The following is a 72,089-nucleotide window of genomic DNA, read 5'->3' on the forward strand; positions in this document are numbered from 1 at the left end:
AAATAATATTCATATGTCATGTATTACTTGCAAATGTCAGATCAAGGAGCATGATATTTTTAGCAATAAGAACAAGTGGTGTACCAACAACGATTTTATTATGAGATCGTACAACTCACTTTAGATTTGATATGCCTCTTCAAATAACTGAAATAACCATCACAAATATATCAAAGCAGAGAAATAATACTAAATTTATAAGGAAAGCAAAAGTAATAATATGGGATGAAGTGCTTTAGCCTTTAGACTAAGCGTCAAACGATCGAAACAATCGCCAGAGTTTTAGATATATTGGATACCAATGAACCGTTTGGTGGAAAAGTAATAGCTTGGGAGGTAATTTCTGTCAAGTACGATAAGTAGTTACAAAATTGACGAAAGCAGATACTGTAGAAGTTAGCTTGCCAAAATTATACTTATGGCCTCAAATGAAAAATATTCAAATGACAAGAAATATAAAAGTAAGAACATATCCAACATTCAGTGACTTCTAGCTTCGTGTCGGAAACAAAGAAAAGAATCCAAAGAAAGATGATTTGGTTATTCTAGAACACTTGGGCAATCCCAATAGTAATAGTAGTTGATTTAATAAGAAAAATATTTTCATCATTAGATTAAAATGCAATTTGTATAAATTACATGATAGAAATTAAAGAGCTATCTTAACTAGCAGAAATGAACACGTTGATCAACTAAATAAAAAGTTGATTGCTAAGTTTTATTGTAAAAATAAAATATTTTTCAGTTTTGACTCAACAGAATATGGTACCAACAATTACTACCAAGAAGAATACTTAAATATTTTAATACCAAATGGCTTTCTACCGTACATGTTTGTTGTCAAGTTCATTATTTCGAACCTCGGGTTTTGACCAAGCGGGACCGGGGTCAATTTTTCGACTTTTTGGAGGAAAATTCGGGAAATTTAATTTATGAAATATAATTGATTCCTTTAGCAAAATTGATATTATTGAGTCATTTTTGAATAGATACGAGTGGTTTGGAGGTGAATTCCAAAGAAAAAGCTGTGATTGAGAATTAAGTGGCCTTCGGAGCGAGGTAAGTATTGTGTCTAACTTTGGCTTGAGGGAATAGGTATTGTGTGAGTATTTGCTACGTGTTTTGTTGGCACGTGAGATGTCCGTGCAACACGTGATTTGTCTGTGCGAATCCAGACATTATACTGTAGCACGAGAGTTGTCCATGCAGCACGTGAGTTGTCCGTGCAGATCCAGATATTATATTATAGCACTTGAGTTGTCCGTACAACACGTGATTTGTCCGTGCGGATTATAGTGCTTGGGCTGAAGGAGCCCCTCCGGAGTCTGCACACACCCCCAGTGAGCGCAGGTACCTATTGAGTGCGAGTGCGAGTGCCGAGTGATTGGGAGGACTAAGTGGATTGATATTCTGAGAGTATGAATATGATTGTTCACTATGTTGTCGGCATGCACACTTGACATACAAGCATACAGACGTATTTTTCCTCATATTGTACGGTATCACATCATTCATGACTTCTCAACACATTGACATGTAGGCATAAAGATGTACTTTTCCTCATGCCACTTGATAATGAAACATTTACCTGTTGAAAAGTTTCGGATGGAAAATCACGATTTTACAAACTTACTCATATTTTCGGTGACTTTTGGCAAAGGATTTGAGTTTTACTATTATATTGAAAAGAAACAGTTTATTTTTCTGGTATTTTATATGAGCTGAGCATTTTATTATTGAGTTATTACTTGTGCTGCTTTAAATTGTATTGTTATCAGATGTTATTAGTTATTGGAGTTGGACTCTGACCCTTGTCCCAACTCGTCACTACTTTCAACCTAAGGTTAGGTTTGATACTTATTGAATACATGGGGTCGGTTGTACTCATACTATAGTTCTGCACCTTTCGTGCAAATATTTGACGCTAATGTTGATATGTACGAAGAGAGATGGATCTGAAGATGCACCTGCGTTCCAGCTATTGCTTCCTCTTGTTCATGGTAGCTTTAGAATTTTTAATTTGTTCATGTATATGTCAGACATATGACGTATTTTTATTTCACACCAGTTTTGTAAATTCTAATCTTAGAAGCTCATGATTTATACTACCAGTTCTTGGGGAGTGTATTAGAGTTAGTTAAATATTAATTGAATCGGATTGTTGTTATTTGGATTACCTAGCGGGTGAGATTAGGTGCCATCACGGCTAGTTAGATTTTGGGTCGTGACAAGGTGGTGTCAGAGCTCTAGGTTCATAGGTTCTACAAGTCATGAGCAACTGTCTAGTAGAGTCTCGCGGATTGGTATGATGGCGTCCATACTTATCTTCGAGAGGCTAAAGGGAATTTAGGATAATTTTCCATCTTTCTTTCCTTATCGTGCCGAATTGATTCAACTTGAAACATAACTCTTTGAATTCCTTCCACACATTTGTGTGCGCATGTGAGCGCTCGACATCAGTTGTGTATCGCTGGCTTGTGATTCCATGAACGAGGTTCAAAATATGTATTCTTTGTTTTGGTGATGGGCCAGTCTGGAGGACTTGAGGCCAGGTTTAGACCGCAGCTTAGGCTCGGTAGCCTCCATTGTAGCTTGTATATTTGGACTCATATATCCGGTAGTGTCCCTATGAGTGAAACTTGTGGCTCGATGAGCGATCGAATGGCTATATGCTAAGTATGTTGTGACTGTGGGATGTGTTAGGATGGTTTAAATGTGATGAGAAGTGTTTCCTTGGAATGTAAAGAGGGCCATTGGGTGCTTGATTTTCATTTGATGTGACGTACGGTCTCTAATTGTGAGTATATTGAAGGATCTGTCATGCAGTTTCATTGTGGAGCGAATTAGATTTTCATGTTGTGTTGATGAATTCAAACTCAGAAAGATTTAGTTATTGCACAATAATTGTGGCTGCGGAAGGGTATAGCAAGATGACAATTTGAGGCTAAACAGGTGGGTTATTTCCTGCGGAGTAAACTACATAGGTGTGTTCCTTATAATGTTTAGTGGAGAGTTTTTTATCTACCATTTGGATGTATGTGATGAGATTTGAATTTGAATCCGGTTGAGAAAGTTGACTTGACTGTCAAGAAAATAAATGCGAGCTTAGCAGATGATTGAGGTATTTTATGGTTGGTGTTGCATGAACTTAAGAATAATTTTTGTTGAACTGACTGCGGTATTATGGCAGTAATAGAGTATGAGTATTATGAGTTATGGAATGTTTTGTTCTATGGCTTTGAGCCAAGTGGGGGAGCCTGCTGCTGACAGTTTAATTTCATGGTTATATGATAAATTTTAGTTTTGGTCTGAGGCATACCTGTGGGTTAGTTATGACTTGCAGAGGTTGACTCGAGGATGACTCGAGTAAGGAAATTCCTAGATACAGATTATATTGCACTTTATAAGTATATAAAAATCATGGGATGAGTGAATTGTTATTTGCGAAGTATGTAGTGCGCACGGAGTATGACTTTGATAGGTGGTGTTAAGGTAGTGTTACTTCTTTGGGGTGAGCGACCAAAGCATTAGAAGGAAACATATACAAAAAAATACCGTCTATAATAAAGTGTTCGGTAAGATACCATCACATTAGATACCTTTAAACTACAATACATAATTATCTACTTAACATGACTAAAATTGATCATTTGTGTAAGTTATGATGACGTCCTTTCATTTTAAATTCACTTATTATGCTAATGTAACAATATTTTTCGGCATTAAGATGATTGTTGTATTAATATATATAAAATTTATCTCATTAATTAAATTTTATCGTTACTTCATATAAATAAATATTTAAACCATCGTGTGTCATTATTAACGTGCAACATACGTTTATAGATATTAGTACTTATATTAAAAGCACGAAGGCCCTTAGTGAAATGTCGTTCGTCTTTTTTACCCTTTAAACATAGAGTTCACGTTGGACAATATAGTAATTTAAGTATTTCATTAATAATTAATAATATTCATTTAATTAATTTAGTTTTTTCCCCTGTTATTAACAATCTTGGAATGTTTACGAGATTATTTGGTAAATTTTGCTTGAATTATTTATTATTAAACTTTGCCTTAACTATTTGGTTAAATTTTTATTGACGTTTCTTACATAAGGAAAGTTAATAATATTTTCTCCTAAACTTTCACTCTCATTAAATGACACTCTCTATCAGACTTAGTTAGATTCCCTTTACTCTTTGAAGTAGTAAATGACTTATTATGTTTGCCTTAATTATTTGGTAAAAGATTTCTTCACGTTTCTTACACAAGGAAAGTTATAGGGAATCAGACTTGGTTAAATTCCCTTGTGTACCATAATACTTCTATAAAAAAAGCTACAATGTCACAATTTAATCGTCAAACTTCGTCATATTCCAACATCGCGATTTCACGTTTTATTTCTTTTACTAATATCAACATCTTTTGCTACTTCATATTTTGCAAGCACGTTTGCATGCACCAGTTTTTAGTATTGCATCGAGAATTTATCTTTAATGTTACATCAAGAAATTTTTATTATATAATTTTTTGTTTTATGTTTTGGACTTGGCTAATTTCACATCTCACGTAATTTACAAATTTAATACAGGTTATTGAACAATTGCAATTTATCACAAAAAATCAGTTAGATATCTGATCGAAGTCTTATTACTTAAATATTAGTATTATTTTTTCTTTGTTATATAATTAATAATACTTATTGCTATGCCAACTCAAGTTGATTGTTTTGAAAAAAATAAAAAATTAGACTATCTCCTTTAATTATGTGTAATATTAATACTACATAATTTACAATTGTGTTATTGCAATTGCCATGTGCGAATCACTCAGATTTCAACAATTACATCCGTTAAGGTAAACAATCTTCCTTATACCATAAAAATAATCAATTATTGAATTAGTTACTTTGATAACTTATAGAACTCTTATGCATGCTTTATTTTAGGCACACCTGCAATGGCCAGTGAAAAGGAATTGTCACACAAATGTGTCCCAATTAATAGTCTAAGAGTATCTGATTCATATTTTGTAATACGAGTCTTAGTGTTTGGGGGTGGAATAGTAAAAGAGTTCAACAATAAAAAAAATTAAGGCACCCGAAAAATTGTGACATTAGTTGATGTTATTATTTTATATCAATATTTTATTTCATGTCTTTTTATATTATAGTTTTAACCATTAGATTAACTTTAAGTGAAACTTTTTTGTGATGACCCAAAATGTCATCTTTAAATTTAATAAGTAATTTTGTGTTCTAAGACATCGAAAAGCACCATTTATCATTCCTCGACTTGTATGCTCAGTCCGTACAATTTTTCAAAAAGTTTTTATGAAATGGATTAAAATGTGAATTAGAGCTTTAAAACTCAACTAAGTTGACTTTGGTTAATATTTTGAGCAAACGGACCCGGATCAGTATTTTGACAATTTTGATATGTCCGTATCGTGATTTGGGACTTCGACGTATGCCCGGAATCGAATTTTGAGGTCCCTAGCCCGAGATATGAAATTTTGATGAAAAAATAAAAGGTTGAAAACGTCATGATTTTTAAGAAATTACTGATGTTGGATTTATTGACGTCGGGTCCGTATTTTGATTCCGGATCCTGGTATAGGTCCACTATAATATTTATGACTTGGTTGCCAAATTTGGTAAGAATCAGAGTTGATTTGACGTGATTCGGACGCCCGGTTGTAAGAATATAAGTTTTAAAGTTTTCTTGAAAATTTTCTTTGATTGGGTGTCCGATTCGTAGTTCTAGGTATTATTTTGGCGATTTGATCGCGCGAGCAAGTTCGTATGATGTTTTAGAACTTATGTGCATATTTAGTTTGGAGCCCCGAGGGCTCGGGTATGATTCACATAGGCTACGTGATGATTTTGGACTTAAGAAATCTGGTTTTCTACAGACTTCAGGCTTCTAGTGTATTTTTCTTCGCGTTCGCGAAGGTACTCTCGCGAACGCGAAGAGCAAATTGGGGCTGGCACGTTTCGTGCTTCGCATTCACGACATAGTAACCGCGTTCGCGAAGGCTTGAGGTTCAAAGCTTCGCCTTCGCAATAGAAGCCTCGCATTCGCAAAGGGAAAGAGACTGGCCAGGAAAAATTAGCCTTCGCGTTTGCGAAGGGCATCTCGCGTTCGCGAAGGCCAAGTCAGCAATGTATCGCATTCGCGAGGTAGCCCTCGCGTTCGTGAAGAGTAAAATTTGACAGCACATAATTGTGCTTCGCGAACGCGAGGCACTAACCGCGTTCGCGAAGGATAAAAATCCGAGAAACAGAACTTAAGTTCTAGAAATGGGGTTTCGACCCATTTTCAATTTTTTCCCATTTTTGAGCTCGGGTAACGCGATTTTTGGGCAATTTTCACGGAAAAATATTGCGGTAAGTGTTCCTTATCCTATATTGATTATATTTCATGATTTCATACTCATTTTTATCATGAATCAGTGAAATTTTGGAAGGAAAATTAGATTTTTATAAAACCTTCCAAAAACGAAAAATTAAGATTTGAAGGTCCATTTGACCTCGTAAGGTCCATTAAGATTTGAAGGTCCAAAAACGAAAAATTAAGATTTTGAACTCGTATCAGAATGAGTGTTCGAATTTCGTGAATTTTTTCGGGATTTGAGACGTGGGTCCCATTGCCGAATATTTTAATAAATTTCGAATTTAAATCTAGAAAATTTGTAAATTCATAAGGAATTAATTCCTATGATTATTATTGAATTATTTGTGAATAGATTTGAAACTTTCGGAGGCAAATTTAAAAGGAAAGGTTGTGGTTGAATAATTGATTTGGAATTTGCAAAGCGAGGTAAGTATTGGGGTTAACCTTGACTTGAGGGAATAGACCCCTTGTATTATTTGTTATATGAAATGCATGTGAACGACGTATAAGCGAGGTGACGAGTATCTATACGTCGTCAATTTGATTGTTTGCCTACTTACTTGAAAAATCATAAATTGTTTTAAATCATGAATTAATTATTATAATAATTATTTCTCTCCTATTCTTTGTCAAACATTAATCCTTGAATTCTTGCATTAATTGTTTTATGCTATTTGAATTATGTGTCTTAATTGTTATTTGACATTTAGCATATTAAATATTAAACTGCCTATTTTCTCCCTGATTTCTATAATAATTTGCTATTTGTCATTATTTATTTCATAATTAAATCATAACTACTGTATATTTGTTGTCTTATAGTTTTATATTAATTGTTATAATTATGGGGAAAATTTCTTCTATAAAAATTGATAAATGAATATGTTGGAAGATTGGGTTGCACGTCGCAACAGAATTGATTGATATATAAATATATTGGAGGATCGGGTTGCACGCCGCAACAGACTTATTAAAAAGTCAATATTGGAGGATCGGGTTGTACGCCGCAACAGACTTATTAAAAAGTCAATATTGGAGGATCGGGTTATACGCCGCAACAGACTTATTAAAAAGTCAATATTGGAGGATCGGGTTGCACGCCGCAACAGACTTATTAAAAAGTCCATATTGGAGGATCGGATTGCACGCCGCAACAGACTTATTAAAAAGTCCATATTGGAGGATAAGGGTTGCACGCCGCAATAGACTTATTAAAAAATCCATATTGAAGGATCGGGTTGCACGCCGCAACAGACGTATTAAAAAGTCAATATTGGGGGATCGGATTGCACGCCGCAACAAACTTATTTAAAAGTCTATATTTATACTTGATCGAAATAAATACATGACAGATTTGATTAAAAAAAATATATTGGAAGAGTGGGTTTCACGCTGCAACAGAACTGAATGTGAATATATTGTGAGAGCGGGTTGCACACTGCAACAGAATTGGTTGAAATGATAATTGGTTATGACTGCTGTATTGGCTTCAATTATTATAAATGAGTTACCAGATTTATTTCTATTATTATTGTTATTACTAATATTACGTACAGGTAATGTAAGAGACCCGCCTTAGCCTCGTCACTACTTCATCGAGGTTAGGCTCAGCACTTACCGGTACATGAGGTCGGTTGTACTGATACTATACTCTGCACTTCTTGTGCAAATTTTGGAGTTGGTCATAACGGCGTACCATAGACTTGCTCGGATTTCAGCTACCAGAGGAGACTTGAGGTATAACTGCATGGCGTCCGCAGTTCTGGAGTCCCCGTCTATTTTACTTTAGCTGTGTGTTTATTTCCAGACAGTTTTATTTTATTCAGACCTTATATGTATTTATTCTAGAAGCTCGTGCACTTGTGACACCAATTCTGGGATGGTATTTAGACACCGTTATTTTTATGAATTATTCACTATATTTCAAACTTGCTTCCACATTTGTTCTTGGATTATTAATAATTTAAAAATTCTTTAAAAATTAGTTAATATTATTCTAACATTGGCTTTCCTAGCAAGTGAAATGTTAGGTGCCATCACGGTCCGAAGGTGGGAATTTCGGGTCGTGACAGTTGGTATCAGAGCGCTAGGTTACATAGGTCTCACGAGTCACCGGCAAGCTTAGTAGAGTCTGAAGGATCGGTACGGAGACGTCTGTACTTATCTCTCAGAGGCTATGAAGTTTAGGAACAATGTCACTTCTTTCTTATTATATCGTGCGATTTTATTCTATCATCGATGATTTTATTCTATTGTGTCTCGTTGCTAACTGTTGCTTTTAGTCCCTATTACATACATTATGTTACTATTGCCATCATGCTTAGCTTTATATTGATATTGTTCCCTGCTAGTTCTATATTTATACTTATTCAGGTTATTTAGTCCAGCGGGTGCCTTGATTGTTCCTCGTCACTACTCCACCGAGGTTAGTCCTGATACGTACTGGGTACCGTCGTGGTGTACTCATACTACGCTTCTGCATATTTTTTGTGTGCAGATCCAGGTGCCTCAAAAATTGTTGATTATTAGCTAGTTGGTCGAGCATTACCGTGGAGACTCAAGGTAGACCTGCCGTCGCGTTCGCAGGCCTCGGAGTCACCTTCTGATATTGTACTTGTACTGTTTAATTCTATTTTGAACAGTTGTATTTAGGGATTTCTAGCAAACTCAGTAGAGCTTATGACTTGTATTACCGATTTTTGGGTATTGTATTGCACTTAGGATCATTGGTTTTACTATATAAATTTCAGTTTCATGCTTCGTAGTTGTTCTGGTTAAATTTTATCTTAAATTCAATAAGTGTTAGGCTTACCTAGTCTTAGAGAGTAGGTGCCGTCACGACATCTTACGGAGGGAAATTTGGATCATGACACATATTGTGATATTTGATGCTTTAGTTTATAAACTCGGTTATGCTTGAATTTACTGGCATCTTGTCATATGCACTTATAGTTTAAGAAGAAGTTATTTAGAAGATTTATGAGATTGATACAGATCATATGATGCCTTTGTGTAATTGTGTCTTGATTAGCACTTACAGTTCGTACAACATATTCTTGATCAATCCCCATGATGTGATTTGTTTAACTTTTTCAAACAAGAAAATCAAGTTGACGCTTTTCTAGAAAAATATATCCTGTTTGGTTTAGATTATCGAAATTATTTTTTGTTCTTTAAATAAAGTATTAGGAGTATTTGATAATTCTTAAATCAACTAATCTGAAGGAACAAAGCTTTGTTATTATGAAGACTGATTATTTTGTAGAATAAGCATACAATGAAACTAATTTAAAGAGGAAAAAACTGATTATATCAGTTGAAGTAATCCAAATTAAACTAGACCTTGCTCTACTTGTGAATTTTTCCATTTTTTCATAAGGTTAGGTGTTGGGATATGGGATTTGAAGAAGTTGTATTTGTGTCGTGTACTCTCCTGCTCTATTATGTGTTCACCTGTTGGCTGTTATAGAGAAAGTTTGAGGGATAATTATTGAATTTTCTTTGTGTTAGAAATATCAGTTCAAAAGTTGAATCGATTGTTACTTTTATAAGCTGCAGAAGTATTTAAATCGAGTTCGTTTTCTTCATTTTTGAATACTTTGATGTTAATTGAGTTGCACAATAAAATTAATTCTGGTACTGTCATAGCAGGATGATATACTGTATTAGATTTTTTTTTGCTTCCCATGCACACCTTTATTGTGGCTTTATTTTCATGTTTTGGACCAGAGAGGATTTCATATCTGACCTTACTTTACAAATTAATTAAAAAAGAATAAAGTTGAACGATACGTCAACAACATAGGTTTTTGTTATGACAGAATAAGTGAAGCGACAAAAACAAACATATATCCTCAACATCGTATATAAAGAGTTATTAGATACAATACAACAACATAAAATCTTATTATATCATACAATAAAATATCTATAACTACAAATATTTGACTAACTTAACTATTTTGTTCGTCTTTGCAGGTTTAGAAGATGCACAATTATTCTAAATTTAGCAATTGCATCAATGTAATAACATTTTTTCATTTAAATTGAATGTTGTATATCTATTTGATTGCTATTATACATAATTTAGTCTAATTGTATACAATTTTATATTGCTAGATGTAGCATATACGTACATCGCACTTACCTTAAAATTAGTGTGTGTATATATATATACACAAATCTATGGACTTAGTTAATGACAACAAATTTTTTGGATGCTTTCAGATCTTCTTTTCGAACGTCGTTTTCTGTTCATTTTTGCGTTCGTTTGCTTCTTTCGTTATCATTTTTTGATCGGAGAACTAAAACTTAGCTCAAATTTCTGTTGCTCCTTTTTCTGATCATTTTTTTTTTTGTGTGTGTGTGTGTGTGTGAAAATCTTTTTTCTGTTTGGATGTTTGCCAACTTCAAGTATTTGGGGTGTGAATTTAAATTTGACACTTCTCAACTTCAAAAATGTTGGGCTAAAAATTTTCAAATTCAAGACACACGTGTTTAAAGTTGGGGGTTGCAAAGTCTAACTTCAAATGCAGACCCAAATACTAGAAGTTCAAACAACATATGCAATATGACAATTACAAATATTTGGGTATGAAATTAGACTTGTTAATTAGTTCTCAAACTTGAGACCCGTATGTATAAAACTCGAGGCACACAAGAAACTTTAGATGATCAATTCTAATGAGTCTCATGTTAAACTTTAAAAACAATATGAATTTAAGTTATTTTTAAAATAGGGTTTAATGCTTCATTTGCTTGCACTTAATGAAGGTATGAATCTTAATCATTCAGATCTTAACCATTAAGACTATTTATTTTTTTAATTTTACAATCACTTAATGACCCTGAATAGATCTTAACGATTAAGATCTATAACAAAGTCTTAGGCCTCATTTGTTTGCACTTAATGGTGGTCTGAATTTTAATCATTTAGATCTCAGTCATTAAGTGTGTTTGTTTTTATATCTGAATTTTAATCACTAAGATCTTAACCATTAAGCTTATTTGTTTGCTCAATGTTATAACTATTTAATGGGTCTGAATACATCTTAATGATTAAGATCTATAGTATAGTCTTAATATCATTAAGATGTTATACCTTCAAAAATTTATGTAAAAATGATATCTGACTATTACTCTTACACTTTTACCACTAATCATTATCACCACTGCTATCGTTGTCCCCCCACCATTATAGACTACTATTGTTCACTACCCACCATCCTTAGCCACAACCACCACTACTAATAAACACGAATGTTAGTTGTCACCATCACTAGCCATCATTTACAACCATCATTATCAACCACCATTACCACAACAATCACCGTTATATATCGCCCATCACTGTTATCGGTCATCACAACCATCAACCACCACCGTTAATTACTATTGTTATCCACTATCTACTATACTGTCATCACTATCAACCAACATTACCACCATCCACTACCTAGTCGGCACCTACAACAACCGCTATTAGCCATCGTCACCACCAATCACTATATAATTCTAAAAACTATTTTGTTAATAAAGGTTTAAATTAATTAGTACTATTTGATTTAAATTTATACTTATTAATTTTTAAATAAAAATAAGTTTTACACATTCAAATGTAGAGAAAATAAACAATCTTAATTATTTAGTATTCAGATCTTAATACAACATCTTAACATTCAGATGTATATTCAGATTCAGGCGTTTTAATCTCAATACACATATTGATATTCGGATTCAAATGTATTAATCTTAATAAAAACAAATAAGGTCTTAATATCATAAAGATGTTATACGTTCAAGAATTTTTATAAAACAATTATAGTTAACTATTACTCCTACACTTTCACCACTAATCATCATCACCGATCGTTGTCCCCTACCATTATATAAACTACCACCACCCACTACCCACTATCTAGTACCACCATTCTCGGCACAACCACCATCGATGCCAAGCATGAATGTCAATTGTCACTACCACTAACCATCATTTACAATCGTCGCCACCAACCATCATTACCATAGTAATCACCAATCACCGCTATCAACCACCACTATATATAGCCATCGCCGTAATCAGTCATCATCACCATCAAACACTACCATAGCTATTACTGTCATCCACCATCTACTACCCATAATCATCACTATCAACCAACACACCTGCGTGTACATCGCACTTACCTTAAAACTAGTGTGTGTATATATATATACACAAATCTATAGACTTAGTTAATGACAAAAAAAACTTTTGGATGCTTTCAGATCTTCTTTTCAGACGTCATTTTCTGTTCATTTTTGCGTTCGTTTGCTTCTTTCGTTATCATTTTTTGATCGGAGAACTAAAACTTAGCTCAAATTTCTGTTGCTCCTTTTTCTGATCATTTTTTTTTGTGTGTGTGTGAAAATCTTTTTTCTGTTTGGATGTTTGCCAACTTCAAGTATTTGGGGTGTGAATTTAAATTTGACACTTCTCAACTTCAAAAATATTGGGCTAAAAATTTTCAAATTCAAGACACACGTGTTTAAAGTTGGGGGTTGCAAAGTCTAACTTCAAATGCAGACCCAAATACTAAAAGTTCAAACAACATATGCAATATGACAATTACAAATATTTGGGTATGAAATTAGACTTGTTAATTAGTTCTCAAACTTGAGACCCGTATGTATAAAACTCGAGGCACACGAGAAACTTTAGATGATCAATTCTAATGAGTCTCATGTTAAACTTTAAAAACAATATGAATTTAAGTTATTTTTAAAATAGGGTTTAATGCTTCATTTGCCTGCACTTAATGAAGGTATGAATCTTAATCATTCAGATCTTAACCATTAAGACTGTTTATTTTTTTAATTTTACAACCACTTAATGACCCTGAATAGATCTTAACGATTAAGATCTATAACAAAGTCTTAGGCCTCATTTGTTTGCACTTAATGGTGGTCTGAATTTTAATCATTTAGATCTCAGTCATTAAGTGTGTTTGTTTTTTATATCTGAATTTTAATCACTAAGATCTTAACCATTAAGCTTATTTGTTTGCTCAATGTTACAACTATTTAATGGGTCTGAATACATCTTAATGATTAAGATCTATAGTATAGTCTTAATATCATTAAGATGTTATACCTTCAAAAATTTATGTAAAAATGATATCTGACTATTACTCTTACACTTTTACCACTAATCATTATCACCACTGCTATCGTTGTCCCCCCACCATTATAGACTACTATTGTTCACTACCCACCATCCTTAGCCACAACCACCACTACTAATAAACACGAATGTTAGTTGTCACCATCACTAGCCATCATTTACAACCATCATTATCAACCACCATTACCACAACAATCACCGTTATATATCGCCCATCACTGTTATCGGTCATCACAACCATCAACCACCACCGTTAATTACTATTGTTATCCACTATCTACTATACTGTCATCACTATCAACCAACATTACCACCATCCACTACCTAGTCGGCACCTACAACAACCGCTATTAGCCATCGTCACCATCAATCACTATATAATTCTAAAAACTATTTTATTAATAAAGTTTTAAATTAATTAGTACTATTTGATTTAAATTTATACTTATTAATTTTTAAATAAAAATAAGTTTTACACATTCAAATGTAGAGAAAACAAACAATCTTAATTATTTAGTATTCAGATCTTAATACAACATCTTAACATTCAGATGTATATTCAGATTCAGGCGTTTTAATCTCAATACACATATTGATATTCGGATTCAAATGTATTAATCTTAATAAAAACAAATAAGGTCTTAATATCATAAAGATGTTATACGTTCAAGAATTTTTATAAAACAATTATAGTTAACTATTACTCCTACACTTTCACCACTAATCATCATCACCGATCGTTGTCCCCTACCATTATATAAACTACCACCACCCACTACCCACTATCTAGTACCACCATTCTCGGCACAACCACCATCGATGCCAAGCATGAATGTCAATTGTCACTACCACTAACCATCATTTACAATCGTCGCCACCAACCATCATTACCATAGTAATCACCAATCACCGCTATCAACCACCACTATATATAGCCATCGCCGTAATCAGTCATCATCACCATCAAACACTACCATAGCTATTACTGTCATCCACCATCTACTACCCATAATCATCACTATCAACCAACACACCTGCGTGTACATCGCACTTACCTTAAAACTAGTGTGTGTGTATATATACACAAATCTATAGACTTAGTTAATGACAAAAAAAACTTTTGGATGCTTTCAGATCTTCTTTTCAGACGCCGTTTTCTGTTCATTTTTGCGTTCGTTTGCTTCTTTCGTTATCATTTTTTGATCGGAGAACTAAAACTTAGCTCAAATTTCTGTTGCTCCTTTTTCTGATCATTTTTTTTTGTGTGTGTGTGTGTGAAAATCTTTTTTCTGTTTGGATGTTTGCCAACTTCAAGTATTTGGGGTGTGAATTTAAATTTGACACTTCTCAACTTCAAAAATGTTGGGCTAAAAATTTTCAAATTCAAGACACACGTGTTTAAAGTTGGGGGTTGCAAAGTCTAACTTCAAATGCAGACCCAAATACTAGAAGTTCAAACAACATATGCAATATGACAATTACAAATATTTGGGTATGAAATTAGACTTGTTAATTAGTTCTCAAACTTGAGACCCGTATGTATAAAACTCGAGGCACACGAGAAACTTTAGATGATCAATTCTAATGAGTCTCATGTTAAACTTTAAAAACAATATGAATTTAAGTTATTTTTAAAATAGGGTTTAATGCTTCATTTGCTTGCACTTAATGAAGGTATGAATCTTAATCATTCAGATCTTAACCATTAAGACTATTTATTTTTTTAATTTTACAATCACTTAATGACCCTGAATAGATCTTAACGATTAAGATCTATAACAAAGTCTTAGGCCTCATTTGTTTGCACTTAATGGTGGTCTGAATTTTAATCATTTAGATCTCAGTCATTAAGTGTGTTTGTTTTTATATCTGAATTTTAATCACTAAGATCTTAACCATTAAGCTTATTTGTTTGCTCAATGTTATAACTATTTAATGGGTCTGAATACATCTTAATGATTAAGATCTATAGTATAGTCTTAATATCATTAAGATGTTATACCTTCAAAAATTTATGTAAAAATGATATCTGACTATTACTCTTACACTTTTACCACTAATCATTATCACCACTGCTATCGTTGTCCCCCACCATTATAGACTACTATTGTTCACTACCCACCATCCTTAGCCACAACCACCACTACTAATAAACACGAATGTTAGTTGTCATCATCACTAGCCATCATTTACAACCATCATTATCAACCACCATTACCATAACAATCACCGTTATATATCGTCCATCACTGTTATCGGTCATCACAACCATCAACCACCACCGTTAATTACTATTGTTATCCACTATCTACTATACAGTCATCACTATCAACCAACATTACCACCATCCACTACCTAGTCGGCACCTACAACAACCACTATTAGCTATCGTCACCATCAATCACTATATAATTCTAAAAACTATTTTATTAATAAAGTTTTAAATTAATTAGTACTATTTGATTTAAATTTATACTTATTAATTTTTAAATAAAAATAAGTTTTACACATTCAAATGTAGAGAAAACAAACAATCTTAATTATTTAGTATTCAGATCTTAATACAACATCTTAACATTCAGATGTGTATTCAGATTCAGGCGTTTTAATCTCAATACACATATTGATATTCGGATTCAAATGTATTAATCTTAATAAAAATAAATAAGGTCTTAATATCATAAAGATGTTATACGTTCAAGAATTTTTATAAAACAATTATAGTTAACTATTACTCCTACACTTTCACCACTAATCATCATCACCGATCGTTGTCCCCTACCATTATATAAACTACCACCACCCACTACCCACTATCTAGTACCACCATTCTCGGCACAACCACCATTGATGCCGAGCATGGATGTCAATTGTCACTACCACTAACCATCATTTACAATCGTCGCCACCAACCATCATTACCATAGTAATCACCGATCACCGCTATCAACCACCACTATATATAGCCATCGCTGTAATCAATCACCATAAAACACCACCGTAACTACTACTGTCGTCCACCATCTACTACCCATAATCATCACTGTCAACCAACACACCACCATGGGGTGGACATAAAATCCGAAAAATCGAATTCTGAACCGGACCGAATTAATTCGGTACTTCGGTTAATTCGGTACTACTTCGGTATAAATATTTCTGTTATTCGGTATTTCGGTACGGTCTTCGGTATTGAGGTTTCGATATTTTGGTATACCGAAATGCCGAAGTATTAGGCTTAATAGTTTATCCCAATTTCCAAATAGTCTAGGACAGCCCAACACAAAGATAATACTGCTGAGCCCAAACCCTTAGGCCCAAGTCCAACCCCACTTAGACTAACGATAGAAAATTAGGAATTAACATACCTTTTCAATTTATCACCTCTCTCAATTCTCTAAAGCTCTGCCGCTGACCCGCTGTGACCTGTGAGTTCTAGTTCGAGCCTTCGACCGCCGATTGTGCGACAGAGACCTCGGCGACGACGACTTCTCTCCTCGGCGACGGCGACTTCTCAGTTCTCTCATCGGCGACTAACCTTCATTGTTCAATCTTCAACAGGTTTACAGCTTCTCGCCTTCTTCATTCTTTAACGTCTTTATTTTTTCTTGAAATTTTAATAGTGATTTTACCGCCCTTGTAAGTTGTAAGCAGCAGTTGAGGTGTTTAAATTTTGATAGTGGTTTCCTTAGTAAGAAGTAATATAAGGCGACTTTCTGTCTTTCTCTCTAATGGACTAGACGTCTTGAATATTTTCAATTATGTTTGTTGTTTGGCAAGTGTATCATGTTTGGTTGATCTGCTGTAGTTTGCTATTTTATGTGTTTGGTAATGTGGTATTAAGTTTGTTCAAGCTTTTCTAATGTAGCAACAACACTGTTCAAGCTTCTCAAGAGCTGCTTTTCTAATGTAGTAACAGCACTATCTCAGTGTACCGAACCAATCATTTGGTTGGACTGTTAGTTGCTCTTTATGGTTCAACAGAATCAACACTGAAACTGCTTTTCTTGAGAGGATACCGAAAATCAGAAACTGAAAAAATGAGGTCTCAAAGCAGCTCTTGAACTGTACAGTAAGGTTTCAAAGCAAAAGTGGTCTATGAAATGAGGTCTCAAAGCAAAAGAGCCAAATACTACAAAACGTCAGTGTTGTTAATTTGTTATTGTACAACTTTCCAGTTTCTTATCTTTTTCGAAGACTTCCAACTACATTGATGTAGTTAATTAATTGTAGTTACATATTCCTCTTTTATTATTGCATCATATCCCAACACAATGCTGTTACTACATTTTAGAAGCTTGAACAGCTTGATCGAAGTAAGATTTAGCTCAAGGAGAGACGTTTCACGTTAGGCATAATCTTGATTCTTGGGAGATTTGAAAGACTTTGGTATGATACCGAAACCGTACCGAACCAAATAAGAAAATACCGAACCGTACCGAACTACTTTGGTATGGTATTTGGTACGCACAATTGATATACCGAATACCGAAGTACCGAACCATAGTTATTAAATACCGAACCGAAGTACCGAACGCCCACCCCACCATCTACTACCCAGTCGGCACCCATAACCGCCACTGTTAGCCATCATCACCACCAACTACCATATAATTTTGAAAAAATATTTTCTTAATATAGTATTTACTATTTGATTTGAATTTATACTTATTAATTTTTAAATAAAGACAATATTTACACATTTCAGATGTAAAGAAACCAATAAGTCTTAATTATTCAGTATTCACCTCTGAATATTCAGATGTGCATTCACATTCAAACGTTTTAATCTTAATAAAAATAAATGAGGCCTATGTACGGCTATTTGTGCAATTGCCCCCACTTAAACCCACAAGTAAAAGCATGATACAGAGGCCCAACACGCAATCAAATTGAAACGAGAATAATTGGTGCGACGGAGATCTTGAGTCTTCTTCCTTGGGTCATAGTGCTCAAGTATTCAAGCTTCTTCCGACGAAGAAGCTCTGCCTTTGCTCTACTGCTATACCCGACCGGTGAGCTCTGCCTTATTCTTCCTTTATTTGTATGAATCCTCACTAAAATTTGCATACTGAAACCAAGTATTTACAACAATTCTCCAGTCTCGAGTGCAAGACCGTATTACCTCTGCTGTGTCAATCGAGGACTTTACTTCTCTTTCTGTTTCTCAACTGAAAACCTCAATATTAGTAGTCTAAAAAAGGAATATTATATCAACAGACAATAGTAGTCTGAAAAAGAGAAATATTTTGCATTCTGAAAACAAGGCTAAAGATTTGGAAGCTAGTGCAAATAATTCTTCTTCTTTCCTGTTTTTGCCACAATGAATTAGACTAATGAGAAAAAGTAGAAAAAAATAAAAGAAACTAAACAGTAACACATAGGAAGAAGAATCAGCATCGAAGAGAAACAAAGTAAGCAAGTTAAACTTAAACATTAGATAAATAATTAGCTATGTTTAAACTTTAACAGCTTGTTTGGATGGTTGTTACCTATTGTATTGTATCGTATTGCTACTTTAAATACAATATTTGTTTTGATTGTTACTTAAATTTTATTGTATCATATAGTTTAAATCCCTTGTTACGTAACGACGAAAAATGCCACTTTATGGAACGACCGATTTGGTGTGGTCACGTCGTTTTCTTATTTTTTCTCTTTTCTTACCCTCTTTTATTATTAAATAATTCTATTTTATCATTTACCATACCTTTTTATAATAATATTACCTCGTATCTTACTTTTATTTATAATATTGCAAGTTTATTCTTCATATTGTTGGTGCATGACACCATGAAACGACGGCAAACGATACTATATATACAAACATTGTATACATCAAAACGATACAGTACAATACAACATACTATACAATACATTATGAAATGATACATAACAACCATCCAAACAAGCTGTAAACAAATGCTGTCAGGGGCGGATTCATAGCCTAGATTATGGTGCACGTGAACCATGGCCCCTCCACCAAATTAGATATATTATGTACATATTTCCTAGAATAGATCTAATTTTAGCAATTGGCCCCCATGCTCCAAAATGGCTAAATGGTGCACTTGATAAGATGCTAGGTTATTTATCCAGAGGAATAGAGATCTATTCTCACTTAATACTTTTTTTTTCCCTTTCTTTATCTCCTTCCTTTAGTTTCGAACCCAAGCCCCATTCCCCACTATCAGTCCTTCCTAAACTCATTCCCGATACTTCTTATTCTCCCTAATCCCATTTTGTACCAAAGCCCCAATTTTGGTTGTGTCTCTCTCTCATGCTCTAGAACCCTTGTTCTCAAGAAGATTTTGCTCTCAGACTCACACTTGTTTGTTTTAAGTGACTTCTCTCTTTGGTTTTGTTTCTAAAAAGGGTCCTTTATTCTAGAAGTTTCAGTATTAACTCATATACTATGATATAGTTGCACCTGGCAGGACATTTATTTGTTCTCACTAGACGTAGTGGTGCACCCATGTTCATGAAATCCTAGATCCGCCTCTGAATGCTGTGAGGGAGAATCGAACCGTAATATTCTCCAATGTAGGACCTTTATATCCCATCTCAAAACCAAAGCACCCATCAGTCTTTTTGGATTGTGAGTGCTAGCTGACCCGTTATATATCACTTTTAACATTTTTCTAAATAAATGTAGTTTGAGTCAGGGTCAATGGGTGCTCGAGTACCCACCACACTATGTGGATTCACCCCTAAACAAAAATGTGACTACGGGAGTGCGTAAATTCGAACAAACTAGAATAACACCTTCGTGTACATAGAAGGAGGGGAAGATCTAAAAAGCAACGTAATAAGGAGTATTCTATGTTAAGAGAGAGGTTGTTTATACCATATGTACCCGATTTCTTCGTCTAAAGGAAAATTGCTAAGTTTGTGTTAAGGGGTTGTTGGAGTTGTTTATTCTATTTTGTTTTTCATTTTTTAGTTGTAAGTTTTTGCGATGGGTGAATTTAGATATATGCATAGTAAGTAGCAGTTGTTACAAGAAGAATGAAGTTGAAATGAGTTCAGACTACATATAACAAATTATAATGTATAAAGTCTGTCTTCCAGGGAAATGACACGAGAGATGAAGATGTAACACACAAAATCGAAGTAGGATAATTAAAATGGAGAAATGTCATTGGAATGTTATCTATAAGAAGGTAAACATTATAGTGGAAGACCAGTTTTAGAGAACCCGTTGCCAGACCAACAATATTATGTAAGAGTAAGTGTTGAGTCTTGCATATTTTCAAGATGAGTGTTATAAAAATACGTATAAGAAGATGAGTATGCAGCCATAATAATAAGACAAATAAAAAGTGATCAAATTACAGAAGGTTCAAGTAGTACACTTAGAGGACAGATGAGAACATCTTAGAGATGGTATTAGCATGTCAATATCAGGCTAAATGCTGATTCTATGATGATTGAGAGTGTTGAAAGTCAGTAGAATCAATAAAATAATATATTTAAATATGTCTAAGTTCTTGGAGTGACTCAAGAAAATTGTACAGATTATTCTAGAATCATTTGTATTTAATTGTATGATATTACCTGCCTTGTTAGATGTAGAAGACAACTAGTTATCATATTGTTAGTACATGAGGAGGTCTTCTTGTACATTGTTTTTTCACTCAAGACAAGGCAAGTTCTCTCATTTGTTTGCTTTTTCACATGGTATCAAAGTGTCCTGATCTTGGTAGAAACCTGAGTGGCTTTCGTCTATCAGTGCTGACCTTTTGTCGCCTGCCCAGTTAAAGCTTTCTTCTTTTCTTTCTTCTTTCAGTGACCTTTTTAGTGGCAAAACTCTTCTTTGCTGTGACCATTTCAATACTTGCACTTCCGCTTCCTTTTCGATGACCGCCCAGTGACCCTCGCCTCTTTTCTAGTGATTGTCTCGTGTGACCGTGCCTCTTTCAGTTGTCTGCTCTGGAGGCATCCTTAATGACATGATTTTATAGCCACAAAAGTGTTTTGACATGTTTAAGACCACAAGTTATAGTCTTTTTTTCCCTTTAAACTCCTGCATAGTCGAACATGTTCACATAAACTGAAATGAAGGTAGTATAACTGAACCCAACTAGTTCTGCGATAGAGCTTGTTGGTGTTGATATATTTGCAATTGGCACAGGGGGTGACTATTCTTCCTTCCTTCCAATGAGAAACTCTTTCATTCCACTTGATGCCCTTAACTGGTCGCAAACATTCAAGGAAAAGCAACATTTAAGTGTTTCTATCTAAGAGATCTGACCTTTTTTTTACCCCTTAATTAACTCTTGAGAAGATGATGATAAGGAAAAATTATTTTACATTTTACCATTATCTTGTGCGCTCTCTGATGCAACTTCTAGTGCTGATTGCTACTGGGCGTAGATTGGTCTGTGATTCTTGAAAGTTGAACCTCTCTCTTATGTTGTAATACTCGATCCCGGAGAAGTTACTAATCTCTTTGTTTTCTATCTTTTCATTCTTAGTGAATGAAAATTATTCATGTATCACTAACATCATCCATCTGTCAGTTGCGCAGGAGCTTAATGACCAAGGACTTTGATAGAGATGTATCAAATCTCAAATGCCTTTTCATTGCTAAATTTGGATGTTGAAGATAGCCAGGATGAAACCCGAACTGATATTACTAATGGGGCCACCGGTAGAGTAAACAGAAAAGGTCAGAAAGAAACAGATCATTTTATCTAAACTCTAAATAAATATGCAGCTAATCTTTAAGTGGAGAACCATAGAGGGGAGGGCCCATTATTCACCGAGTTCTGAACCGTGTGCCATTGGCCCTGGGGGATTTCTCAGCTAAAAATAATAATAATGCAGCTCATCCTTAATCCTTAGCCTTCCTTTTGAAACCGTAGCTATAGCTTCTGTTTGCGAGAAATGACAATTTATGAACTACGCAGGTAAAGGGAAAGACAAATATGGCAGCCCAGGAGAGATGGAAGTACTTGAACATGAAAAAGGGGATCAGAAGTCAGTTTCAGCAGAGTACAAATTGCCTCTTGTATGGATTGACCTGGAGATGACCGGTAATCAATAGGTTATGATGTTTTCGAAATGTGCCTGGGTCTTTAACCTTATGCATTGAACCACATCATTCTTATTGCTTTTTCTCACTATATTATCTGTCATAAAGTCCATCACTATGTATACACTGCTGTGGAATGATATGTGCTGGCTATCCCTTTAAGGGTTTAGACTTTAGAGTGTCCTTGAATTGCTTATTGGCTGTCCAATTATATTGGTTTGACTTTTCCCAATGGGCTGATGCTACCAGAGTCCTCTTAAGGTCTTTCCTTCCCTGGGCTGTGTAACTTATGCTACGGAGGCCTCCTCCATATACCGTCATTAACAAACTCATCCTCCCATTTATTGATTTAAAGAAGAGTCTCTAAGCTTCTTTCTATTTTGTTTTCCAGAGGCTGCTTTAAATTCTGAGTGTCAAAAATCAACTATTCAGTTCCTAGTGCTGACAGTCAGAGACTCATCTTCCATCCTATCGTCCAGGTTTGTCGTCCAGCTATAGCCTCCTCTCCCTCATTCTGTACGTGGGTGTCCAGTAGTAGTTTACTTCGATTGTTATCTGGAAACGTCTCTAGGTTGCTTCCTACCCCCCTTACCTTAATCCTCTTATCCTACTACAAGTGACCTCCAAAAGAAATTTAGGAAGTGGAATAACTAGATTGTGCTAACATATTCATTTCCACGTATACCTTCCATTTCTCCAGCTTGCATGTTGACCTTTCCTTTCTAGTCCTATTCCTACTATTAAGCCAGGACGTCTTGGATAAGGTCATCCGTCAACCATCTATGGTCATCTTTCTTTATGAGTGACTAAGATAGCCATGAGCCAAAATATTGCTATGTATACAGAGCATATAATTTTGAAACTTTTACTTCTATATATACTGCTGTGCTTAAAAGATATGTACCACCGGTAGCTTATCGTCTTTGCTGTCTGTGATTAGTCGAGAAGGTTAGAAATGATACTTCTGCTCTCCTTCACTCCCAAAATTTAATAGAACTATCTATATTTCGATTTCAAGAAACTTCTGATGTTTACTTGATCTCCCCTTCCCCCTTATTTTGACTCGCTGTTGAGTCTAGTATAACCCTTAATTCTGTTGCTCTGAACCTATTGTTATATGTTCCTTTCTTTGGGGATTGCTAACTGTACCCACTTTTAAAAAGAAGTCCAAAAATCTATACCCACTGTTAGATGCTCCAATCAATCATAATGTTTTCCCAAATCTTTTTCCCTAAAAAAATCCCTAAACTATACTGAGTCCAATTCTCCACCTTTACCCCAAAAAGAAGATCCTATCAACCACTAAATTATCATTATCCTTCTATTGGTGGATACTTTATACAAGATTACTTGATGTTAAAAAGCTGAGATTAATTGCTTTAGAAGAGAGACAACGTATTGTAGGATGAGACGCCCACAATTTCAAAGTGGCCTGTAAAATTGCTAGGGGAGAAACTGTGGGGAGGCTACAAAGCTACTGGACTGTGTAATCAAGCATATTGTCAGAGAGGTAGGCCCAGGATTTGAAGGCGACAGAGGCCACCACGTGGCATGTGCCTTATAAAAGAATGTAACTGAGATCACCAAGCTCATTTGGATAATACTTGATCAATGTCATTATAACTGAATAAAGATAACTACTGCTCCCTCCGTTTCAAATTAAATGAGGTACTTTCCTTTTTAGTCTGTTCCAAAATAAATGACACACTTCTAAATTTGGAAATAATTCAACTTTAAACTCTTCATTTTACTCATTTTACCCTTAATGAGAAGTTTTTATAACCACACAAATGTCATGGCCCCACAAAGCTTTTACCCATAAGCTTTTAAGACCACAAGTTTCAAAAGTCTTCTTCTTTTTTCTTAAATTCCGTGTCGAGTCAAACTACCCCATCTAAATTGAAACGGAGGGAGTAAATGAATTTAGTCGGCTTCAAGCTTGTCATTATAAGAAGCAAGTTACTACTTACAAAATTGTTAAGCTTCTAAAGTTGCAAACTGATGCCATCCGCCTAAGCCTTGGTGAGCAGAGTTACTTATTACTTGTGCCGGTGGGAGGTAGTAGGTACCCTGTGGAATAGTCGAGGTACGTTTAAGCTGGCCCGGACACCGTCATAATAAAAAGAACAAGTTACTACTCATTCATCAAAACGATTGTTAAGCTCCCGAAGTTGCAACTTAATTATACTACAAAAGAGCTCAACATGTAAGTGATGTGAATAAATAACACTAGAAGGTTTATGCGTAGACTTTTTAGGAATATAGATTTTGTCCATCTTGAGCACCCAAATATCATGTTTATCACAAAATAAGGAGCCTTCATCCATTGGAGATACCAATATGTTGTCTCTCATCAATTGCAACATTTTCTTACTACAGTTAAGAACTACCATGGCGTGGAAATCCATAAAGATGTGCTCAGTTCGTTCAACTTCACCAACACTTTCAGCAATGACTGTGTTTATGGAAGCGCGAGTGATTCTTTCATAAAGCACTAGTTTTAAGGCTTGGCTAGAGGTTTGCTCTACATCTTGGTGAAGTAAAATTTCCACAATAGGTGTTTCAACAAAATGCTAGATTTGTCAAAATCAATGCCAATCAATTCAAATTGCTTTTGACAAGCAATCTAAGAATAAAAGAAGTGATGGCTGAATTCGTTTAAATGCCTCAATTAATGTGGCAAGGTTACTCTTGAGATTTGGATAATTTTTTGAGGTCACGATGAAAGTGCATCTTCGAAAAATAAAGGCTTTTTTTCTTGGAATTTGGAATGACTCGAAAGAAGGCTTCTGGATGTGGATAGTGTTACATAAAAAATCCTAAAAAAATAATATGATGATGTCGCCAAAAATTCAAAAGGAAATTGTGAGTGCTTGTGCACAAGAAACAATGAAAGTTATAATTGATGGCTTCGATGGATATTATTTTGAGATATTAGTTGACAAGTCTTAAGACATCTCGCACCATGAACAAATGGCCCTTTGCTATAGTTGACAAAAAAGACGAAGTTAATGCGCAAGTTATTGGTTATGCTTATATCAGAGATATATCGGCGTCTCTGAAAGAAGTAATTTATTTTTTGCTTTTGAATCACTTATTAAGTCCATCTAAAATCCGTGGACATGACTATGATGGAGCTAGTAACATGTAGGGAGAGATGTATGGTCTTAAAGCTTTGATTTTGCACTACATTCCATCATCATATTGAATTTACTGTTTTGCTCATCAATTAAAATTACCGTTTGTAATTGTTGCTAAAAGACATTTGCATGTGAATAATTTCTTTGCTATATTTGCTAACATGTTAAATGTGGTTGAAGCATCTTTTGAGCGTAAAGATCTACTTGGGGATCATATTTTAGAACATTTGATAACTTTATTGTTTTACTTTCATCTATCTATCATTCATGTGCTTGAGGTGAATGTGAGGGTTCTAATCCAAATGATAGATTGCAAGCAGAATATTTATTGAATTTGTTTTCTCATTTTACTTAATGTTGAAAGTGTTGGTGATGTCGAATGAGCTGAGTGTATCTTTACAGAGAAAAGAGCAATACATTGTCAAATAGCATGGTATTTTGACCTTATTAAGGAAAAGGTTACTAGTGATGAGAGAAAGAGAATTTTTGATGGATGAAGTCTCCTCATTTTGTGATAAACATGATATTTTAGCGTCCAAGATGGACGAATTCAATAAGTCGAAGCGTAGACCTTTACTGTAACATATTCAAATCACTTACGTATTGAGCTCTTTTGTGTTGTAACTGATTTGCAACTTCAAGCTTCACAATTGTTTTGATGTTGTGAGCAACAACTTGCTTCCCGTTATGACAAGCTTGAATCCGGCTAATTCATTTGCTAAATTTGACGAGGAGAGAATAGTAACATTGGCCTATCCAGCTGAGTTTGGTGAATTGAAGCTTCGAGATCTCGATTACTAACTTGATACTTTCATAATGCACGTGAGACGTGGTGACCCTATGTTCTATGATCTGAAGGAGTTGTTTGGCAAAAGCATTTGTTAAAACAAACCTTGTGGAGAATAGTTGGGTCTCGTCGGGCGAAACTTAGTTTCGGCAAGAACTTTCGGCGGCAGACTGGTGGTATGAGTTAGGGAGAGAGAAGTTGAGTTTGGAATTGGGGCAAGGGTATCTAAGTTCTATCGTGGAGAGAGAAGTGGGTTTGGTGCTTTTTAAGGGAGAAACTTCATCAAAAGAAGAAGGGGGGGGGGGGGGTAGAAGAAAAAGCAAAAAAAAAAAGAAAAGAAGAATCTGAACTGAAATTTCTTTAAGTTGGGAATCAAACCCAGGTCACCAAATACGAGCAGAAATGAGCAAGCTGACCAATGCACCCATCCAATGTTTGTGTATCGGGGTGCGGGTGACCCCCCCGCCCCAGCGAAGGTTCGCCTGGGCACATATACTGCTCTAGAAAACTTTTGCATGTCTCAAATGCACCAAGGACAGTAGCATTGCACATCTCCTAAGTCATAATCTCGAAGATGAAAAGCACACCATGACTTTGTTTTGCTTCCAATGTAGGTTTGAATATTGAAGTTGATAGGATATTGGAGATTGCTTGTGTAGTTACAGATGGAAATTTGACGAATTCAATTGAGGTATTCATACACTGCAACTCTGATTTTGTTATGTTATTAACATCATCGTCTTTTTAAGTTTGTATATTCCCCCTTTCAAAAACAGTGGTTTTCTTTGAGCTTGTGGTTAATCAGGAAAAAGGGAAGTAATGGTCAAATGATACATAACACAAAACTGTTTTGTGCGAGTAACTTAAATTAATATATACAGTACTTGCATTATAATCCAAATTGAATGCTGAAGAATTCCCAGTGCTTCGGTGCTCTTTGGATGACACTGATCCTACTGCTGCATAATATGGAAAACTTGTGACCTTTTCAGCCAGTACAATTTTGCCATATGACAGCATTTCTTGTGCATCTGTGAATCACTTCATATATCCTCCTGGTTCTAAAGCAGAAAGTATTTTATGTTTCCAAAAACAGGGTCCGGATTTGGTTATAAATCAACCTAAGGAGTGTCTAGACAAAATGGGTGAATGGTGTCAAGAGCATCATGCAGCTAGTGGTGAGCTGCTTTTCCTCTATCAGCATCATTCTGCATTTTAGGCAGCTATATTTAGAATAAAGTTACTTTTTCAGTATTGTCAAAACACCTTTTTAGTTCAAGATAATCTTACTTTCATTTAGGTTTGACTGAGAGGGTGCTTAAGAGTACGGTCACTGAAGAAGAAGCTGAGAAACAGGTAGGTCTAGCCTTTTGTCTTAAATGTACAACAGTGAGATTCCAGAATTGGGAAGATAAATGACAAAAATATTTACAGTGTAATCACACATCTGATTCTACTTGTTCTTTTTTTCCCTTGAACTGGTTGCATATAATATTGTACCGAAAGCTGAAAAAAGAGGTAAGTAGAGGAATGGACCCATTTCTGAGTATCCCACCATAGTGCCTTTTAAACCACCCCCCCCCCCCCTTTGGTGTACGACAGGTCTCTCTCACCTCATAAAGGACTCTTGAGGATATGGTCAATAAATTGAAAACATAGACCGGATCCTAAAGAGTAAACTCGTTTATGCGCATCAAGATATTGAGGGGTTGTGAATGCTCTTGAAAGAGTGGCGCTTCCAGAACGCGAACGCAAGAGGTGCATGCCTGTTGTCAGCTCGTGTATGTTTTGGTCTATGTACTTTTCTCTTACGGTACTGTTCTGGACAATAACTTCATGTGATACTGAACCTCAAATTTTCTAAATCCTGTTCTTTCATGTGCTCGTTTTTGGATAAATCCTTGCCTACTAGATGTTGAAAATTAGCAATTACTTTTACAGTGGCTATGTCCTCACATTGAAATTGGTCCACATTGAAATTGTTCCTTAAGGTGAATACCGTTTTCAATTTTTCCCACTCCACAAGGCAAAAAATATAGTTTCAAGTTGAAGAGTTGTAACCACATCAATACCTTTCGTTTCCTCTGCCTTTTTTTTTTCTTCTTTCTGCTGCAAATTTTATTGCCTCCTCGTGTTGATTTATTACTATTTCATTCTAAGCTTTTCCGATGAATCTTTGGGATAGAGCATGATTGAGAATTTGAGATGCATGGCAATTGCTATGTGGTCCATTATTGTTCTTATGTTTTGCTTGCATTATGTAGGTTATTGAATTTGTCAAGAGAAACATTGGCACATATACACCATTACTAGCAGGAAATTCAGTCTACGTGGATTTTCAATTTTTGAAGGTATGGTTATGTTAGTATAAATCTATAGACGTATCATTTTGAGGTATCTCATCTACAAGTAAATGGACATGTGATTACTATATATTTCTTGCTTCATGGCTACTTAGTCGAGCATTTTTCAGTGTTTCTAGACAGTTTCCGTCGATTGGCCTTTTAAATTAAAGCTGGTTGCTAAATTGTTTTCATTCTATTTATATCTGTGCAGAAATACATGCCGAATCTGGCTAGTCTTTTTTCACATGTACTAGTTGATGTCAGCAGTGTCAAGGCATTGTGTGTTCGTTGGTTTCCAAGAGGTAAAACCAGTACAACATTTTGAGGTTTATCATGTCTACTTTAAAGTATCCCTCAATGAGTGGGGTGGTTAAGGGGGCGGACGGCTAGGTATTCTATTTTTTATTACAACATTCAGTGCCAAGCTGCTAGCATATTGTATTCTGATACAATAGGCTGACATCTAATTGTTGAGTGTTGCATGTTTTATTTTCCTGCCTTTTCATTAGATAGCAAAAAGGCTCCTAAAAAGGAATGCAAGCATAGAGCTATGGATGACATTAAGGAGAGCATAGCAGAACTCAAATACTTCAAGGAACACATATTCAAGGCCTCCAAGTCTAATAAGTGAGTTCGTTAGGGGTGTTACTTCTGGTCCCACAGTTTGGTATTGCCTGCAGTGGAAAGTGGTGAAGGTCTCTTGTTGTATGTGAAGTATGAAACATTGTGCTTAACAATAAAGGTTTTTCTTACTTACTATTTCAGCAAGCAATTCTGTTTACCGAAAAACGGATAACAACTGAATTTATACACGGTTCTTAGGATACGTGATACAACTTGACACAAATTGAAAAAAAAAAATATATTAATACTGAAATCAACCGTAAAAGAAATAAATGCAAATCGGACGAATCAATTAGCCTTGGCCCTCGAGTCAGATCACTCTCAAACCAAGTGGAGATTCTGCTAGTATATGAACAGAGTAACAAAATATTGAAAGCTGAAAGAGAAAAGTATATAGCTTTGTATTACGTGAATTGTCCTCCATTCTACAAATGATCACGCCCCCTTTATATAGTAGGGAAGTCCTACTTTTAATATAATTCTAAATATAATAAAGAATCACATGATAAGTTAATTAATTGGTCTCTCCTTGATATGCGTCGCGATTTTCGTTGAGATTGCGGATATTTCGGTTTTTTGTTTTTTTTTGGGCTTGATAAGTTTTTCTCGGTCTCGTTCGATCTCGATCTTGGCCGATCTCGATCTTGATCGGTCTCTATTTTACTCGATCTCGATCTTGACCGATCTCGATCTTGATCGGTCTCTGGGTCACGAGCTTGGCAACCTAACTTCGCATCATGGCTCGATATTACACGAGGTTGAACCTTGGTTTATCATGTTCCAGTCTCGATTAGTCATACGAAGGGCAAACTCGGTTTTGACCGTATACAGATAGTCCCCTCGTTTCTCGGAAAGAAGATGGCGATAAACGATATGAATTTCCGAACTCCGACTCGATGGGTAATGATGTCAGCGACGAGCCAATTATGACGTATACGATGAAACGTCCCGTCAGTCCAGTTACCAAGGCATTAAATGCCTGCCAGTTGCTGGTCGGCCATTACCAGTTCCGAACCGTTGCCAGCAACCTATAAGAACCTTATCTTTTCTCATTCAAACTTTACACTCAAAGTTCTTTCTACTCTTGCTTCTTCCTTAGAAAATCCCTTTGCTTCATATTTTTCACATCCAAATTTCTAGAACTCTAATCAAACTGCATACCATCCTAATTCTCTTTTCCCTTCTTCATCAATGGCGAAAACCTCCAAAACCGTGCCGCAAAAAGAGTCCGCTTCTTTATCAAGACCCGCCGGTGTTGAGGATGCGGTGGAGCCCCACCGTGAGGAATTTGTTCCGGTAGGGTGCCTAACCGTCATCGACTTTAAGGTCGAAAAAGCCTCCTCGGTACCAGGTCGATGTGAGCCGGTCTCGAGGTACATGTCCTCAATTACCGAGAAAATCCTCGACAAAGTTAAAAAGGAATGCAACTAGGACAAAAAGCATGTGGTAGTCCCATCGCCCGAGGAATCGATTAATACCCACGTGGAGGGGTTCCTAAGTGTGTACACTTACCTCTTTACGTTGGGTCCCTTAGATCCTGTCATCGTCGCCTTCTGCAAGAGATACGACGTGACCCTCGGCTAGATCCATCCTTCTTTTTGGAGAATAGTGATTCTCCTTCGATTCTTCTCAAGCAAAATCGAGGGGTGTCTTTTCACATTCGATCACCTTATGTGCCTTTACAGTCCCCGACTCTGTCGAGGAGGGCTGATCAAGCTTGCTCGCCGAGCCAACAAAGCCCCGTTCTCGAGCATAGACGAGGCTCGTGACCGAGGTTGGATGGGCCGATTTGTCCGAATAAGGACTTCGGACCTGATCCCTGCTAAAGACATGCCGTTTCCTGAGAAATGGAACATGAATCGTGAGTAGTATTTCCCTTCGAACGTTCTATTTTGCTGTTTTACTTTTCATTTTCTTTCCTTATCTACTTTTGTTTTTGGTGTTACAGTTGTGGCCCAGATGCCGGAACCGATTCCGGAACTCAAGCAATGGGTCGAGGGCCTTGTGTCGTAGAGACCATACTTCGAGCGTGCTTGGATGGAGTTATCAAAGGGTCGATGGGAGGCCCACAGTCATGGTAAGTTTCTCTCTTGGAACGATTATCATTCGATCTTCTTCTCTTGCTTACTCCCCTTTTTTTTTCTTTTGTAGGCCCCGGGAAGGATGTTGCAATTAGGCCCCCATCTGGTGACGAAGAAGTCCTTCCATCTGCTCCGAAGCAAGCCAAAGAGAAGAAGAGAAAAGGGGCTCCGAGTTCCCCGAGCTCAGAAAAGAAAAAACCGGCGAGGAAGTCTCGCAAGCCTAAGGGGGACACCGGTGCTATGCCTTCGGACTTGATCCGCCGATTAAAGGATGAGCCCGAAGAAGGAGAAAAGGAAGATAATTCCAAATTAGTGGCCCGTGTGCGGGCTAATGTTTTGATACAAAAGTTCTCTGAATCGGCGGAGGTTGATGAGGGAGCTTTGGCCGAAGTTCCTGAACCAGAAAGAGTCGAGGCCACTCCGTCCCAAACTGAGATGGTCAAGAGAGAGACCGAGGATGAGGCTTCCCGAGCAGCAAAAGATGTCTCGAGGGACGAGCTCAGGATGGTCGATATTTCTGGATCCCCTCAGATTTCGGACGCTATGATCCGTGAGGCCAATATGTTGGAAGGTCGCTCTTAAGAGGGTATTCATGGGGCGACTGATATCCATGGCTTTTTGGATGGGTTCGAGTCCGTTGCTTTAGAGGATGTCACCGGATTTGGCGGTTTACCGATACCGAAGAAAGTACTATCATCGGGGGCTATCGGGTCTTCACCGAGCCTAAAACTGATGGACCGATTCCCGACTCCGAGTGTTAACCCCGACCGCAGGCGGAATATAGTGCTTTCTGTCCCGGAGGATGCCCAGTTTTTCTCCTTCCCCGTGGGGATTGCTAGCTACCTTAGATCCTTGATCACCGTGGAAGACTAAGCCATGATGAACGCGGTAGGAGCCGCTTGCCTTTTCAATGAGTCCCAACATGCACTAAATCGGGTAACTTCGAGGGTCCCTATATTATTTCTTTTATACTTGGAGTTGTAGATAATTCTAACATCTTTTTCCTTGTTTGCAGGCTTCTGTATTGCATCACAAGGCTTTCCTCCGAATCCGCGAGGAGCACGGGGCTGAGGTTCGGGACCTCACTGAGAAAAATGACACCTACAAGCTTCTTAGTGAAAAGCTTCAGGCCGATTTAGTAACGGCTTAGGATGAGCATGCCGAGATAGCCGAGCAGGTATTTCGAGTGCTTCACGATAGTGAATACAAATCAGAGATAACCACTAATGATCCGGTTCTGTAGGTCCGACAGAGACTCGAACAAATCAGACGGCTCCAGACGCAGGTGGATGCGATACATGCCGAGGCGGAAGAATTCAAAAAGAACATGGACATCCTAGCCTCGAAAAAGGAAACTATCCAAGCGCAATTGGAGTCGGCCGAGACCCAGCTCCAAGCTGCAAAATAGAAGGCCTCGATGCAGGTCGAGAAGATCAAGGATCTTCAGTCTCAGTTGAATTTGGCCGTTTCTGATAAGGCAAGCTTGGCCAACAAACTCGAAGTGGCCAGATCTGAGGTGGACGTGGCCAGATCCGAGGTGACCGTGGCCAACACAAACGCTGATGCTAAAGTGGCCCAGTTTAGGGTCGACGTCGAGGCCATCCAGGCCAAGGCCAATGGCATGGTGGATCATGCAAAATGGCAAGCTCGAAGGGAAACCCTCGAGGGAGTTCATGCCCAAGGTTTCGATATTATGGTTGAGATCGAAAATGCCAAAGTAGAGGAAGCCAGGGCCTGGAGGCTGGTCTTCCCCGAGGAAGACTCCGAGAGCTCGAGTGAATCCGAAGATGGAGAAAATCTCGAGGATGGAGATGCAACCTCCGATGAAGACCAAGACATTTAGGATTTTTTGTTTATCTTTTGCATTTTTTCTGAGGCCGTTTTTGGCCGTTGTAAATATTTGTATTAGGTCGATTTGGCCTTTGTAAAAAACTATTGTATATAAATATAAGGCTTTTCTTTCCCTTTCGGCTCTCATACTTTTCCTTTGCTTTGTCATTTGTATTTACAAAGGTTGAAAATGCCTTAGCATGAAATAAGGTTGTGTTCGAGGGTTCAAACAAACCTTGCTTTTACTGCCTTTCTAGGTTAAGCCGTTATTGGGGTTCGATGTTACCAAAGTTTTCCCCCGAAAACATCTTAAGTTTAATACTTTTGCCGAGGGTAGCCTTTAGAACAGGTTGTGAAAGAATTTTCTCTTATTCGAAGGCATATTTTTTTTTACGGATTTCGGACGTCTCCAAACCGTGTTAAATTGGCCGTAGCCTTTTAGTTCGGGAGCTACCCATTGGGCTTGTTTTCCCATTTTATCCGAGCTTGCCCGAGATAATAGTCCCCGAGTGTGGTGGCCGTGACCTTTAGAAATCGGAGAGTTGCCTATTAGGTCTTTTGCTCCCGAGGCCCGATGACTTGGGCTGTTTGAGTCAGACGACAGTCCCCGAGTGAGGGAGCGATCGTTCGTATTCTGGTTGAGTATTGCCCTTGGGCTCGGAAGTACGAAGCTTTTTAAGAGATGTAAAGAGAGAAGATTTAAAGAAATGTTTGTAAAGTATAAGATGTTTGTAAGGAAGGTACTTCTCTTTATTCTAGATCAAAACATGGCTCGAGCAATCTACGTGGGCACGGTTCGTTTTGACCGTTTGACCCTTACAATAAACTTTATCTATCGAGACCCTCCCTTTATGAAGTAGTTTCCTCGCTAGAGTTGTTATTCGAAGATAACGAATGTCTGATGGTAGCCCCCCCAGTATTCGAGGTTGATTGTAAAGAAACCTCGGATATTGTTGAATGGATCTTCGATGCTGATTCATAATCGGGCTTGATTCTAAGTTAGCACGATTCATTGTTGCCTCGTCAAAAACCTCGCCAAAAAAACCCATTTGGGACAAAATTGGTCTGAGGGAAAAAGAGTGCAACACGTGCTTTCATATCTAAAAATCTATCGTCGTTTCTTCTCGACCACCTGCAAGTGTTAATCTGAAATAGAAAAGGAAATGGAAAAGGGGCGTACCTTAGCAATAGTACCGTTTTAGGTGAGATATGTTTCAATTTCTCGGTAGTTGTTCCCCATTCATCGTTCCGAGCTTGTAGGACCCTTTTTCGCTGACATCGAGAATTTGGTACGGTCCTTCCCAATTTGGATTCAATTTTCCTTCATTGGGATTTCAGGTGTTGAGGGTGACTTTTCTTAGCACTAAGTCCCCGATGTTAAAATATCAAAGATTGGCTCTTCGATTGTAGTATCTCTCAATCCGCTGCTTTTGGGCGGCCAATCGGACGAGGGCGGTTTCACGCCTTTCATCCAATAGTTCTAGGCTCGTATTCATGGACTCGTTATTTGATTCCTTTATTGCATATCAGAACCGAATACTCGGTTCTATGAATGGGGTAGCCCTGGTACTGGACTTCGATGTTGTGCGGTATGCCCAAAGAACTTCGGACAGAATTTCCTTCCACTTCCCTTTGGCTCCGGTTAGCTTCTTCTTAAGATTTTGGATGACGGTTTTGTTGGTCGATTCGGCTTGTCCGTTCCTGCTAGGATAATAAGGTGTTGATAGGATTCTTTTGATCTTATGATCTTCGAGGAATTTGGTCACTTTGCTGCCGATGAACTGTTTCCCGTTATCACACACAATTTCGGATGGCATCCCGAATCGATATATGATGTGATCCCAAATGAAGTCGATGACTTCCTTCTCCCTAACTTTCTCGAAAGCATGTGCTTCAACCCACTTAGAAAAATAATCAGTCATAAATAAACTAAATTGAGCTTTACCTGGTGCCCATGGAAGAGGGGCAATGATGTCCATTCCCCACTTCATGAATGGCCATGGTGACAAGACCGAATGGAGCAGTTCCCTGGGTTGGTGAATCATTGATGCATGCCTTTGGCATTTGTCACATTTTCGAACAAACTCTTTCGTATCTTTTCCATGTCGATCCAGTAATAACCAACTCTAATTACCTTTTTAACCAATGAATCAGCACCGGAGTGATTTCCGCAAGTACCCCCGTGAACTTCCCTTAGAACATACTCGGTGTCTCCTGGTCCCAAACATATTGCTAATGGACCATCGAACATTCTTCTGAACAAGGTTCCATCTTCGGACAAGGTGAATCGTGTTGCCTTCATGCGCAGGGCCCTCGATTCTTTCGGATCTGAGGGAAGCTTTCCGGTTTTCAAATACTCTATGTATTTATTTCTCCAATCCTATGTCAAGCTTGTGGAATTTATCTCGGCGTGGCCTTCTTCGACTACTGACTTTATGAGTTGCACGACGGCCCCCGAATTGAGCTCGTTGTCCTCGACCGATGACCATAAGTTTGCGAGGGCATCAACTTTACTATTCTGATCTCGAGGCACATATTGCAAAGTCCACTCGTTGAATCGATGCAAAGTTACTTGTAACTTATCTAGGTATCTCTGCATTCGTTCTTCCCTAACTTCGAAGGTTCCGTTAACCTGATTCACCACGAGGAGGGAGTCGCATTTGGCTTCGATCACCTCCGTTCCCAAGCCTTTGGCTAGTTCGAGACCTGCGATCATGGCCTCATATTTGGCCTCATTGTTAGTCAATTTCACAATTCTAATAGATTGTCTAACCACGTTACCTATGGGTGGTTTTAGTACGATGCCGAGTTCGGACCCTTTTGCGTTCGAGGCACCGTCCGTGAAGAGGGTCCAGATTCCCGAGGACGTACCCGAGTTTATCAATAGTTCTCTTTCGACCTCGGGTACTAGGGCCGACGTGAAGTCAGCTACGAGATCTGCCAAAATTTGAGACTTAATTGCTGTTCGGGGTCGATATTCAATATCATACCCGCTGATTTCTACGGCCTATTTGGCCAACCGTCCCGAAAGCTCGGGTTTATGCAAAATATTTTGAAGTGGATAAGTTGTTACAATACATATGGGGTGACTTTGAAAGTGTGGTTTTAGTTTCCTAGAGGCGCTTATTAAAGCGAGCGCCAATTTTTCTAGGTGGGGATATCTAGTTTCGGCCTCACCTAAGGTCCGACTGACACAATAAATAGGAAATTGCGTACCTCGTTCTTCTAGGACTAGGACTCCACTTACCGCTACCTTCGATACTGCCAAATACAAGTAAAGCTGTTCATATGCCCTCAACGTGTGAAGCAGTGGCGGGCTTGATAAGTACCGTTTAAGCTCTTCCAAGGCATGCTGGCATTCCGGGGTCCATGTGAAGTTATTTTTCTTCTTTAGCAAAGAGAAAAATCGGTGGCCCTTATCGGAGGACCTCGAGATGAATCGCCCCAGGGCGGCCATGCGCCCTTTTAACCTCTGCACGACCTTTACACTGTCTATTACCGTGATGCCATCGATAGCTTTGATTTTGTCTGGATTAATCTCGATTCCTCGGTTGGATACCATCAATCCGAGAAATTTGCCTGACCCGACCCCGAATGCGCATTTTTCCTGGTTCAACTTCATGTTGTATTTCTTCAATATACTGAGGGTGTCCTGCAAGTGCTTCAAATGGTCCTCTGCTTGTAGGGACTTAACTAGCATGTCATCAATGTAAACTTTCATAGATTTCCCTATTTGTTCTTCGAATATCCGATTTACTAGGCGTTGATAAGTGGCACCCGTATTTTTAATCCAAATGGAATTACATTATAGCAGTAGGTACCATATTTAGTGATGAACGAGGTCTTTTCCTGATCACACGGGTTCATCTGTATTTAGTTGTACCCGGAATAGGCATCGAGAAAACTGAGGATCTCGTGGCCGGCCGTGGCATCGATCATGCGATCGATATTAGGCAAAGGAAATGAATCCTTGGGGCATGCTTTATTTAGATCTTTGTAATCTACACACATTCTAAACTTGTTTCCTTTCTTAGGGACTACTACTACGTTTGCTAACCATTCAGGGTATTTTACTTCATGGATGGACCCTATTTTAAGAAGCTTGGTTACCTCGTCTTTGACGAAAGCATGTTTGATCTCAGACTGGGGTCTTCTTTTTTGATTCACCGGATGGAACTTCGGGTCCAAGCTTAGTTTATGGGTGGCGATTTCCCGTGGGATCCTTGTCATGTCGAGATGCGACCAAGCGAAACAATCCATGTTAGCTATAAGAAATTGAATAAGCTTTTTCCTGAGCTCGGGATTTAGCTTGGTGCCCAGGTATACCTTTTGTTCGGGGAGATGTTCGATTAGTATGATTTGCTCTAGCTCTTCGACCGTTGACTTGGTAGCGTCGGAGTCATCGGGGACTATGAAGGATCGAGGGACCCCATAATCATCATCTTCGTGAGTCCCCTGCTTCTCTAGTTGGGTCGAGGCTGGCGTTTGTGATTGCTATTTGGCCTCCTATTTTCCCTTCGAATTTGACCTCTTCATTGATGAGAGTGACGATATCGGAATCACTTCTTCAACGACAAACATTTCCTTTGCGGCGGGTTGCTCCCCATATATTGTTTTGATTCCCTATGGTGTTGGGAATTTTAGAACTTGGTGAAGGGTCGAGAGCACTGCTCTCATGTTGTGGATACATGGTCTCCCGAACAAGGCGTTATATCTCATGTCGCCCTCGATCTTCGTCTCTTGGATGGTCCCGGCCATGTTTACTGGCAAAGTTATCTCGCCCTTAGTAGTTTCACATGCCATGTTGAATCCATTTAGAACTAGGGCCGCGGGCACAACCCGGTCCTGTAGGCCGAGATGTTCTACGACCCTCGATCGAATAATATTGGCCGAACTACCTGGATCAATTAACACACGTTTAACTTGAGTCTTATTCATGAGTACAAATATTACCAGCGCATCGTTATGGGGCCGCATGATTCCTTATGTGTCTTCGTCGTTGAAGGACAAGGTTCCTTTCGGTACGTAATCTTGAGCCCGAGATCGCTTCTCCCTTATGATCGACACCTTAGTGCGTTTTAACACTGGCCCTTGGGTAACATCGATCCCTCCCACAATCATGTGAATAACGTATTGCGGTTCTTCTTGCGCGTTTTGTCTATTGAACTCTCTGTTTTTGAAATGATTCTTGGCCCGATCACTTAGAAACTCCCGAAGGTTCCCTTCATTGAATAACCGGGCTACTTCTTCTCTCAACTGCATGCAATCTTCCGTTCTGTGGCCATGGGTGCCATGATACTTGCATACTTGATTGGGATTTCTCTGGGCTGGATCGGTTTGCAGAGGTCGAGGCCATTTAGTATCCTTGATACGTCCGATAGCCGATACGATGGAGTATGCATCAACATTGAAGTTATATTCCGACAATCGCGGTGCTTCCTTAGGTCCGGTATGCCTGTCGGAACCATTCTTGCTCATGAGCCCTCGAGAGCTCTGGCCTCGATCATTTCTCCTTTCACCTCGTACGATGTTGTGCCCAGGTCCGTTGCCCCTACGATCTCTATTATACGGCTGGTATCGATCCCTGTTCAACCTTGATTCTCGATCGACGTCCCTTTTGGTAACGGACCCAGAAGGAGCCCTCATATGGTCGTCTTCGACTCTAATTTTCGATTGATATCGATTATGTATATCGGCCCAGGTAACAGCCGGGTACTCAATCAAGTTTCGCTTCAACTGTTGTAAAGCCACTGAGCTTCGTTCATTTTGTCCTTGAGTGAAAGCTTGAACGGCCCAATCATCGGTGACTGGTGGTAGCTCTATTCGTTCCATTTGGAACCAAGACACAAACTCTCTGAGCATCTCGTTATCTTTCTGCTTTACCTTGAAAAGGTCTGACTTCCTAGTCTCAACCTTTATGGCTCCGGCGTGTGCTTTTACAAAAGAATCTGCAAGCATGACAAAAAAATCGATAGAGTTAGGTGGTAAATTATGGTACCATATCATTGCTCCTTTTGACAGGGTTTCCCCGAATTTCTTTAGTAACACGGATTCGATCTCGTCATCCTCTAAATCAACAACAATAATAACCCAGTATAATCCCACTAGTGGGGTCTAGGGAGGGTAGTTTGTATGCAGACCTTACCCCTACCCTGGGGTAGAGAGGCTGTTTCCGATAGACCCTCGACTCCCTCCCTCCAAGAACTCCCCACCTTGCTCTTGGGGTGACTCGTCCTCTAGATCATTCCCTTTAATGTCACACGTGTAAGAGGTGACATGCTCATTGGGGTCGGTCGTTCCATTATACTTAGGAATCTCGGGCATGCGGAACTTCTTGGGGATCAGTTTGGGAGCCGCGCTTGGGGGGGAAAGGCTTTTGTACGAACTTTTTGGAATCCAAACCCTTCAATATTGGTGGTGCCCCTGAGATCTGATCAACCATGGAGTTATAAGTTTCCACCTTCTTATCGTTTGCTTCGATTTTCTTTTCCCCTGACTCTATCCGCTTTGTCAGTTCCTCAAGCATTTTTATAATTTCGGGGTTAGCCCTAGATTCTTGTTCATTTGACCTTACCACGGCTGGCCCCGTTCTATGGGTGACTTCTTGGGGTGGACCGGGCTCAGCCCTGCTCGGTGCCTGGGTTTGGCTTTGCAACTGAGCTATTGCCACCTGTTGAGCTTGCAACATTTCGAAGATAATACGTAGGTTGATCCCGTCTTCTCCGATATTTTGGGTATTTTGATCTGCAGATCGGGTTCCACCATGGACACTGTTTTCGGGACTAGTATGCCGGTCCGCGTCGATGGCCATATATGAATTAACGTCAATCGGATCCATGGCCCGAGTCCCAACAGGGTCAGCGGGTGGCCTTACATCACCGGGAGTCACGTTGTTATTCTCACCTTGATGGCTAGATCCATTGTCGATATGCAAGGGCAGTAATTGAGAGTTCGTCATTTTAGCCTGAAATCAAAGATACTTCAAAGAGCAAGTGTAAAATTGTGTGTTTTATAGATATTTGTATCAAATAACCACTATTATCCTTAGTCCCACGGTGGGCGCCAAACTGTTTACCCGAAAAATGGATAACAATTGAATTTATACGCGGCTCTAAGGATACGTGATACAACTTGACACAAATTGAAAAAAAAAAATATATTAATACTGAAATCAACCGTAAAAGAAATAAATGCAAATCGGACGAATCAATTAGCCTTGGCCCTCGAGTCAGATCACTCTCAAACCAAGTGGAGATTCTGCTAGTATATGAACAGAGTAACAAAATATTGAAAGCTGAAAGAAGACAGTATATAGCTTTGTATTACGTGAATTGTCCTCCCTTCTACAAATGATCAGGCCCCCTTTATATAGTAGGGAAGTCCCACTCTTAATATAATTCTAAATACAATAAAGAATCTCATGATAAGTTAATTAATTGGTCTATCCTTGATATGCGCCGGGATTTCCGTCGAGATTCTCGCCCAATTGCGGATATTCCGGCTTTTCTGTTTTTTGGTTCGATAAGTTTTTCCCGATCTCGTTCGATCTCGATCTTGATCGGTCTCTGAGTCACGAGCTTGGCAACCTAACTTCGCATCATGACTCGATATTACACGAGGTTGAACCTTGGCCTATCATGTTCCAGTCTCGATTAGTCATGCAAAGGGCAAACTCAATTTTGACCGTATACAAATTCATAATAATAACCCATCAAGGGGGGAGGGGGGGGGGAAGAAATATCTTTCTTTCTGATACTATATGGAATTGGCTAGGGAATTGTATGCTTGGGGAACTGGTGCCTGAGGTTTGAGCAGTTGTAGTGGGCGTTGGAATAAGTTAGTCACTTTATTATTTTAAGTTTCCTTAATTTCACTTTGGTCCCTAGTGTCTTGTTTCCCTGTGTGTAATCATGTTTGCCCTTTTCAGAGGCCATGAATGAAATCTTATTTTGCCCTAGTTTTCATTCTCTTCTTAGCTCTAGCTTCTTTTTCCTAAAACATTCAGCATCCGTATCATCTTCCTCTTGCTTTTCCGGTAAAAGATGAAATCAGATTTGGTCGCAATTCCAGAGATACTGATGACACGAGTGGATTTTCTATACTCCAAGCTCACTTGATTGCCATGTAAAAGGAATATGGGAGTTGATCAAAGCAAGTGATTATTTACGATTTCTCCATGAATTACACTTTTATCATTCCAGACCTTAAACATACTTTGAAATCCAGGATGATTTTTAACTCTCTTTTGCAAAACTCTACGCAACAGAAGAGGGCTTATAAATTCTCAAATTCTGCACTTGCACTTGCACTTGAATAGTTCATAGAGAGGTTGGGTGTCACAATTTCTACTAACTAATAATTTCAGAGACTACAAGAGTTGGCAAAATGGATGATGGAGGGTCTTCTGAACTTTGATTGCTATGACTTTTTCTTGCATTCAGGTTGAACTTTGAGCTCCCCTTATAGTCTCGAACACAGCTGAAAAGTCATGGTCTCCCAAGCCCAAGCTCCTCGCCTTCTTGAATGCCTGCAGGCAAATTTTAAGACTTTATTAGGCCCTTAAGCGAGAATAGAAGATAAAAACTAATGTAATGGCGTGTGTACCTCATTAGCAGCAGCAGCCACTGGCATTGGCACTGCATTCTCGTCTCCGAGTGCCAGAGCCAACCTCATGTCCTTTTGCTGGTGTTTGAGAGGAAATGCCGGCGGGTAATTGTTGTTGATCATAGCAGGTCCTTTCATCTTAAACATTGGGTTAGCAATGGCTCCAAGGTCCTGTGAGAAGACAGAATTTCTGAATGATTTATTTAAGTGGAATTGTTTAAGGGAAATAGCAATATAAGCTTACCAACACATCAAGAAGGATATGAGGGTCCAATCCACTTTTGTCGGCCAATACAATTCCTTCCGAAAACGCGTTCATCATACTGCACATTACGGAATATCAAAATTAAATAAACATAAAAAAGAGTTAAATGAAAGGCACTGGCAATTAATTACCTGCCCATGATCATATTAACAACAAGTTTCATTTTTGCTCCATTTCCAACCTGTCCCAAGAAAAAGGATTTCTTTCCCAAGACATCAAAAGCAGGTAGCACTTTATCGTATAGCGCCTACAAGGATTGAACAAAATTGAGATATCATCAACACAAGTTCATGTAGTTGATCAACTTATATCTTCATTGCCACAACATGAAGACAAATTCATACATCTTTTTTTTAAGCACATGTTATAATGTACTTTGTGTGTGTGACAAATATATCTATTTACAGTTAAGAGTCTAACAATCACATTTGCAGGTGTTTTGTTATTTTATCTACTCTTTTACGTGTCTCTTATAGCAATCCAAGGCTTGTTGCTTTTCACAAGCTCCATGTTGTGCAGCAAACCAAAGATAATAAGAGTGTTGTTCCATTAAATAATATTACCTTGTCCCCAGCTGCTAGAATTACTAGTTGGCCATCTTCAGCTGGCTTTTTGCTCCCTGAAACCGGAGCTTCAACAAAAGAACCACCCTTTGATGTAATGGCCTGTAATCATTCACTATTAGTATTTCACTTCAACTTTACTAATTCTTTGCTTTTTATAACAGGAGTTCTCTTCTAATATGCGCAGTATTCATCATAAACTTGATTCTGATAGTACACTGCTTCAGCTCTAGTGATGAATATGTAAAATAAGTCAAGAATTAATTCGGCAAGCATGCAATTCCAACCTCACTAATCTTTGAAGAAGTATCAGCATCAACGGTCGACATGTCTATATACCCCTTCCCACCACATATCTGCTCAAGAGCACCATCTTTGTCGAAAACCACCTAGGCGATCACAAAACAAATTCTCATTAGGTACAAACTTACAATGATTTGAATTCTATTCACATGTTTGTATAGGCTGATTAACTGAAAGAGCTGCAGCAGGATCAGACAACATTGCAATTGTATACTTGCATTTCTTCACTACCGCTGCAGGAGTTTCTCCAACAGAAGCTCCATGTTGCACTAGCTCATCACACTGCACTCATAAGAAAATCTTGATCATGAATTGCAGAATTATTTGCATGAAAGGAAGGTAAATCTTTGATTATTAATGTGAAGGTAATGATCAATTGTACACAAGTCAATACATAGTTGTTACATTTTGAGATAGTTATAAAAATGTGAAATTATTCATAAATAGTTTCCACGTCCATTTCACCTATTGAACTCTAAATTGCCCTGATTTTGCACTGGAAACTACCAAAGCAGACAGCTGAAAAATGGATTTAAACACCTTAGTTCTTGCAATACATTCACAAAATTTCGTGTTCATAAAGCTTTGGCCTAGTAAGAGTGAGCGCGTGATGTGTGGGTTAGGTACACCTCTCCTGCCTTAAACAAGGAGAAGGGTGGCCTATTATCCACTGAGTTTAACCCTATCAATGGTGGGGATTTCTTCATAAATTCAGTAGCCATGAGACATACAAGAGAAACATAACAGGGAAACAAAGCTGAAAAGTACATAAATGCATAATCACACAAGTCTCGAGTTGTACAAAGGGATCTTTTTTTGTTGTTGCAAAATAATGTATTCAAGATAGAAAACACACGTTGGTCAAATCCATCTCTATTAAAACAGCACATACAGAGTAGATGAGTTGCAGAGGGAGTTTCATCATAATAATTATTACTCATAATCCGCAAAGTAGGCTTAATACAAAGTTCAATCTTATAATGTTTGAGTTAATATATATATATTTCACTTTCTTAAATCCCTTCTTCCATATATTTAACACACCTATCATTCATGGGGCCGGGTCTCGTGAAAAGATAAGGGAGAAAAGAATATATACCCTGGAGAGAGTGCGATTCCAAACAGTAACTTTGAAACCATGGCGGAGCAAGTTGACGGCCATTGCCTTTCCCATTATACCCATCCCCAGAAACCCTATTTCCTCCATTTTTCCTCCTCTCTTCTTTCTTCACTGATTCTTTTCTATTACTCTTATAGATTGGTGGAAAATATTATAGTAAGACAATGCACCCTAGATTTCCACTGCAGCAAGTGCAAAAACAATTTTCATTAATTACTAAATTAATTTTTATTCTGGTTATCTGCTGGTTTTCGAGTTTATTGACCGGTTGATTCGTGCCACGTCAGGGAGATTCTCTTCCACTCATTTTACCCTGTTTGATTCGTCCATTTGTCGTTTTTCCTGTTTTGTGGGAATTGACTATTGATCCTCTGCGTGCACGCTCATGAACTAGCTTGCCCATTTTGGCTGTTATTCTAAAACAAGTAGCCACTTTTAACTCGTGCTATTAGAGTTTAGCATCCAAATCTTTTCCAAATAAACTCAAATTTAAAAAGTAAGTTTGAAATATCTTAAAAAATAAATTTCAATAATCAAATTGTCAAACTAACAATAAATCTAACAACCTATTTACAAAAAATATAATTTGTTAATGTTCTGGAGTTATTCTTCTTAAATAACAATAAATCTAACATAAGTTTCACTTACCGTTCAAATCTTCACGTTAAAGAAGCTTTTTCTTATCACACTAAATTCTTGTTCCACAGTTTCAACAATCAAGAAGGAGAACAAAGAAGAAGAAGAAGAAACGAGAAGAATGAGGAGGAGGAGGAGAGGCAGAGACAACTTACTTTGTCTGAAGTTTAATAAAATTAGGTACATGTTAAATAATTTTAAAAAAAATTAATACATGTCAAATAACAATGTACAAATAGGGTATCGCATAAAATTTTTACTATTTCGAATGTGTATTTCCCTCATGAATGTCAAGTGGGTGGGTTGGATTATGTTTGAGCAGGTTAAAACATGTTGCGTTAATAAATTATTTGTGTTATCTGCTCGATGTTTGCTGTAAGTGTGATACCAAGTAGCCACTTTTAAAACTATTAGTTAAAATATAGATAACGTTCGCAAAGCAGTTGACAAATAGTCATAGCTAAAAAATGCAGTCAAATAGTTGAAAGATAGCACAGGTACTTCAGAAATTCTCCTGGAGTTCAAATTGATGCAAATGAAATTCCATGACCTTGTCCTGAAATTCAAAACTTATACAAGTCGTACTGTTACAAATAAAATTTCAGAATAATATCCTATAGATCGAATTTATACAAGTAAAACTTCACAATCATTCGAACTTACACAAGTAAAACTAACTCGAAATTTGCTGGGGGCACGTGAAAATACACCAGCAAGAAAAAGACATAGTAACGTGTTCTTAAGATGAAGATCTTCAACATAGATATTGATATAACTTCCACATTCGTCAAAGTAGATAATTTAGGCAGAAGCTCTGATACCAGTTGTTGGGTTAAAACGGTCCAAAAATACTCTTAACATGGTGTGATACTGTCCGCTTTGGGCCAAGCCCGCACGATTTTCTCCAAAATGCCTCACACCATTAAGAATATCCAATTACTTATAAGTAGCTTATTTTTCTTTTCTACTTTCCATGTGGGACTTTGTTCACACACTCCCAACAATTTATTGGGAGCACGTGAAAATACACCAGAAAGAAAAGACATAGTCACATGTGCAAGCATTTAAATTTTATCGGATTTAAATCCATAAAATAATTTGGACCATATTAAATTCAAGACACTAGTCCAAACAAATATTGTGGCTAGTAAATTGGGTTAATTATTTAAATCTAAAATATAAGTGTTGGGCTAGTACATTTAATTGGACTACAAATTAAATGATAAGCCCACTTCATTAGCTCAAGGTCCAAATGGCTATTAGCCCATCTTAATGCCACGTGTCAAATGATGTGACGATCCAAGTCAAAGGAAAGAGCCAATAAAATCATGCCATGTGTCAAGAAAGGGTGGCATACCAAGTCAAATCAACAACCAGTAGAGTTATGCCAAGTGTCTAGATGGTATTGGTCAGTTCAAACGGACCAATCAAATCATAGAGCCGCACCACTCTCTACAACTATAAATATAGGTCCTCATAAAGCTAGAAGACACCTGAGGTGATAACAAGAAGCAAGCAGAGAGCTCGTGGATCAAATACCACAGATTTATCTACAAGCTACAAGTTCAAGTTCAAGATCAAGAACGAAGGAAAATCAAATACCAAGGCGTTCGAGATCAAATCCAAATTCAAGTTCAAGAAAGAGAATTAAGCTTTACAAGCCCTTGAATCAAAATCAAAATCAAGTTCATCAAGATAGTTTACATTCTTGAAGAATCAGAGGAATACCATAGAGATTGTAACACTCAATATTTATTGAAATCAAATACTACATTTGTTATGCAATTTTGTATCTTGATTATTTATTTTTCTCGACGCAAAAAATTGTTATAAATTTCTAGCACGCCCAATGGGACAATCTCTACCTCTCATCTCTTCAATTACTAAATTTCAAGAACAATGAAATGGCTCCAAAGAAGATCAACTTCAAACTCACTACTACTAAGGCTACAGATTCCAAGTTTTCCTCTGATCTTGAAAACTTGCTGGATGCTACTATCGAAAGCGTAGGACCTATCACTAGGAACAAAGCAAACTTGCTAGAACAACAAGCATTTCAAATGTCGTCTGCATCAGTTCCTATCTTTGATTTTCGATCCTCAAAGGGGGCAAGATCATTTTCAACTGAATTGGAAGAAGGAGCGAACATTGCTGAAATTGTTGAAAAGACATTGGCTCTACTTAGCCCATCTAGAACTAAGAATCTCATCACACAAGATGATGATGATGTCTTGATCACTGGATCTGCTTCAATCACTCCACGTGAGTTGTTCCACTCAAAGTATGGTGTAAGAAAAAATCTATGTTTTGCTCTACCATCCACGACGGTTATCCAAGCAATCGTGACTAACACTTCAACTGTTGAAGAACAACTCGCAAATTCAACGAAGGTAATTGAGGGGTTAAGAAACATATGTAAGATCAAAATAATCAAATTATTAAGCTAACAGATAGAGTTGAAAGCATGATAGAGGGAGATTCAAGTCATGCACCTGGAAAGCTCCCTGTGATGCAAGATAAAGGAGACTAATCTGCAAGGCAAACAATGACTCATAAAGAACTTCAGATTTCATTTGATGGGATTATTCCCATTGACCAATTAAAAGTCTTCATCATGGGAACCATCAAGGATAAGTACGATGTTGTTACCAAGTCTTCTCTCGCATATGCAAAGCCATACACTACGAGAATTGATAGTTTGAAGATGCCTGCAGGCTATCAACCCCCAAAATTTCAATAATTCGACTGTAACAGAAAACCAAAGCAACACATTGCACACTTCGTCGAAACTTATAATAATGCTGGAACCTATGGAGATTATCTTGTCAAGCAGTTTGTCTGATCCTTAAAAGGAATGCTTTTGATTAGTACACTGATCTCGAGGCCGGTTCCATCGATAGTTGGGAGCAACTTAAACATGAATTTCTCAATCGCTTCTATAGCACGAGGCGAACTATAAGTATGGTTGAACTCACAAACATGCATCAATAGAAGGATGAGCCGGTCGTTGATTTCATCAATTGATGGACGCATGTGAGTCTCAACTATAAAGATAGACTTAGTGAAGCTTCTGGAATAGAAATATGTATCCAAGGAATGCATTGGGGACTTCGCTACATCCTACAGGGTATCAGGCCTAAGTATTTTGAAGAATTAGCTATACGTGCTCATGATATGGAGTTAAGAATGTCTTCAAGTGGAAATCAAGGACCACCCATTTATGAACCTCGCAAAGGGAAGGATAAACAAGAAATAAAAAAATGAGGCAAATTTATGCTGAAGTCTGAGAGCAAGGAATCAATGATTGTTAATGCCTCGCCATTAAAGGTCACTACAAAAGTGAGTAAGAAACAAAGTGTGAAGACGACGTCCTTGCAGGATAAAGCTGGCCGAAAGTTAACTTTGAAGGAAATGCAAGAGAAAGAATATCCATTCTTGGACTCTGATATTCCAACAATTTTTGAAGAACTCTTTGAGTTACCTAAAATGAAGCGTCTAGACGAAGCTGGAAGGACTAATGATCTAAATTATTGCAAGTATCATCGGTTGATTGGCCACCCTATTGAAAAATGCTTCATCTTCAAGGAGAAAGTCATGGACCTGGCCGCTGAAGGAAAAATCTTGCTTGAGGATGAGAAGGAAAGTTCGAATCAAGTCTCTGACACTTTTGGTTCACTTTATCCCATTGTCCTTTGCAATTTTGTTGAAGTATATGAATATAAGGGTATCCAAACTACATCACCACAAAATATGATTAAATTTAGTGACGTTGAATCTATCGACGTGAGCAAGTCATTGCTTCTCCCTATAGCGAATAAAGTAATAGTAAAGGAAAGATCTCAAGAGGAAAGTGAATCATGTGATGGTCAAACTAATGATGAAGGTTGGATTCTTGTGACTCGACGGAGATGCTGTAAGACAGATTCACAAAGGGAGTCAAGTAAGCAATTGACTAGGGGAAAAATGGTAAAAAGACCCAAAAAGAAAATGATAAATAAGAATTGGAAGAAAACAAAAATGGAGGAGAATCACTATCAAAGGCTACGTCGTCCAGTGACATTGGATGAATTCCTTCCAAGCTAGTTACGCACGCAAGCTTCCTATGAAGATATCAAGGCCTCATGTTGTAAGGTAGATGAAGAAGATACAAAGAAGGAAAATCCATCATTGTTGCCACCACCTTGTCTGAAAACTCACTAAGCATCTCTATGATGAAGTGGACACTTGTGATGCAAAAATCTATTCACTAATGATGATCTTTTGCTTAGTGAAATACACCATAAGCATCCCCTATTTATGGTTGGATTTGTACGTGAGCAGAGAGTAAGTAGAATTTTGATTGATGATGGATCTGGCATCAATATTTTCCCAATTCGTACTGTCAAAGAGCTTGGCATATCGATGGATGAACTATGTGAAAGCCGTTTGATAATTTAAGGATTCAATCAAGAGGGGCAAAGAGCTACATGGGCTATCAAATTGGAAATAAATATGGGAGATTTTCATTCGAGTGCATAGATGCACGTGATCGATGCAAAGACCTTATATAATATCTTGTTAGGAAGGCCATGGATATACGAGAACAAAGTGGTTTCATCCAACTACCATCAATGCTTGAAGTACTGTGAAGATGGGGTCGAAAAGAAGATAGTTGCTGATGATAAGACCTTTACCGAGGCTGAATCATACTTTGCCGATGCAAAATTCTACTTAAAGAATTTTGTCTCAAAGGAGGTTAAGGTTGATGATGTGGTGTTGACCAAAAGTGTTGCAAAGAAGGTTGATGTCACAAATTGCAAGGCAAAGATTACGGTTGAAAAGGATAAAGTGATTTATGATAGGAACAAGATAAATGAGGCATATTCAAGTAAGAAAGTGACTCATGTTCTTCGCTATGTCCCAAAGGCAAGGAAGGTTGAAGATCCATCTTCTGAACTACAAGGTACTGTGTTAGGAGACTTGACCCTTCCTATCAAGGAAATTGATGCAATTAAGTCATTTACAAATTTGCTTAAAGGGTTTGTCAAATCATTAAACCATAATTCACTTCTAAAACTAGCACTTCTTGCAAAGCGCACAGATGAGGGCTTTGACCCAAATGCCTACAAGTTGTTAGCGAAAGCTGGATATAATCCCAATGAACCATCCAAGTAGGGAAAGCCCCCCCCCCCCCCCCGAAGCTTCTAAACCTACTCAAAAGATGATGATGGAGAAAGGGTACCCCCTGAAATAATCACGTGAAGGTTTAGAATACAAACATACCGCGCCTATCCGTATCTCCATAAAAAGGCAAGTTGTAACTACATTACTGCAAAAGAAGAGTCTACAATATTTAATGAGAAGCCTTCTGTGTTTGATCGACTTACAAAACCTAGGACCTCAGTCTTTAATAGGTTGGGATCATTGAAGAAGGAACACAAACATCATGGAAGTAATAGAAGGATTGAAGCACCTATCTTTGCTAAAAAGGAGATTTTGACCACAGATTGCCCGAGTCTGATTCCTTCTAGAATGAGGCGAGAGACACAACTCGTAATTTCATGTGGAATGGTCCTCAAAGAAAAGGCTCATACTATAGTCCACACTAAAGAATGAGAGGAAGATGAAGAAAATATGGGGTCATCATATCATATAACCATTCATGACGAACAAAATGCTTCATCTCATACGAAAGTCGAGCAAAAGTGACTTGAAATTTATGTATGTCATCACATATCTTTCAATGATGGTAATCCTCAAGAGGATGAAGATGCTTAAGATGCACCACCCGAGCTTGAATAAGGGGTGAAGACAATGATTGATGCACTAAAAGAAGTTAACCTCGGAGGTGTTGAAGATCCAAGGCCCACATATGTAAGTGCCTCTCTAACTAGTGATGAAGAGAGCAAATATATTAAGCTACTTAAGGAGTTCAAAGACACATTTGCTTGGAGTTACAAAGAGATGCCAGGTTTAGACCCCAAGGTGGTTGTTCATCATCTTGTTGTCAAACGAGGTGTTCGTCCCGTGAAGAAAGTACAACGTCGCTTCAGACCTAAACTGGTTCCCTTGATTGAAACCAAAGTTAACAAGCTTATTGAGGCTGGTTTTGTTCGTGAAGTTAAATATCCTACATGGATTTCAAGCATCGTCCCTGTAAGAAAGAAGAATGGCCAAATCCGATTTTGTGTTGACTTTATGGACCTAAATAACACTTGTCCTAAGGATGAATTTCCTTTTCCCACCCAGGAGCTTATGATTGATGCCACGACTGGATATGAGGAGATGTCTTTCATGGATGGTTCATCTGGATATAATCAAATTCGCATGGCACCAAAGGATGAAGAACTTACTGCCTTTCGAACTCCTAAAGGTATATACTGCTACAAGGTAATGCCTTTTATTTGAAAAATACTGGTGCTACATATCAAAGTGCCATGCAAAATATTTTTGACGACATGCTTCATAAAAATGTGGAATGTTATGTTGACGACTTAGTGGTAAAGTCAAGGAAGAGAGATTATCAATTACAAGATTTGAGGATGGTATTCTAACGACTTCGAAGATACCAACTCAGAATGAATCCGTTGAAGTGCGCCTTTGGGGTTACTTCTGGAAAATTTCTCGGTTTTATTGTTCGACATCGAGGTATCAAAATTGATCAAGCTAAGGTGGATTCTATCTTGAAAATGTCCGAGCATAAGGATATTCATGAATTAAAAAGCTTACAAGGTAAGTTGGCATATCTTAGAAGATTTATTTCGAATCTGGCGGGAAGATGCGAACCATTTAGTTGCCTCATAAAGAAAGGGGTTCCTTTTGAATGGGACCAAGCTTGCAGAAATACTTTTAAAAGCATTAAGTCTTATCTGATGAAACCTCTAGTACTGGTAGCCCCCATACTTGGAAAGCCATTAATATTATACATTTCAGCATAGGAAAGGTCAGTAGGATCGCTTCTGGCTCAAGGAAACAATGAAGGCAAAGAAAATGCACTTTATGACTTAAGTAAGATGTTGACGCCAAATGAGCTCAAGTATTCACCTATCGAGAAGTTATGTTTGGCACTTGTCTTCTCTATTCAGAAGCTGGAGCATTACTTCCAAGCTCATGTTGTACGACTCGTCTCAAGAGCGGATCCTATCAAGTTTGTCATGTCTAAACCTATCCTAAGTGATCGATTAGCGAGGTGGTACCTCTAATTTCAACAATTTGAAATTGTGTATGTTCCTCAGAAGGCGGTAAAAGGACAAGCATTAGCAGACTTCCTAGCTGACCATCCAATTCCAGATGAGCGGGAGTTGTTTGATGAATTTCCTGATGAAGATGCAATGGTAATCGAAATTCAACCTCCTTGGAAGATGTATTTTGATGGTGCTGCACATCATGAAGGAGTTGGTACCGGAATAGTGTTTATCACTTCTCAAGGGGAGGTTTTGCCATATTCTTTCACTCTGACATAACGCTGCTCCAATAATGTTGCTGAATATCAAGCGCTCATACTTAGGCTTGAAATGGCTGTGGATATGAAACAATTGCAACTATAAGTTTTTGGAGACTCCAAGTTAGTGATCAATCAGCTTTTGGGTAGCTATGAGGTTAAGACACTAGAGTTGGTCCCATATCACAAATATACTCAGAGATTGGTAAGTTGGCTTAAAGAGGTAACTATTCAACACGTGCCGAGAAAGGATAATAAGAGAGATGATGCCTTAGCAGCCTTAGCTTCTACATTATCTTTGCCTGATCAAACGCAAGTTGTTGTTTGCCAAGGATGGGTAGTTCCTTCACCAAATGACTATGAAGAAAAAGAAAGCAAAGTTGAGCATATTACTGCCGTTCTTGAGGTTAAAATTGAAGATTGGAGACAACAATTAATCGATTATCTTTGTTATGGGATATTACCAAAAAATCCCCGAAGGAAGACAGAATTCCGGAGAAGAGCCCCTCGCTTTCTTTATTACAAAGATACACTCTAAAGATGATCATTTGATAGAGTACTCTTACGTTGTTTGGGGGTTGATGAATCCCTCCATGCCCTAAAATAAGTACATTCTGGAGTATGTGGAGCACATCAATCTGGGTCAAAACTTTATTTTCACATAAAAAGAATGGGGTATTATTGGCCAAACATGGTGAAAGATTGTTTAGATTACGCTCGAAGGTGTAAATCTTTCCAATTCCATGCTAATTTCATACATCAACCACCTGAAGTATTGCACCCAACTATTGCCTCTTGTCCATTTGATGCTTGGGATTTGGATGTTGTTGGTCCATTGCCAAAGTCTTCTAGTGGACATTTATATATTTTGGCCGCAACTGATTACTTCTCAAAATGGGCTGAAACTGTTTCTCTTAAGGAAGTAAAGAAGAAAAATGTGGCTAACTTCATCCAAGTCAATATTATCTATCATTTTGGCATTCCTCGATACATATTGACGGACAATGGTAAACCATTTGATAACAAGTTGATGAATAAAATATGTGATTTTTCTTTTGCTTCAAGCAACGCAATTCCTTCATGTATTATGCTGCTGCCAATAGACTTGCTGAAGCATCCAACAAGACGCTCTGTAACTTGTTGAAAAAGGTTGTCTCTAAGTCTAAGAAAGATTGGCATTAAAGAATGGAAGAAGCTCTTTGGGCATATAGGACCACGTACCGCACACCGACACAAGTAACTCCTTATTCACTTATTTATGGAGTTGAATCAGTCCTTCCACTTGAGCGTCAAATCCCATCATTGCGTCTTGCTATTCAATAAGAACTTACTGATGAATAAAATTCTCGCATACGCCTTGAAGAATTGGAAGCTCTTGATGAAAAGAGGCTAGAAACTCAACAAAGCCTTGAATGTTATCAAGATCGCTTGTCTCGATCTTTTAATAAAAGGGTGCGCCTTAGATCTTTCCAAGTGGGTGACCAAGTTTTTGTGGTAAAAAGGCCTATTATCACCTCTCCTTGATCTGGAGGTAAATTCTCTGCTAAGTGGGATGGGCCATATATTGTACAAGAGGTATACTCAAGTGGCGCTTACAAGATAGTTGACTAAGAAGGTTTGCGGATTGGCCCATCAATGGGAAATTCATGAAGAGATACTATCCTTGAAGAAAACAAATACGCTCCTTAACGCACGAGTATAAACTGCATGTTACTCCTGGCCCGCAAGAGTATAAACTATGCATGACCCAAAAAAAAGGTTCGCTAGGTTGAAAACCTCGAAAGAGGCGGCCTAGGCAAAAGTTAGGACATTAAAAATAAAAAAATAAAAACCTCACCTATTTCTAACTACGGTATGACTTGATCCTCTTCACGAGGTATGTAGGCAGCTTAGAGTTTCATTCTAAGTTTAGTCATTAATTTCAAAAAATATATATTACCCAAGGCATTATTCAAATGAGGTGTGATGGAATATAATTCACTTGATTGACACTTGAAAATTAGGTGTACATGTATTCTTTCGTTGAACTCTCTGTCTTATCTTGATGGCTCAATGCGGGCAAGCCATCCATGTCAAATTGAGGTCTTCGATAGAATGATTGTAGTTTCTTTAATAAGAGGCTAAATATTCAAGTTGAAGTCTCCAATTCTAAGTCAAGTTGATTTTGCCAAGTCTATTACATCATCAATTTGAAGAGTTCAAGTCCGCTAGGTCTTAAAGTTACCATCTTCAAGTCTGCTAAGTCTTCAAATTCATAAAGTATAAAAAAACAATCTCACTTGTTATAAACTACATAATGACTTGATCCTCTTCACCAATGTACGTAGGCAACTTAGAATTTTATTCTAAGTCCAGTCATCTTAATGAAAAGAAAAGTGAAGGTTTTCTTTAGAATACGTGGATAAACTACCAAGTCCTGATCGTGGAAGCACATAAAAAAAAAGCAAGAACAAAAGGAAACATTAATGAGAACGCGCAATATAAAGTAAAATGAAAGAAGTTTTATTGCTGATGATAACATCTACTAAACAATAAAATGCAAGAGGAAAGGGAAAAACAAATAAAATAATGTTTATAGTATAATCTAAACACAACTTGTAGTTGGCCAAATCCTTGAGCATATCTTTCAAGTTTTTCTTCTTCTTCTCCAAATCGGCCAAGTCATCAGCAGTCAACAAGGCATTGCAGATGCATCATACTCCTTTCTAGCAATTGAGGCTCCTAACTTGGCTTCTTCAACTTCTTTCTCAACAACTTCTAAAAGGGCTTCTAAGTTCTTCTATTTTTCACGGAGCTTCTTTAACTTCTCTATCACCCTCTATTATTCGCTATCTTGTACCATTGATGGGAGATTTATTTACTGCTCGATTTGCCAACTTTAACTTTTGAGAAGATGGTATACAAGATTGGAATACGAAGACTTAAATATTTGAAACAAGATTTTTATCAGGGGTAAAATACGCCCTATATTCTTTTTTCCTTACTAATATTTTTTCCACAGAGTTTTTCTTAGAAGGTTTTTAATGAGACAATTAGTTATGCGTATTACTAAATATGTGTACTCTTTTTTCTTTATTAGGATTTTTTCCCACAGGTTTTTTTCTAGTAAGGTTTTAATGAGGCACATTATCTTTTAATGAACATCCAAGGGGGAGTGTTATAAATATATTATATTATGAATGTTCATTTAGTACTTCGTTGTAAATAAACTTCCTAAAGAAACTTATCCACATGAGACTCCACTGTATATATATTTATTTATTTAGTACTCTATTGAAAATAAGCCTTCTGAAAAAACTTATTCTTTCGATACTCTATTATGGATAAATATTACCCCGGTAGAAGATTATCTATATCTGGTACAATGAGCTTATCCTTTCGGTACTCCGTTGTGGATAAATATTATCCCCGGTAGGAGATTATCTATATCTGGTACAATAGCAGCTTATACAACAGCTTGGAGTAGCAGCTTACAAGCAGCTTACACAATAGCTTGCAGTAGCAGCTTACACAGTAACTTGCAGTAGCAACTTACACATCAGCTTCCTTTCTTCTATAAATAGAGGAGATTTCAGTTTATTATGTACATTAGTTTGAAATTAAATAATATATCAGTTTCTCTGTATACTTGTCTTTACTTTACTGTTTTTATTTTATAAAAAATAAGAAAAAATGACATTGTACTTTATCTTGGAAGTGACATAAAGTTGGTCTCCACAGAGACAATACTTACTCTTTTTGACTGAAATAAAGAAAGAAAATTGACTGCAAAGACAATCCAACATGACTATTCAAAGCTAAAATGACCTTTGAAAAGTACAAAACCTGTTCAAGTAGCATTTTTTGCTATGAAAAATATAAAGAAGGAAAAGATTACCCTTTGGAAAATACAGAGAGCTCTCCAACCTTCTGAATTGCTAACAATGAAAGCTTGCACGGTAAAAATAGTGCTATGCTCCCCTATTTATAGGGATGAAAATTGGGTAAATGGCTAAGTCCTACATGGAAGTGGATATTACCATTGGATCCTAACCGATCTCAAAAGATATACATAGCAAGAGTTCTAATTTGATTAGGAGATAACCAAAAAACTCCTGGATATTCTTGAGCAGAAAGATTATCAACAATTTTAAATTTGTTATAAATAGAATTGTATTTAAGGTGAATATTTATATTTTAGAGAGATTCTAGAATTTATTACTTGGTGGCTAAGTCACTTTTTCCCTATAAATATAAGGGTATTATTCCATTGTAATTCATCCCAAATCAATAAGAATTCTCTCTCCCTACTTTTCTCTGCAATACTCTTCTTCTTCTTTTATTGTTTTATAACACGAGACTCCAACCAATTGAGTAGAGACTATGGGATACATGCATGGTGCTCAACTTATACATAATATTGAGCATAATATTGTCAATTGTTCCATAAACTTCCCTCAGGAATAAATTCTGGATTTAAAATAAGTATTTTACCTTATTTAAGTAAGTATTTTACCTTATTTTTCTCTTTTAAATTCTTGACATTCTATAATTTGATTTTAAATACAAGAAAAGACAATAAATTTTGATTGTAACTCTAATGGAGTTTGTAAGAAATTATAACCACCAAAAGTGGTAAAATTTCTATATCTTGCCATAATCAAATTCATGTATGATTGTGGGCAAAAAAGTAAAAATTCATCCTATTGAATTTGCTTCATTCTCATTCCCTTAAGAGAATGTGGTAGCAATATATAATAAGTCTAAAATAAAATAAAATTATTACCGTAAATGTATCAATGAATGTGGACGTGATAATAGATGAAATTATAATCTTCATCATTGTGGTAATGAGAATAATAAGGATTTTTAAAATAATTCTTCACTCTGTGAAAATAATGTTTGTCATCGATTTGACATGAGATTTTATAAAGCACATATAGATGATTATGGTCCATTCATGATGTGAATGTGATAACATGTGATTTATGAATACATATTCATTTTTGGAAGAATATGAACGTGCTAGTGGTAGTAAATATACCACACTCACCTCTAGTAGGAGGTTTGAGATGAAATAAGAAAATAATTTTATTATTATGGCATGAATGATCATTGATCACGTACCTATTGTGATTATCCCAAAATATTATGGCAATGTGATTATTACAAGGCATAAGTAATGGATGCAACATATCGTGGCTATAATGATTTTGACCATGACCATAATGGTATAACTTTCTCCTTGAAAGAGATATTCACCATATGAATGTTGATGAATATGTGGTAGTACAAAAGTAATTGAGAGCTCTGGAAGAGCCAATTATTACTATTTTGGAGGAATAAAATTGATTATCAATAAGGCATTGTGCCGTACTAAATCTCAAAGAAACTTATTGAGTTTCTAAAATATTCGCGAAAGCGGTTGGTCATATTGAGACAAAAAATAAAGAAAAAATTTAATATCTTCTATTACTACAACTTGTAGCGGGGTAATACATATATGTGAAAAACTACTCTCCAGTTTGTATAACATAAATAAAAGAATGCCACAATAAAGTAGAAGTTTATTGATATAAAAACTCATATCATAATAAACTTGAAGTTTATTGATAATTGCATACGTCATGGTGTAAACTTGAAGTTTATCAATATTGATAATTTATCCAGTTGGCATAATTGATTTAGCCATGTTATGTGCAAAAATAAAAGAGAATTCACATGGGTAAATATTAAAGAACTAGAAAGTTCTTTATGAATTCTCTTATGTTATTTGTTCTCATTAATTAATAGACAACTAAAATTGGGATTGAATCCCATGAATGCTGGAAATATCAAAGGCGAATATGGGCCAATTCACCTTCCATGTATACTACATAAGATGCATCTATGAGATGATTACATGTGCTCTTATTATTAACCCGCAATCTGATATTTGCGAGTTAACTTGCTCAATAATTTAATTTAGAGCATAATTTTCAGATTTTCTATTCAAGACAGTTCATCTTGATAAGTTGGTTTATATCACAGTTAATTTAGCAAAATAATTTATTGAGTGCCTCCACTTAATAGCTAAACTACTGCTCATGAGAACAAAGTTATCTGTATGAGTTTGATAAACATTATATAGGAAAGTATATTATATTCTCCCCTCATAAATAGTTCAGGGTCATGAACCAAATAATTCCATCTTATTATTATTGATGTGCGATATATATTTTGATTAACACCATAACGCACAAAATGATGAAGCAAGTTAGTTTTTCTAACATGAGAGGGAGACAGGATAAACAGCTGAGAAAAAGTTACGAAATGAATTATCGTTTGTACATCTAGATCCTCAGATAAGATAATATGAACTTGAAGTTCATAAAAAGATTATTCATCTGCTATATGTTGCAAAGCATGCCAGACGCATTTGCTGACCCAAAGAAAGTAACTATATTCTCACTATAAATGCTCCCATTAGAATAAGTCCTAGAAGGACAAAGTCTATGGTACGCTTAAAGTACATACACAAATCGGTTTCAAATAAAATTCTTGATAAAGAAGATGAGCAAATGATCAAAATGATCATAATAAGGAGGCAAGTGATCTAGAAGATCACATGACATAACATTTCATAAAATTTCAGGAGAGGTTCAGGTACCTGGAAATATGAATGAAGTGATCTCTATGTTATGTCTTTATGAAAAAATATTGGAACCGATATAAAATATCCGTTGACGACATCTATGATAGCACTAAGTATAGATGAGGACCTCAAGTCTGTCGAATATAGACACAAAAATATTGACCAAATAGAAGAGACACAATTCAAATAGAATTGGTTTCATATGAAAGACATGTAGTTTTGGACTTGTAGTGCAAACACGTGAAAGTATAAAGTCAATGGTATGTATAATCACTTTTATCTATCTTATATGCCCAGCATGATATGAAAACTCGATATGCATCTAAAGTCGATCTGTATGGCTTATATGACTTAGCTTATATGACAATCTCTGAAGGATTTAAATCGCTTAAAGCATATATAATTCTTGGTCCTGAAGTACCATATCCGAAGTGCAATTTGTGCACATATAAATCTTGCTATAACTATAAGCATGATAATGTGATAGCGAGAATTTTTATTTTTATAGAGATATTGAAAAGACCATCCCACGACATTATATGAAGACATTGCATATCTATTAAGAATGATGATTTCAAGGTGCAACATATTCATTCGAGTTAATATGGCTGATTTGTTTATCAAATCTCTACCAACGATCTTTTGAAGATGGTGCACAAGATTGGAATGTGAAGGCTCAAAGATGTGAATTGATTGTCTCATCATGGGGAGTTAATACGCGTTATACTCTTTTTTCCTTACAAGATTTTGTCCCACTCGATTTTCCTTGCAAGGTTTTTAACGAGGCAACCAAAAGGCGTATTGTTAGATGTGTACCAAAAGGCCTGTTTATAGGGATGAAAAATGGGTAAATGGCTAAGTCCTACATGGAAATGGATATTACCATTGGATCCTAACCAATCTCAAAAGATATACATAGCAAGAGTTCTAATTTGATTAGGAGATAACCAAAAAACTCCTGGATAATCTTGAGCAGAAAGTTTATCAACAATTTTAAATTTGTTATAAATAAAATTGTATTTAAAGTGAATGTCTATATTTTAGAGAGATTCTAGGATTTGTTACTTGGTGGCTAAGTCACTTTTTTCTTATAAATATAGGGGTTCTATTTCATTGTAATTCATCCCTAATCAATAAAAATTCTCTCTCCCTACTTTTCTCTGCAATACTCTTCTTCATTCTTTTATTGTTTTATAACAAATTTCTTTTTGTCATGGATTTACACTCCAATTCAAATATGATCTGTAGAAGATTCCAAATTCATCTTGCACGTGAAATGGTGGAACTATTTCCTAGCATCATAGTATATAAGTTTAGTCAATATATTGACCACGTAATTCCTAGACAAATTATAGTTTGCCTCATGTGCTTGATTAACTTGTATTTTTTTTTACTAGTACTTAAAGCCAAACCGTGAAAAAAATTGTAAAGTTTATATCACGATAAGCCTTGAAGTAGGAGGCATTTGTAAGCATTTAAATTTTATCGGATTTAAATCCATAAAATAATTTGGACCATATTAAATTCAAGACACTAGTCCAAACAAATATTGTGGCTAGTAAATTGGGTTAATTATTTAAATTCAAAATGTAAGTGTTAGGCTAGTACATTTAATTGGACTACAAATTAAATGATAAGCCACTTCATTAGCCCAAGGTCCAAATGGCTATTAGCCTATCTTAAAACCTAGGCTCATGCCAGGTGTCAAGTGATGTGGCGATCCAAGTCAAAGGAACGAGCCAATAAAATTATGCCATGTGTCAAGAAAGGGTGGCATACCAAGTCAAATCAATAATCAGTAGAGTTGTGCCAAGTGTCTAAATGGTATTGGTCAGTTCAAACGGACCAATAAAATCGTAGAGCCATACCACTTTCTATAATTATAAATAGAGGTCTTCATAAAGCTAGAAGACACCTGAAGTGATAACAAGAAGCAAGCAGAGAGCTCGTGGATGAAATACCGTAGATTTCTCTAAAGGCTACAAGTTCAAGCACTCAAGCTACAAGTTCAAGTTCAAGTTCAAGTTTAAAGATCAAGAACGAAGGCAAATCAAATACCAAAGCATTCGACATCAAATTACTTGTTCGTGATCAAATCCAAATCCAAGTTCAAGAAGGAGATTCAAGACCAAGTTTTACAATCCCTTGAATCAAAATCAAAATCAAGTTCATCAAGATAGTTTACATTCTTGAAGAATAAGAGGAATACCATAGAGATTGTAACACTCAATATTTATTGAAATTAAATACTATATTTGTAATGACCCAGATTTCCAACCTCGGGGTCGTGATGGCGCCTAACATATACTTGCTAGGCAAGCCAACGTGGAGCAGAAAATTAACTGATTTTAACAATTTATAACAAGATATTAACAAAGAAAATGATATAAGTCTGAAGAAAAGTAAAACGATACCGAATAACAAAGTCAAAACACAACCCAGAAGCTGGTGTCACGAGTACATGAACATCTTAGAGTGCTACAAATACGGTTTGAACAAAATACACTATTTTGAAACTCAATAAAACAGTAAAGATAGGAGGGAAGGGGATTTCAAGGCAGCGGACGTCGTGCAGTTGTACCTCTAATCTCCGTCAGTGACTGAATCCGAGCAAAATCTACTGAACACCGCTAGGACCAACTTCGGTATCTACACAAGATGTATAGAGTGTAGTATGAGTACAACCGACCTCATGTACTCTAATGCGACCTCGAAGAGCAGCGACCTAAGTGGCCTTCGTGAGGTGTTGCACGCATTCGCCCTGGCCATCGTGTTCGCGAGCCTGGGCTCCCGTTCGCATAGAACAAACCCCTACCTCCCCCCAGAATCCCTTACCATCGCATTCGCAAGTGAAGGGCCGCGTTCGCGAAGGGTAATCCCTCTGATTCTTCACATTCACGACCTCTTCTCCTTGTTCGCATAGAAGAAAACCTCCCCAGTCCCGAGTTACCCTTTGCGATCACGAAGAGCAACACACCAGACATCAGCAACAGTGAAAACTAACAACCTTCTAAGTCAAAAATCGATCTGTAGCCTATCTAAAACTCACCCGAGCCCCTCGGGCTCCAAACCAAACATGCACATAAGTGTAACAATATCATACGAACTCGTTCGTGCAATCAAAATAACGAAATAACACCTAGAACTATGAATCGGATATCAAAATATATGAAGTTTTCAATGAAACTTAAGAACTTCCAAATTTACTATCGAGTCCGAATCATGTCAAGTCAACTCCGTTTTAAACCAAATTTTGCAGACAAGTCAATAATAGTAAAATGAATCTATACCAAGTTCCGGAATCAAAATTCGAACCCGGTAGCTATAAAGTCAATTTACGGTCAAACTTCAGAATTCCTTAAACTTTCAAATTACTAGTTTTCAACAAATCACATTAAATCAAGTTAGGGACTTCCGAATTCAATTTCGGGCATACACCCAAGGCCCAAATCACGATACAAACCCATCGGGACTGTCAAAATACTAATCCGGGTCACCCTTTATACAAAATATTGACCGTAGTCAACTCAAATTATTTTAAAGGTAAAAGTTCATATTTTCTTCAATTTTTAACACAAAGACTTTCCGGAACAAGACACGGACTGTACATGCAAATCGTGGAACTAAGCGGAGCTAATCGAGGTCTCAGAACACAGAAATAAAGGTTAAAACTCAACATGACTATCGAGTCATCACATTCTCCACCTCTAAAACAAACATTCGTCTCGAATGAACATAGAAAGGTACCTGGACTGATGAAAAGGTGTGGGTATCTACTCCGCATGTCGGAATCGAACTCCCATGTGGCTGCCTCAATCGATTGACCTCTCCACTAGGGGTGCTTATTGGACGGATTAGGCAGATAATTACGCTTAATGGTTTGGCTTAATGGTTATCAGATTATAAATGTAGTAATCCGCTAGCCATCCAATAAGACAACAGGCGAATTGGTATCAGATTAACAATTATCGAGCGGTTATCGGGCCGCTTATCGGCTAAACCAAATAGAATTTTTTTGAACAATCATTCAATCAATACCAAATAGTTTCAAATCAATACCAAATGTTTAATGCCATCTAAGATCTAACCAAACAGTATTTTTCAATCGAAGAGTTTTCAAGACTACTCATATTGTCATACACGTATTAACTAAATTTTTAATACCATCAAGACTATTCATACAGACATACACGTATTAATCATTTGGATTTCGATTTTTGACTTCTCAGTTTTCAATTCAAGAGAGAGACGAGACTGACGATTTATCTACCTCTGGTGGCTACAGACAATTGAGAATTAGAAAATAGAAATTATGTATTTTGCTATTTAGGGTTTCAATAGTACTTTATATATATAGGGGTAAAAGTGTAAATATAAAAATTCTTAACGGGTAAACGGTTTACCCGATAAAAAAATTGAGTAATCCGTCCCCAAACCGTTAAGCTGTTAATTATAAAATCTCAGTCTATTCACCATCCATTACCCCGATAATCCGATACAAATAAGCCAATAAGTTATCGGTTCAGTTCGGTTAACGATTTCGGTTCGGTTTTGAACAGCCCTACTCTCCACTGCACTCTAATAGAAGGATAACTCTTAGACCTCAGCTTCCGGACCTGCCATGCGAGAATGGCCATCGACTCCTCCTCGTAAGTCAAATCCTTGTCCAATTGGACTGAGCTGAAATCTAATACATGAGATGGATCACCGTGATACTTCCGGAGCATGGAGACATGGAACACCGGGTGAACTACTAATAAGCTAGGTGGCAGTGCAAGCTTGTAGGCCACCTCACTAACCCTCTCAAAAATCTCAAAGGGTCCGATATACCTAGGGCTCAACTTGCCCTTCTTTTCGAACCTCATCACACCCTTCATGGTTGAAACCCGAAGCAAAACCCTCTCTCCAACCATGAATGCAACATCATGAACTCTACAGTCGATATAACTTTTCTGCCTAGACTGAGCTGTACGAAGTCGATCCTGAATTATCTTGACCTTTTTCAAGGCATCCTGAACCAAATCGGTACCCAACAACCGAGCCTCTCCCGACTCAAACCAACCAACTGGCGAGCATCACCGCCTCCCATATAATGCCTCATAGGGAGCTATCTGAATACTCGATTGGTAGCTGTTGTTGTAGTCAAACTTCGCAAGCGGCAAGAACTGATCCCAAGAACCCCCGAAATCTATAATGCAGGCACGAAGCATATCCTCCAATATCTGAATGGTGCACTAGGACTGTCCGACCGTCTGGAGTGAAATGCTATACTCAACTCAACTCGTGTGCCTAACTTACGCTGTACGGCCCTCCAGAAGTAGGATGTGAACTGCGTATCCCGATCAGAATTAATGGACACCGGCATACTGTAAAGATGAACGATCTCGCAGATATATATCTCAGCCAACGGCTCTGAAGAATATGTAACTGCTACTGGAATGAAATGTGCCGACTTGGTCAACCTGTCTACAATGACCCATAATGCGTCAAATTTCTTCGATGTCCGTAGGAGCCTAAAAACAAAATCCATGGTAATATGCTCCCACTTCCACTTGGGAATGTCAAGCTTCTGAAGCAAACCGCTAGGCCTCTGATGCTCATACTTTACTTGCTGAAAATTCAAATACCGAGCCACATATGCAACTCTATCCTTCTTCATTCTTCTCCACCAATAATGCTGCCTCAAATACTGATACATCTTGGCGGCACCCGGATAAATGGAATACCGCAAACTGCGGGTCTCCTCAAGAATCAACTCACAAAGCCCATCTACATTGGGCACACAAATCCGACCCTGCATCCGCAACACCCCATCATCTCCAATAGTAACCTACTTGGCACCACCGTACCGCACTATGTCCTTAAGGAAAAGCAAATGGGGGTCATCATATTGACGCTCTATGATGCGCTCATATAAAGAAGATCGAGAGACCGTGCAAGCTAGAACCAAACTAGGCTCCAAAATATCTAACCTCACAAACTGATTGGCTAAGGCCTGAACATCTGATGCTAGCGGTCTCTCACCAACTAGAATATACACAAAGCTACCCATACTCACAGCCTTTTTATTCAAGGCATCGGCCACCATATTGGCCTTCCCGGGATAATACAAAATGGTGATATCATAGTCTTTCAATAGCTCCAACCACCTCCGCTGCCTTGAGTTGAGATCTTTTTGCTTGAACAAATACTGTAGACTCCGATGATCTGTGAATACCTTATACGACACACCGTAGAGATAGTGCCTCCAAATCTTTAGTGCATGAATAATGGCTGCCAACTCCAAGTCATGAATAAGGTAATTCTTCTCATGAACCTTCAACTCCCGCGACGTGTATGCAATCACCCTGCCATCCTACATCAATACTGCACCGAGCCCAATACGTGATGCATCGCAATACATCATGTAGGATCCCGAACCTACGGGCAACACCAATACTAGGGCTGTAGTCAAGGCAGTCTTGAGCTTTTGAAAGCTCAACTCACACTCATCGGACCACCTGAATGGAGAACCCTTCTGGGTCAATTTAGTCAGTGGGGCTGTTATGGATGAAAACCCGTCCACGAACCAGCAATAATAACCCCTAAAATCCAGAAAACTCCGAATCTCTGTAGTTGAAGTAGGTCTAGGCCAGTTCTAAACTGCTTCAATCTTCTTAGGATCCACTTTTATATCTCGGACGATACAACATGCCCTAAAAAGGTGATAGAGTCCAACCAAAACTCACACTTTGAAAATTTGGCATATAGATGACTATCTCTCAGAGTCTGAAGTAAAACTCGAAGATGCTGCTCATGCTCCTCTCGACTATGGGAGTAGATCAAGATATCATCAATGAATACGATCATAAAATAATTCAACCAGGGCTTAAATACCTAGTTCATCAAATCCATAAATGTTGCTGGGGCATTTGTCAACCCAAATGACATAACTAGGAACTCATAATGCCCATACCGAGTCTATAAAGTTGTCTTAGGGACATCCGATGACCTAATCTTCAACTGATGGTAATTAGACCTCAAATCAATCTTTGAAAATACTTTGGCACCCTTAAGCTGATCAAATAAGTCATCATTCGTCGGCAACATATATTTGTTCTTGATAGTGACTTTGTTCAACTGCTAATAATCTATACACATCCTCATTGAACGATCATTCTTCTTCACGAACAACACGGGCGAACCCTAAGGCGAGACACTAGGTCTAATGAATCCCTTATCAAGTAAATCTTGCAACTGTTCCTTCAGTTCCTTCAACTCAGGTGGGGCCATATGGTATGGTGGAATAGAAAGGGGCTGAGTGCCCGGAGCCAAGTCAATAGAGAAGTCAATATATCTGTCAGGTGGCATCCCTGGCAGATCTGCAGGAAACACCTCTGGAAACTCACGCACAACATGTACCGAATCAATGGAAGGAACCTACGCACTAGAATCGCGGATATAGGCTAAATAAGCTAGACATCCGTTCTCGACCATACACTGAGCCTTCACATAAGAAATAACCCTGCTGGTAAAATGTCCATGAGTCCCTCTCCACTCTAATAGAGGCAACCACGGCATGGCTAAGGTCACCGTATTGGTGTGACAATCCAGTATAGCATGATAAGGTGATAGCCAATCCATGCCCAAAATAATATCAAAGTCTACCATATCAAGAAGTAGGAGATCTACACTAGTATCAAGACCCCCAATAGTAATCACACACGAGCGATAAACATTATCTACAATAATAGAATCTCCCACAGGCGTGGACACATACACATGAGCACTCAAAGAATCATGAGGCACAACCAAATATGAAGCAAAATAGGATGACACGTAGGAATAAGTAGAGCCCGGATCAAATAGAACTGAAGCATCTCTATGGCAAACTGGAACAATACCTGTGATAATGGCGTCAGATGAATCGACCTCAGGTCTAGCTGGGAATGCATAAAAATGGGGCTGGTCCCCACCACTTTGACCTCCACCTCTCGAAAGGCCTCTAGCTGGCTCGCCTCCACATCTAACGGCCTGATCTCCACCTCTAATGGCCTGACCTCCACCTCTGGCAGCCTGACCCCTGCCTCTAACTAGCTGAGCAGGCGGTGATCAATCGGTGCCGGAACCATGGCACGAGAACTCTACTGTGGCATGCTGCTCAACAATCTTAGGCAGTACCTCTTGATGTGACTTGTACCCCCATACACAAAATACCCTCCTCGCTGTTGTGGATGCTGAAGCTGAGACTGACCCGAGCGGGCCGGATAACCACTGTGGTAGCTCTGGATCAGAGGCGCACTAATAGGAGCTGATGGTGCACTATAGGCTAGCTTCCCAGGAAGAGATACATAAGGACCACGACTACCCAAAGCACCGTGGGATGCCTAAAGTGTTGTCTGAAATGACCTGGGAGGATTGACTCTACCCAAAGAACCCCTGCCTCCGGATGAAGCACCACTGAAACCTCCAAAATGATGAGGCCTCTTATCTGATGCCGACCCCCTCTCCTGACCACGAATCATCTCGATATGTCTAGCAATCTCTACGGCCCTCTGAAAAGAAATATCATCTCCAGCCTCCTTAGCCATCTGTAGTCTGATACTGAAAGTGACCCCATCAATGAATATCCTCACTCTCTCCCTCTCAGTAGGGAGCAAGACAATGACATGGCGAACTAGGTCCACAAATCGAGTCTCATACTAGGTAACAGTCATGCCACCCTGCTAAAGGCGCTCAAACTACCTGCCATACTCCTCTTTCAGAGTGAAAGGAATGAACTTCTCTAAAAATAGCTGTGAAAACTGATCCCAGGTAAGTGAAGGCGAACCAACTAGTCTGGTCAACACATAATCTCTCCACCATCTCTTGGTAGAACCGGTCATCTGAAACACTGCAAAGTCGACCCCATTGGTCTCAACAATACCCATGTTGCTTAACACCTCGTGGCAATGGTCCAAGTAATCCTGTGGGTCCTCAGAAGGTGTGCCACTGAAATGAATAGGAAAGAGCTTGGTAAACTTATCCAGCCTCATCAAGGCCTCAGAAGGCATAGCGGGCCTATCCTTGACCTGTGCCGCAACAACTGACTGAACTACCCCAATTGACTAGGCTGTTGGAGTCTGATATAGGGGAGCCATCTGCTCCGGAGTGTGATAGCGGGAGTCTATGTTCCTCCCCTAGCCTGAGAGACGGCTAGTGCCACCGGAAATGCACCAGTCTGGGACACACTATCCATAAGGCCCACCAAGCGGACTAGAGCATCCTGAAGCACTAGAGTGACAATGAATCCCTCTAGGACCTGAGCTAGTCCGACAAGTACGGTCTGAGCTGGGCACTGCTGCTCGAGCTCTAGGCGGAGCTCTGCCTCTTCCTCGACCTAGGCCTCGGCTTTAACATCTACCCCTGGTAGTAGCTGCAACAGGGGGCTCCGGCGGGAGATAAAGAATGGAATGATTCAAACATCAATGATAGAACAAAATCGCATGATAGGGAAAGAAAGAAGTGAAAATTTTCCTAAAACTCCATAGCCTCTAGAAGATAAGTACAGACGTCTCCGTATCGATCCTCCAGACTCTACTAAGATTGCTCATGACTCGTGAGACTTAGTCAACCTAGTACTATGATACCAACTTGTCACGACCTGGAACCCAACCTCGGAGTCGTGATGGCACCTAACATCTACTTGCTAGGCAAGCCGACGTGGAGCAGAAAATTAACTGATTTTAACAGTTTATAACAAGATATTAACAAAGAAAACAATATAAGTGTAAAGTAGAGTAAAATGATACTGAACAATGAAGTCTAAACACAACCCAAAGCTAGTGTCACGAGTACATGAACATCTAGAGTGCTACAAATACGGTCTGAACAAAATACACTATTTTGAAACTCAATAAAACAATAAAGATAGAAGGGCAGGGGACTTCAGGGTTGCAGACGCCGTGCAGCTGTACCTCAAATCTCCGTTAGTGACTACATCCGAGCAAAAGCTAATGAACGCTGCTAGGACCAACTTCAGTATCTGCACAAGAAGTGCAGAGCATAGTATGAGTACAACCGAACCCATATACTATGTAAGTGCCGAGCCTAACCTCGATGAAGTAGTAACGAGGCTAAAGCGAGCCACTTATATTAACCTGTACGTAGTAATAATAATAATAACAAGAAAGAAAAAATAGGAAATAGAAGTAAAGCAATTAAGTTTTGAAAATAAACTCGAACCTGACTATCAGAAAACCCAGAATAACAAGTTTCGTAACCACAAATGAAAATGTTGAAACCAACACAATAATAACAATAAGTACAACACACACAATCCCTTGCGGCGCGCAACTCGATCCCACCATATCATCCTATATCAAAATCAAATACCATGTATATAATCCATTGCGGCGCGCAACCCAATCCCACAATACCATCATTTATCAACATCAAATATCTGCAACGATCCGGCCGGTTATTTTGAGTATTACAGTCTCGTTCCCCTATTTACTGCTCAATTTATGCCTTACAATTGATTTATGACTTATCGGGTTAGTTGGTTTGGGTCCGGAAGGAATTCAGAGTGAAATGAGACACTTAGTCTCATAATTTTAAATTTTAAGTTAGAAAAGTTGACCGGATGTGGATTTATATGTAAACGACCTCAGATTTGAATTTTGATGATTTAAATAACTCCGTATGGTGATTTTGGACTTAGGAGCGTGTTCGGAAAATTATTTGGAGGTCCGTAGTGGAATTTGGCTTGAAATACCGAAAGTTAAATTTTTGGGATGTTTGACCGTGGGGTTGACTTTTTGATATCGAGGCCAAAATTTGATTCTGAAAATTTTAATAGGTCCGTTATGTCATTTATGACTTGTGTGCAAAATTTGAGGTCAATCAGACGTGATTTGATAAGTTCCGGAGTCGTTTGTAGAAACTAGAAATTTCAAAGTTCATTAAGCTTGTATTGCGGTATGATTCATGGTTTTAGCATTGTTTGAGGTGATTTGAGGGTTCGACTAAGTTCGTATGATGTTTTAGGACTTGTTGGTATATTTGGTTGAGGTCCCGGCGGCCTCGAGTGAGTTTCGGATGGTTAACGGATCGAATTCGGACTTAAGACCACTGCTGGAATTTTTCTTCTGGTATTTTCGCACCTGCGGAGGTCTGATCGTAGGTGCGAAGTCGAATGTGCGCACCAGCCACCGCAGAAGCGACCAGACGTGAAGAGGAGCAGTAGTCACAGGTGCGAAGCAATTTCCGCACCTGCGAGGTCGCAGGTGCGAAAGGAACGCGCAGAAGCGAAGGGAACCTTTTGGGGGATCGCAGATGCGAACATTTAGTCGCACTTGCGAGACCGCAGATGCGGCTAATCTGGTCGCAGGTGCGACATGGCCTGGACAGAATAAAATTGGAGGAGTTTCGATTTTTTGCCATTTCAAGCTCGGGTTGGGCGATTTTGAGCGAGGTTTTCATGGGAGAACTTGAGGTAAGTCCCTTGTGATCATTTATATTCCATATTATTGAATTATCATCGCATAATTCGACTAGATTACATGTTTTTGAGGTGTAAATTGGGGGTTTAAATTTAGGAATTTGAAAATAAGATTTGATGATTTGGAGGTCGAGTTGATGTCGGATTTTGGTAAAATTAGTATGGTTAGAATCGTGGTTGAATGAGCTTTCGGATTTTGTAATTTTTGTCGGGTTCCGAGATGTGGGCCTCACAGGCGATTTTTGAGCTAAATTTCAGATTTTTATGAAAAATTAGTATTTTCTTATGGAATTAATTCCAATAAATTTTATTGACTGAGACGAATTATTTGTGACTAGATTCGAGGCATTCGTAGGCCGATTTGCGAGGCAAGGGCATAGCAGAGTAAAGAATTTCACGTTTTGAGGTAAGTAACAGTTATAAATCTTGTCTTAAGGGTATGAAATTCTGGATTTTTGTATCATGTGATTACTTTGGAGGTGACGCACATGCTAGGTGACGGGCGTGTGGGCATGCACCGAGGGAATTGTGACTTGGTCCGTCCCGTGGAAACTGTAAAGTTGAATAACTTGTTGATAACTATGTGCTCTCTATGTGTTGTGGAAATTTGACTATAAGTCATGTTAGAAATCATGTTTAGGCTATATGTTGGTACTGTTGGGACCCACAAAGGTCGTGCACATGTTGAACTATCTGCTTAATTGTTGTTTTGTACTCAGTCACAGTTTACTTGATTATTTTATCCCAGTCTCTATTGTCATTATTGATGCATCATATCATTGTTGTTTGGGTTGATTTTATGATTATTGAGAGCCCGAGAGACTGGAGAGATTTATGACTGAGCAAGGCTGAGGGCCTGATTGTGAGATATTATTATAGCACGTGAGTTATCCGTGCAGCACGTGAGTTGTTCGTGCAGATCCAGATATTATACTATAGCACATGAGTTGTCCGTGCAGTACGTGAGTTGTCCGTGCGGATCCAGATATTATACTATAGCACGTGAGTTATCCGTGCAGCACGTGAGTTGTCCGTGCGGATCCAGATATTATACTATAGTACGTAAGTTATCCGTGCAGCACGTGAGTTGTCCGTGCGGATCCAGATATTATACTATAGCATGTACGTTATCCGTGTAGCACGTGAGTTATCCGTGCAGCACGTGAGTTGTCCGTGGATCCAGATATTATACTATAGCACGTGAGTTGTACGTGCAGCACGTGAGTTGTCCGTGCGGATCCAGATATTATACTATAGCACATGAGTTGTCCGTGCTACACGTGAGTTGTTCGTGCGGATTATAGCGCTTGGGCTGTAGGAGCCCCTCCGGAGTCTGTACACCCCCAGTGAGCGCGGGTACCCATTGAGTATGAGGGCTGAGAGCCGAGTGATTGAGCTGTTGTGACGAGTTGAGTGACTGTTACCCTGGGAGTACTTGCTTTTCTTTTGTTGTTGTATTTAGTTGCTATCTGTCATTATTGTGAAATTCTCTAAAAGATTTTATATCCGGATTATATGAACATGAACCGTATAAAAATTGATTTGACTTAAACTACTGGATTTGAAAGCATGTCTATTCTTTGCTGGAATTACTGAAAGTGAACTATAACTGTGTAGCTCGTCACTATCTTCAGTTCCTCATTTATTATTGTTACTTACTGAGTTGGTTATACTCATACTACACCCCGCACTTCGTCTGC

At 38.0% G+C, this 72,089-nt stretch overlaps 3 protein-coding genes across 5 annotated transcripts; 2 read left to right on the forward strand and 1 right to left on the reverse strand.

The window, feature by feature from the left end:
• Positions 1-16,940: 16,940 nt before the first annotated feature.
• On the forward strand, positions 16,941-29,628 carry LOC107795698 (oligoribonuclease). Of its 3 annotated transcripts, none has more exons than XM_016618377.2 (9): positions 16,941-17,121; positions 22,083-22,231; positions 22,473-22,598; positions 27,139-27,215; positions 27,621-27,702; positions 27,825-27,880; positions 28,789-28,875; positions 29,081-29,171; positions 29,379-29,628. In XM_016618377.2, exons 2-9 carry the CDS (start codon positions 22,120-22,122, stop codon positions 29,498-29,500), a joined length of 753 nt encoding a protein of 250 aa, XP_016473863.1. In that variant the 5' UTR covers positions 16,941-17,121; positions 22,083-22,119; the 3' UTR covers positions 29,501-29,628. The 3 variants fall into 3 exon arrangements, with proteins under 3 accessions (XP_016473863.1, XP_016473864.1, XP_016473865.1); XM_016618378.2 differs by having other exon boundaries at positions 22,091-22,231; XM_016618379.2 differs by lacking the exons at positions 27,621-27,702; positions 27,825-27,880.
• A 1,805-nt stretch (positions 29,629-31,433) lies between these two features.
• Positions 31,434-32,510, forward strand: LOC142170797 (uncharacterized). The gene is made up of 2 exons (XM_075233477.1): positions 31,434-31,570; positions 31,645-32,510. The coding sequence occupies exons 1-2, from the start codon at positions 31,531-31,533 to the stop codon at positions 32,154-32,156; spliced, it is 552 nt and encodes a 183-aa protein (XP_075089578.1). The 5' UTR covers positions 31,434-31,530; the 3' UTR covers positions 32,157-32,510.
• A 9,036-nt stretch (positions 32,511-41,546) lies between these two features.
• LOC107795700 (glyoxylate/succinic semialdehyde reductase 1) lies at positions 41,547-44,484 on the reverse strand. Its single transcript, XM_016618380.2, has 8 exons — positions 44,239-44,484; positions 43,311-43,421; positions 43,124-43,225; positions 42,837-42,938; positions 42,405-42,520; positions 42,253-42,331; positions 42,009-42,179; positions 41,547-41,931 (listed from the first exon to the last, which is right to left on the reverse strand). Exons 1-8 carry the CDS (start codon positions 44,344-44,346, stop codon positions 41,842-41,844), a joined length of 879 nt encoding a protein of 292 aa, XP_016473866.1. The 5' UTR covers positions 44,347-44,484; the 3' UTR covers positions 41,547-41,841.
• Between the last annotated feature and the right edge of the window lie 27,605 nt (positions 44,485-72,089).

Source organism: Nicotiana tabacum, chromosome 2 (assembly GCF_000715075.1).
Source record: "Nicotiana tabacum cultivar K326 chromosome 2, ASM71507v2, whole genome shotgun sequence".
Lineage (NCBI taxonomy): Eukaryota > Viridiplantae > Streptophyta > Magnoliopsida > Solanales > Solanaceae > Nicotiana > Nicotiana tabacum.

What these genes read in the sequence shown, in the direction of transcription:
- LOC107795698 (XM_016618377.2), top strand. Translation starts at nt 22,120, where the DNA reads ATGTATCAAATCTCAAATGCCTTTTCATTGCTAAATTTGGATGTTGAA. An exon ending in GATTGACCTGGAGATGACCG is followed by an intron (nt 22,599 to 27,138) that starts GTAATCAATAGG and finishes CTTCCAATGTAG; the next exon opens with GTTTGAATATTGAAGTTGAT. An exon ending in AGAGCATCATGCAGCTAGTG is followed by an intron (nt 27,703 to 27,824) that starts GTGAGCTGCTTT and finishes ACTTTCATTTAG; the next exon opens with GTTTGACTGAGAGGGTGCTT.
- LOC142170797 (XM_075233477.1), top strand. Translation starts at nt 31,531, where the DNA reads ATGGAGTTATCAAAGGGTCGATGGGAGGCCCACAGTCATG. An exon ending in ATGGGAGGCCCACAGTCATG is followed by an intron (nt 31,571 to 31,644) that starts GTAAGTTTCTCT and finishes TTTCTTTTGTAG; the next exon opens with GCCCCGGGAAGGATGTTGCA.
- LOC107795700 (XM_016618380.2), bottom strand. Translation starts at nt 44,346, where the DNA reads ATGGAGGAAATAGGGTTTCTGGGGATGGGTATAATGGGAAAGGCAATG. An exon ending in GGAATCGCACTCTCTCCAGG is followed by an intron (nt 43,422 to 44,238) that starts GTATATATTCTT and finishes TTATGAGTGCAG; the next exon opens with TGTGATGAGCTAGTGCAACA. An exon ending in GTTAATATGATCATGGGCAG is followed by an intron (nt 42,332 to 42,404) that starts GTAATTAATTGC and finishes CGTAATGTGCAG; the next exon opens with TATGATGAACGCGTTTTCGG.